General features: G+C 36.3%; 3 protein-coding genes across 3 annotated transcripts; 2 read left to right on the forward strand and 1 right to left on the reverse strand.

Moving 5' to 3' along the window:
* Positions 1–4,791: 4,791 nt before the first annotated feature.
* Positions 4,792–8,259, reverse strand: LOC128214155 (protein mago nashi homolog 2). Its single transcript, XM_052920469.1, has 5 exons — positions 8,158–8,259; positions 7,217–7,275; positions 6,620–6,730; positions 6,088–6,170; positions 4,792–5,550 (listed from the first exon to the last, which is right to left on the reverse strand). The coding sequence occupies exons 1-5, from the start codon at positions 8,249–8,251 to the stop codon at positions 5,451–5,453; spliced, it is 447 nt and encodes a 148-aa protein (XP_052776429.1). The 5' UTR covers positions 8,252–8,259; the 3' UTR covers positions 4,792–5,450.
* A 189-nt stretch (positions 8,260–8,448) lies between these two features.
* On the forward strand, positions 8,449–16,053 carry LOC128214501 (WD repeat domain-containing protein 83-like). The gene is made up of 7 exons (XM_052920999.1): positions 8,449–8,623; positions 11,191–11,415; positions 11,721–11,833; positions 12,320–12,452; positions 12,842–12,950; positions 14,123–14,237; positions 14,735–16,053. Exons 1-7 carry the CDS (start codon positions 8,545–8,547, stop codon positions 14,879–14,881), a joined length of 921 nt encoding a protein of 306 aa, XP_052776959.1. The 5' UTR covers positions 8,449–8,544; the 3' UTR covers positions 14,882–16,053.
* A 9,546-nt stretch (positions 16,054–25,599) lies between these two features.
* Positions 25,600–54,939, forward strand: LOC128215261 (annexin A6-like). Its single transcript, XM_052921969.1, has 18 exons — positions 25,600–25,865; positions 26,507–26,582; positions 29,378–29,472; positions 29,697–29,810; positions 31,778–31,868; positions 32,490–32,638; positions 33,068–33,245; positions 33,676–33,788; positions 36,376–36,500; positions 46,718–46,790; positions 47,419–47,494; positions 48,296–48,390; positions 49,119–49,232; positions 49,718–49,808; positions 52,424–52,572; positions 52,947–53,124; positions 53,378–53,490; positions 53,831–54,939. Exons 1-18 carry the CDS (start codon positions 25,845–25,847, stop codon positions 53,957–53,959), a joined length of 1,980 nt encoding a protein of 659 aa, XP_052777929.1. The 5' UTR covers positions 25,600–25,844; the 3' UTR covers positions 53,960–54,939.
* Positions 54,940–72,089: the final 17,150 nt, after the last annotated feature.

A 72,089-nucleotide genomic window follows, 5' to 3' on the forward strand; every position in this document is an offset into this window, starting at 1 on the left:
CCTACATGTCAGACCTTGATCTTTAACAGTAGAAAACTGAATCCTATGAGTGACACAGATTCCATTAATCTCTATTTCTGACACTGATCTCCAACAACGGAACAGGATTCGTTAGATAGACACAGGATTTCATTGACCTCCATATTTGACCCTGACCTTTTACAGTAGGAAATTGAATCCTATGATTGACACAAATTCCATTGATCTTCATGCCTGACCTTGACCTTTATCAGTAAGGACCTTAATCTTTTGAATGACACAGATTCCATTGACCTCCATGTCTGACCCTGACTTCATACAAAAGAAACCTGAACTTTATAAGTGACACAGATTACACTGATCTTGACCTTAACAATAAGAATCTGAATCTTATGAATGATAAATATTATACTGACCGCCATGTCCGACCATGACCTTTAACAGTTGGAACCTTATATTCTTATGAGTGACACAGATCCAATTGACCTCCATGTCTGAGCCTAACCTTTTACAGAAGGAACCTGAACCTTACGAGTGACACAGATTACATTGGCCTCCTGGCTCCATGTCTGACCTTGACCTTTAACAATAAGATCCTAAATTTTTATGATTGACAAAAATTCTATTGACCTCCATGTCTGAATCTGACCTTTATTCTCTTTAATAGTAGGAACCTAAATCTTATGAGTGACACAAATTCCACTGACTACCATATCTGACACTGAGCTCTAAAAATAGAAGCATACTTCTTAAGAGAGTCACATGATCCCAGTGACCTCCATGTCTGACCCTGACCTTTAACAGTAGGAAACTAAATCTTATGAGTGACACAGATTATGCTGACTTCCATGTCTGACCTGGCTTGAACTGTATCAGTGGGTACCTGAATCTTATGATTAACACAAATTCCATTGACCTCCATGTATGACCCTCAGCTCTAATAATAGGAACCCGATTCGTAAGAGTCACAGGAATCCATTGACCTACATGTCTGTCCTTGACCTTTAACAGAGGGAACCTTATTCTTATGCGTGACAAAGATTCTATTGACCTCCATGCCTGACCCTGATCTTTTAACAATAGACACACAATTCTGAGAGTGTCACAGGATTCCATACTTTAAAAGTAGGGACATAAATCTTACGTGTCAGGATTCCATTGACCTGAATGTCTGTCCCTGACCTTCAACAGTAACAGCCTTAATCGTAACTGATGCAGGATTTAAAGACTTTCATTGCCAACCTGCCTACCAATTACTGTATGTAATACCTAGATCTAAGCATTTCACCTCAACGTTACCTGGACTTTTGACCTACTGATCTCTATACCAATAGGGTTTATCTACTAGTCATGACCAACTAGCAAACCAAGTATGAAGTTCCAGGGTGCAAGCATTCTGTAGTACAGAAATCCTTTTCAGCTTAAGGTCACCGCCAACATATTGTTTTCCTCCTGAAGGCCATCGGGACATTGTCCTACTGATCCTAAGTTCTATAGGGGTCATCTACTAGTCATGACAATAAAATACAGCCGGTATTGCAGGATATGCTACAAAAGTTGAATACAAATGACTCAAGTATTGTCATAAACAGTATGTTTGTATTGTTAGGTTCTGGGAATAATAACTTTAAATTTGATATACTTTTATTAGAATATAAGAAATTTATTTTTCTGTGTAAAAGAAAAAAGTGTGTTCCAACAGTAATTGGTTTCAGAAATAGCCTTCAGTTAGCATGGAACATTTATAAAAATACAAATATCTCAGATAAATTTAAAAGTAATTGGGCAATTGTAAGAAATTTGTTTTTGTAACTACACTTTTTCAAAAGTTGTTTGTACAAATGAATAAAACAATGTATCGAAATGAATAATTAGATCATTAACATGCATGTTTTGTGATGTTTGTTCTCTTCCTTCCATTTTTTTCCAGTCTTTTTTGGTTAAGATCAAAGTATCTTAATTATTATTTGTAATAATATTTATTATTTGTAAATAACTTAGCTGCACTCTTATAGCGTGCTTGTAAATTGGTATTATGTAACGTCATACTATGTTATGTAAAATGCCTACATTTTGTTGAATAAATCCAAATTTTGAGAATTCATTTTTTTTTTTTTTTGATACTAGTCATGACCGACTCCCATACCAAGTAAGAAGTTCCTGAACCTAAAGGATCTTCAGCTATTGAGGGAAAACAGTTTCTTCACCTCAAGGGCACTGCGACCATGACCTTTGACCAACTAATCTAAAAATTAAAAGGTGATCATGACCACCTGCATAGTTACCAAGTTGAAGATTCTGGGTCCAAGTGTTCTGTAGTTATTGAGTGGAAATGGAGTGTGATGTACGTACTGACAAGGAAAAAACAGTACGTTTCACCTATTCATTGAAGACATGATTTTAATGTGGGAAGTCCTTTGCATATAATAAATTAATTAAGGATGTTATAAGGATAGAAACAAGAGGCACATCAGTGCCTGTGCTCCACTGGCCAAAAGGTTCAAGCAAAGACCACCTAACGAACATTTTCGTCAAGTTTCATAGAAATACAATCATCAATTTTTGAGGAGAAGTTCTTTAAAAAAAATTTTTACTTTAATAGCTCTGGCTGCCATGTTGTGCAGTGGACCGAAATGATTTGAGCAATTTGAGTGAAGGGGCACCAAACAAACATTTCTGTCAAGTTTTATCGAAAAAAGGTCATCGGTTTCGACGACAAGTCGTATAAAGTTTTTTTATCTTTTAGCTCTGGCAGCCATGGTGTGCAGTGGACTGGAACCATTTAACAAATTTTGGTTAATGACCACCCAAGGAACATTTCTGTCAAGTTTCATCAAAATCTGATCATCGGTTTCTGAGGAGAAGTGGTGTAAAGGTTTTTCCTATTTTTAGCTCTGGCTGCCATGTTGTGCAGCGGAACGGAACCATTTGGGCCATTTTGTCGAAGATTTTGTTGAGATGACCCTTGTTATTAAGTCTCATAAAGATTATGTCAAAATTGTGACGCAGGCAATTTGTGGACTGACGATTGACTAACATGTAATCTTGTCTTGTCATATGACAGGCGAGCTAAAATTTACAAACCATTGTTTTCCAAATGGAAATGGAGACGTCGTTTGCTTTGTACAAAGGATCAGAAGATCGCAAAACAAGCAAAGAAATAAACCTTGGAATTGTTCTTTTTTGTTATCACTTTTGATTTATCAGAACTGCTATATAATCATAATTTTGGTAAATCAGTTTCAGACTGGTTGTCAGGTGTACCCACACAGCACATGTCATGTGATACCTAGCAGGAAAGATGGCTTTGGTTTATTATTGTTTAAAATTATTTAAAGATGCTATACATGAAAAATTAAGACATTATTTTTTTTCTATTAAAGGGAGGTAATTCAGTAGTAAAATGTAATCAAAGCTATTAAAGCATGGCATTTCTTTTCTAACCATGTTGATATTATTACAGTCTATTCAAGCAAGATGCCTTTTGTTTTTACATAGTACCCATAGGTTCTGAAAAACAAGGAGCACTATTCCCAACAGAAGGATGTCACTCCCTATCACTGCATGAGCATCATAATAAAGAAATGTTTACTCAAACTGCAAGCTGCTCAATTGAAATAGGTATTTACCTCAAGCATACAGTTTTATAATGTGGCAAAATAGTCGGACTACTAGATTGTCATTCGGACTAGTAAAATATGCCATTATGCTAGTCCAACTGGCTAGTAGGTTAAAATGTTTTTCGTGAAGACTGCGGACGAGAAGTCCTTAAAGGTTTTTCTATTTTTAACTCTCGCAGCCATGTTGTGCAGCAGACCGGAACCATTTGGGCAATTTTGGTTAAAGGGCATCCCGATGAACATTTATGTAAAGTTTCATCAAAATCTGATAATCGGTTTCTGAGAAGATGTAGTTTAACGTTTTTTTTCTATTCTTAGCTCTGGTGCCCATGTTGTGCAGCAGACCAGAACTGTTTGGACTATTTTGGTTAAGGACTACCCAAGTAACATTTCTGTCAAGTTTCATTGCAATACGATCATCGGTTTCTGAGGAGAAGTCGTTTAAAGGTTTTTCTATTTTTACCTCTGGGGGCCATCTTGTGCAGTGGACCGAAACCATTGAAGCAAATTTGATAAAGGACCATCCAAGGAACATTTCTGTTAAGTTTCATCAAAATCTGATCATCGGTTTCTGAGATGTTCTTTAAGGGTTTTTCTATTTTTTTGCCCTGGCAGCCATGTTGTGCAGCGGACCGGAACCATTTGAGCAATTTTGGTTAAGGACCACCCAAGGAACAATTCTGTCAAGTTTCATCAAAATCTGCCTATCCGTTTCAGAGGAGATGTCGTTTAAAGATTTTGCTATTTTTAGCTGTGGCGGCCATATTGTGCAATGGACCAGAACCATTTGAGCAATTTTAATAAAGGACCACCCAAGGAACATTACTGTCAAGTTTCATCAAAATCTGCCGAACCGTTTCAGAGGAGATGTCGTTTAAAGATTTTGCTATTTTTAGCTCTGGCGGCCATATTGTGCAATGGACCGGAACCGTTTGAGCAATTTTGGTAAAGGACCACCAAAGGAACATTCCTGTGAAGTTTTGTCAAAATCCGCTTATCAGTTTCAGAGGAGATGTCGTTTAAAGTAAAAGTTTACGCACGCACGCACTCACGACGGACAATCTGTGACGAAATAAGCTCCATGGCCTTCGGCCAGTGGAGCTAAAAACTACCCACACCAAGATTTTTTTTTTAATACATCTTTTTTGCTTGATAATGAAAAACCAATTTCATTGGAGATTTGACTAAACAATAGTGTTTATTTGTTTTATTTATCATAATCATGAAAATACACACCTTTCTTAAAAGTCTTATTTAAAGAATTAGTCTTTAATATCTCTTCTAATATGTCCATGTAGTTACTGCAAGACCTTCACCGTATACTTTTCTACTAAATAGTTTTATTTTTTTCTTCCAGACCTCCACGCTGTCAATGGTTTACTTTTTAACTTAACACTTCAATTTTCTCACTGTAAGACTTTTCACGGTATACTTTTCTAGTGATCAGCTAACTAGACAAAAACACATATATTCTAATAAGAAAACAACTATGATATAATTTTCATCTTCTTAAAAAAAAATGCTTGTTCCTATTTGTATGTACATGTATATAAAAATACAAGTATAGAATATTTGAACAAATCTTTAATGCTAAGCAGACAACATGATCCTGAATAATGAGGACTTTAGTTCCATGGACATGTACATTAAAGACTACATGTACATTCAGTGTATTTCAGTCTATAGATGAAAGCATTTCTGACAAAGATCTCAAACATGATTATGGTCCAAAATGAATGAACAAAATATACATGTACAAGTGACAAACATGAAATATGTCCGAAATGAAAGTAATCATAATGAAATGGAATTTAAGACATGAAATGAGTCCATAATGAACTTAGTGCACAGTTATATGGGCTTTATTTTAAAGTGCAGCCCAATCAGTGAGAAGACGAGGCATTTCAGGTCCTGGACCAGGTAGTAGAACGTCCTCAACCCCTCGGGGTCTCTGAAACAAACACAACATTGTTAATAGAATTAAAAGTTAAACTAACATTGGGCAAGAGGTGAAGCCTTTCTTAGTTAAAACATTATATATATTACACAATTGTGAAGAAAGTTATGATAAATTACACTAAGTCAATCTCGTTGGCACAATGTTTCCTGAGAGAGTGGTCTTGTGTTGTGTGGAAAACCGGAGTACCCAAGAAAACCCACTTGTCCGGCTCAAACTCGCATGCCCCCAGATTGGGAATCAAACCTGGGCCACCTTGGTGAGAAGTGAGTGCGCTTACCACTGCACTAACCGGACAAACTCTTTTTATATTACTTCTTATATAAGAAAGCCCTTCTCATCACCATATCTGACTATCTGTAATGTAAACTATGCTATGCTGTGTTTTTTACTTCAAAAAAAAGAGGACAAGCTAAAATAACATTTGTCAGATTTTATTTGGCTATGAGAAATAAAAGGAATGTCCTCTCCTTCTTTACCAGTTTTAAAATGCTTTATAAGTGTGTTTATACTTGGTTGTGTGGGACTTACTTGCTCTGGTTTACATCGACGAGTGAGCCAATTTTAGATGTGGTGAATGAAATGTGTTCATCGCCAATTACAATCTCCAGTTCCTGCAACACACAAGCAATTAGCATAACATTTATCCTACAGATACAATCATACATATGTACATGTATTTTAACCCAAAGCTAAAACTTTGTCAATCTAAGAGACCATACGTCTTAAATTTCAGATTTAAGTATTGAGAAGGACAACTAAAACAAGAAGGATAACTAAAACTATTATACGGTGCATCTATGTTGATACAAAAATATCTTGTGTCTGTAAACAAGGCAATTACTTTGCAACAAGCAACTGTTGCATCTGTTGATATTTTGTCACCTGTTTGAAACAATTAAATCATGGAACTTTGGACACATGCTGGTTAATGGAACATGGATATTTGAAAACTTTGTAAAACTCTTTTCAAACTCTCTGCACAAAACTATTAAAAGGAAAGCATTAAGCCATTTTAGATAAACATTAAGAACAGTCATGATAGTGTATGTTAAACCCCTACCTGTCTGCCGATCCTGTCAGGAGGTGGCCACAGACCGTCATCTTCTTGCATGACCTCAGAGTCATCAATGATTCTCTTCAGTTCCTCCATAACAGACTTGTGAACAAACGCCTGATAAAAAATTGAACAATGATTACAGAACATGTACTTGTAATGCACTTTCATAAAATACAACGATAAGAATCAGCTGGCTCCAATTTCTTGAACAAGTGTAAAAAGCTCATTATTTTATTCAATTTACAAAACAAGTAACTTAAAAGATGATATTACAAAACATTTTTGGGGGGTTATAATCTCAAATAAAATTTCCTCACAACTCTTTGAAGGATATAGTTACACAATTTGTATCCTGTTTTAAGAAAGAGACATAAGATTTTTTAAGATTGTTCTAGGAATTTGGGTTATGGTTCAAATTTAAGAGTAGGACAGACAATTGTAACAAACATATGAAGAATGTTTTACCCACATTCTTTCCATCATATCACCTGATTTTTTAAGATGGGTTTTTAATTTTAGTACATTTAACAATTTTCCTCCTAACAAGCACAGTAATTTATCTTCACCTGAAAGTTAATGGTTACAATTTACATAACATACCTCTTTCCTGATCATTGTGTCATTTTTGTAGTTTGAATTGTTGGCATACCTTAACTTGCCTGCAAAATAAACAAGGAATTGGTTAAAAATCTGCAAGACACAGCTTTAAATTTGATATACATACGGATAAAAATAGGTAGAATTTGATGAATATTCTTCAAAGAATTGGATTAAATTACAACTATGGCCATAAATGTGTGGACAGATCGATCTGCCATAACTCAAGTCAACATATCTACATTAAACAACCATATCAAAGGTAAATTTTACAGACCACTGCATGCAATACATGTTGAATGGTGGAGTGTAAGCTTATTTGTACTAGGGCCTTGCCATTCTGCGAGTGCTCTGATAAGCTTGTTAGTTATTTGAGGTATTTGGAGAACAGCGCACAGACAGAATGTAACCCTGGTTAGAGCTACCCTGGTTCTTTAATGTTCGCCAGTGTATAGCACTTTCACATGGGGCCCGCCTTTTACGTCCCTCCAGGAAGACTTATTTATATTTTTCAGAGGCGTGGGGGGAACGGATCCTGCGACCCCTGGATTGGCAGTCAAGTCTGTTACCACTGGACCACCAATCTGCCACACAATATGTTGAATGTCAGTCAGTAATATGATAGGTATTGTAAAAAATTTACTCCACATATTCTTGATTCAAACGGTTGTCCAACCACCACAAGTTATTAACATAGTTGGGACACAACGAAGTTGCATTGTCTAATCAACAGAGTTCAATGATCAGAAATCCCCAAATGAACTACTATACTGTCATTATACTGTTTGATAACATGCACTTTTTAACTTTTAAATTGTATTGATCATTTCCATGCATGTTTTATCAACTGACCAAAACAAAATGCCGGCGAGTGTAATGACTGTATAATGCATCAATGAAACTACTATACTTTTACATAAATAGGTTCTTGGTTTAATACTGACCATCTGGACGGAATTCAAATTCCAGAAATTCGTGTCCAAATTTGCCTTTGTGACCAACATAATACCGCAAATAAAAGTCTGTGGACGCCGCCATTTTGAAGATTTCTTATAACTCTCAGTTTCGCATCAAAATTAAGTTGAAACAGCTACCAATATTTTGCAGAATAAATATATTATAACATTTCCAATCGCATAATGCATTTAAAAATATTATCAAAGCCGATATTTTTTAATATGTGATTTCTTTCTCTTATAATATTGATTCGAACATGCTGCTCTGGTCATGTCGAGCTGGCCTAAGATGGGAAAAATGAAACGTTCGAAAACGTTACACGTGAATTCGAAACCAAAATCTAGTGTTACAAAATAATTTCTTTATTCACTAAAATGGCCGACACATTACCAGTCAAATTAGTTTATTCTCAAATTTGCAAGCAAGGAGCTGTAAGAGCAGTCCGTTTTAATGGTAATGCACTTAGATTGTTTTGCAAACTTGGGGGCTGTGGTAGTCTCAAATAATAGACGTGTTATACGGGATTCTTCCAATCCCTAATGTCTAAACGGGAATGTGCAAAAAACGGGGGTGTTTTAAAAATATTGAAATTGTTTTAAGTGAAGTATTTTATGGTTGAAATTGATCATAAAGAGTTATATTAATATTTAACCATGTAAGTGAAATGTTATTTTGCACTTAACAAGCATTTAATGCATTAAAACAAGTTGTTTACCTTTCCAATAAAACGAAAGTTGACTGACACAGACAACAATTATACGAAGGGGAACAACTCGATACAATCGTAATAACTCGGCCTCCTCCGACAAAGCTACGAGATAGACCTCGTTATACAATCGTAACAACTCGGCCATGGCCGAAATGTTCTGAGCGATTTAAAACTGTGCCCTAATGTCTTGCAGGTGCCCTTCATGTATATATCGTTATGTTTTGACAGAATGAAATGAAGAAAAGCCGTCAAACTCATAATTATAAGCTGGATATTTATTTTTTTGTGTACGGAACTAATATAAAATAACATTATCTGGTAATATTTCTTGTTTTTATGATATTTTATAGACGCTATATGCTTTAACCCGAAATCCTGATCGGAACAACTACAGTACACTCAACGAGTTAGACCCACTTTCCTCGCTCACTCCGAGGGATAAAGTCGATGATCGCGGGTTTCCTCCGAGGGTAAAACTATTGCCCTCGCTAAAATCCCCCCAAGTTCCTCCGAGTGGCTGGCTTACCGCCGAGTTTAATATGAACGATAGCGTTGAGAATCGTCCGATTTTATGATCCCGCGGCGGAACTCCGAGTCTAATCAGATAAGCAAGAAATCATTCTTGTTTAGAAATTATTTATTTTTATGCTTATGCACATTGTTATGCGTAAAAGATTCTTACATGTACCAACGTTTAATTTGTATTTATGTCCGTAAACGCCAATTGAATATTGTCTTGAATTATAATCATTGAATCATTAAAGTATATCCACTAAGTTATTGCATCATAAAGCAGCCGACTATTTACACGATTCTGAACCATGACCTCTGACGTCAAGCGCATGATCAATACAATGTAGAATATACTATTTATTATTGGTGGTTAAAAATAGCTATCACGTTTCATGGAATTCTCCACAGAAAACGAGGCAAGAAGGCCTTCAAAACCATGCGCTGTGAACTTTGAACGCGTCTTTGACCTCCTGATTTTCTGAAAATGTGTAACCTAGAATTTCTTGGAAGAAATGTGTTTATCAGTCATTAGCAAAAACACATTTATAAGATGCATGTGCAACTAGTGAAATACGACTGCATTCTTGTGGTAAGCTAACTTCATGCAAAACGGGCAGAGGAAAAAGAATAATAGCAAATTACTGGAGCCGTCGTAATCTGTTGAAAATTTTAATAAAATAAATATAACTTCAGCGTAGATTCTTATCTAGTGTCCGCAGATTTTTCGCGGAGTTAACCCCTCCGAGGAACGCCAAGTTCTTTATTCTTCGGTCGACTTATCACCCTCCGAGGGCCTTAAATTCAAACTCCGAGGAACGCGGACAGTCGATAAAATTGTGTTGGCCGCGATAGCAAAAATCTGCGGAGGGAAACGGAAAGTGGGTCTAACTCGTTGAGTGTACTGTACCCACTTTTGGTACTAAACAATTTGTACGTGAAGGATTTGCCATATCAGAAATCTAAAAAAAATCTGTCAACGTACAATTATTTGGACTAGGGGCTGTGGTCGAGAGTGGTTAAGGTTCTTAGGGTTGACAGTTAGGATTTTTAAGACAGCACAACCTTGAAATAGCCTTAACCAGGTTTTTCCATTCAAATCCATAATCAGGGGCGTAGCTGAGTGTACATAAATACGCAGTTTCGTAATGGAAGTTTTTATCATAAAAAAAATGAGTTTGAAATAAAAACCGAAGGGGGATAGGGGATGAAGGGGTTAATATGCTGTGCTGTCCATCAATGAACTAATTTTGATCTGCGCAATCCAAAATTGGCGGTAGCTAGCAGCTGATAATCATTTTTGATTAGGATTTTTCATGAAATGGTACTAAATACAAACAGGGTAAAATTGAAAAATGTAAAATGTTGACATTTTTAAATTTTACTCTGTAAGTAGATTTTATTTCATAAATATGGTCCAAGAGATACATCAAAATTCCTTGAAATAAAAAAAAAAAGATTCCTTTAAAGCACAAACTAACAAACCTGCATTCACAATTTCTGAGTTGTCAAAATCCTGTTTGTGTGCACAGTGCACTTGCAAACAGGACAACCTAACAAGAAGTATGAAACAAAAACAAATGTATGTAATATATTCAGGAAGGGGTCTAGCCACAATTTAAACACATGTTAAGGTTACCTTTTTTTAACATTTGGACTTTGTAATTCTGACACTGGCATGGCCAGTAACTTGGCAAGCTTTGTAACTGGCTTCCACACTTGCCCTCGGGTCAGAATTTCCTTTTCAAACTGGAAACACACGTTATTATTTGCATTTGTCATGAATGTACCAATATTTCAGTGGATGGCACCTACTGCCTGACATGTGGAAGTGACAAAAGTGTAAAACTATGGAACCCTCACCGCAAGCTGCTCTTGAAGTCCTACATGGGTCATGGGTTTGAAGTGCTTGATGCCCAGAGCTCGAGTGATAACAGCCAGATCTGTTCATGCAGCATGGACAAGACTGTCATGGTGTTTGATGTGGCCTCGGGAAAGTCTTTGCGAAAATACAGGGGACATGCAGGTATGTAAAGCAGTTTATCCAAACACTTTTTTATATGTTAGACCTGTGTATAAAAATTCTGTTTAATACTTTCTGGTTCAACATTTCTCATTTGTAATACAGACATAATCGCTCTGTCTGATGAATTAGTTTGACCAGAATATTAAACTTCACTAAAATTAATTATGAGATATAATGATGGTCTTCTAAATTGTGTACAATAGTTATGTTTTAATATATGTATCAGCTTTTGGATTTTTTTTTTCAACTATTAAATTTAACATACTCTTTAATTTTTTTAAACAGTTTTTTTGGTTTTCATGCAGGAATTGTAAACTGTGTAAGATTCAATGAAGAGTCATCACTGGTGCTGTCTGGGTCCATTGACAGCACTGTCAAGATCTTTGACCTCAAATCCAGGAAAATGGAACCTGTACAGGTGAGTTATGAGCTAGTCCAAGCTTTTTAGAATTCTTCTCTCTTATAATGCAAAAAGTCAATTACATATATAGGACAATAGACAAATCATGGATTCTGCAACTAGTTGCACGCTAAATTTTTAGTGCTGATAGAATTCAATTTTAAAAAGGAAAGTTTAAACAGTTTTCTATAATTGAATTTATTTCCAGGTCACCAGTTGAATGTACATGTTTGTTTGTTATTTATGTAGGAAAATAGTTCATTAATATAATGTCTTTATATCATATACCTGACTTTAAATTCTTGTATCTTGCATCTTGACTTCAAAGTTTTCGATTTTCTTATGAAATTGAATTTAAAGCTACGTATGATGGTAAATGGTAAATGGGAGTATAAAAACATGAAACTATATGTTGACATCATACAGTTGACAACATACATTTGACATACAATGTACTTAAAACCTTTGATCAGCAAAATCATTCTGACATTCACATTTGCTTAGGTTCTGGATGAGGCCAAGGACAGTGTCACCTGCATTCAGGTGTCTGACCATGAGATCCTGACAGGCTCAGCAGATGGCAGGATCAGACGATATGATCTCAGGGTGGGAAAGCTGTGTACTGATCTCATTGGAAGTGAGTGAATACGCAATAATTTAAGTTAATTTCTTGTTCTGTCTCATTGTTGTGACGGGCTGTTAGATTGTGCTACATGTATATATTCTTAAGATCTACAAAGTTATTGGAGGCTTTTATCAAAGCAAGTTGCAGTAACAAAATAATGATTGGTAGTTTTTTGTTTTATTTTACCTTCATTTGTGTTTTATAAAACTAACTTATTGTATTGAGCAAAAAGATTTTTTTTTTTTTAAAGTTGATTTTCTTTTGATAAAGTGTGACTATAATTTTGACATTTTTGTCAATCTTTTTTCTATAAGATGTTCTGAGACTGTATAAATAAGCTGAAGGCTATATTGATGAAGGGTGGAAAAAATTATACATTATTTGTTGTCCACATCTTGTAGAATCTGTGACCAGTGTGACATTTACCCGTGACAGCCAGTGTGTGTTAGTCTCCACCCTGGACAGCAGCCTAAAACTCATTGACAAGGGAACGGGGGAGATGCTTAATGAGTAGGTTGCTTTGTTGCCCTTAAAGCTGCACTCTCACAAATTGACTTGTTTTGACATTTTTTATTTTTTTTGTCTTAGAATCAGCTGATTTTGGCATCAATGCCTTCAGTTTAGTTATTTAAGATAACTCACAATAGAAAGGATCTCAATTGATTGTAAAACGGCCGAAAATTCAATCTTCTTAAGGCGTTGGTAACACTTCAAGCAAAAAACATCAATTTTCGACCATAAATATGAAAAACAACAATTTAATGTTTAGTCAGCCTTCTTATATCACTGGTTTCCAGACATTTTCGCAAAAATTGGCTCATTTTAAGACAATTTTTTTTTTTAAATGTCAAAACGGTCAATCTGTGAGAGGTGTAGCTTTAAGCTACACCAATTTGCTTATTAATACATAAGAAGAACTGACAGACACTTGTGTTTAATGGCTTAATAGCAGTGTATTCTTTTAAAAAAAAGAATTTTTACAACTTAACAACTTTGTCTCTCAAAAAGGCATAAGGGTCCTAACTTGGGGCAGCATTAGCACTTATTAACATACAAATATATAACTACCAGTAGTTGTTAGCAAGTGTTCACAATGGGTTCGGCTTTTATAAGTATATGAATATAGTCACATATTCAATATTAACTATTTAATAACTTACATATTTAATTGTTTGGTGTAAATAAAAATAATGTTATTGTACCATTAGAGCAGTTATCTCTTTTTGTTAAATAGTTAAAGCTGCACTCTCACAGATTGTCAGTTTTGACATTTGTTATTAGATTTTGCCTCAGAATTTACTGATTTTGGTATCAGTGCCACTCAATACAGTGTTAACAAAATAAGTGTTCTCAAATATACAATTGTTTGGAAAACTGCCGAAAATATCATTTTTTTTAAAGCGTAAGGAACGCTTTTAGCCGTAAAACATCACTTTTCGAATATAAATACTATGAAAAACTGCGATCTGATCTTTGGTCAGTAGTTTTGTATCATTGATTTTAAGACTTTTACGCAGAAATTGGCTTATTCCAAGACAATAAAAAGTTGTCAAAACCGTCAATCTGTGAGAATGTAGACATAAATTTGAATTTCTGGTGTGTTAAATGTAAAGTGTGTTACATTTGTTTATATGCAATACGGTAATTATGATACGGTTAAGTAAAAACATATAATTCTGCAGGTATGTTGGTCACAAGAACACAGATTGCAGAATAGACAGTTGTCTCAATGCCAAGGACACCCATGTATTTAGTGGATCCGAGGATGGCTCTGTGTATATCTGGGATCTTATTGAGGTAAATCACTGGTGGTAATTTGTCAAAAACAAATATATTTATAACCAAAACATATTTTCAACTCAATTTATAATTTTACACACAATTTGTAGGAGTTCATTATGGTTATATTCTTATAACTGATCAAGTTGTGTTTAATTGTTATGTAAAAAACATCCACATGCTCCATTGCAAGGACACTCCTTAGCTGGCTAAACTTTAATTGTAAATATTCATGAACATAACTATATTGATTCATGAATATTATAAAATATATTTTTTTAACTACATGCATGGTAAATTATATAACAGTTATTTGAAACTGTTTATAAGGCTGAAAAAATAATGGTTTGGTTACACAATTTCAAAAACAGAAAGGGTAGGGTAGGTAGGCTTGGTAGGGTCATCACCTATTTAGTAAGTAGGGTCAGGTAACCTGAACCAAATGTTGTTGTTTTTTAAGCCTAAGCCATTATACAAGCAATGATAACTATTTCTCATTGTCATGTTTCTTTTAGGGCAAGGTCGTCCACCATCTGCCCCATGAAGGTCAGAAGGTCGTGCACTCGCTGACCTTTCACCCCTCTGACAACTGTCTTGTCACGGCGGCCGGAGACTCTATGTACGTCTGGAAGTCCAAGTATGCTCCCAGCATTGATACATGAGCTGACCAATCCCTGGTGTAAGGAGACTTAAAAAATGAAAATTTACTCGGATGAAATGAAGAAGCCATGTACATGAGCTGTGGTCCTGCAGAGGTGGTTATGGATGGACAATGCTGTGTGAAAAGTTAAGTGTCTCAGCTGATGGCTTGAACAGCAAATTGTTCACATTTTTGGTCAGAAAATCCAGTCCAAACGCTGCGGTATAGGAATCAGAGACAGTGAATCTTTCACTGCAAGTAATATTGTGGACCAAGATGCAAACTTCAAGAGAGAACTGATAATAAAAGTGAGGTAACTGGCTTGGATATCTCTGTTATTGACAGAGCCATGGAGTACAGTACATATTAATTCATTGAGTCTCAGGATGTACATGTATAATGTAGTTATTGGTAAATATGACATGCTCCCCAATGCAAAAATAATGAAGTATTGACAAATCTGATATTCCGAATATCTAGGGAAGGTATCATAATAAAATGTTTAAAGCTGCACTCTTGCACATTTACGGTTTTTACAACTTTTTATATATTTTTTTGTTTTGGAATGAGCCAGTTTTGCGTAAGTATCTGAAAAACAGTGATATAAGACTGCTGACAGAAGATCAGATTGCAGATTTTCATATTTTCATTTCAGTTTGAAAATTAATGTTTTATGGCTAAAAGCGTAACTAACGCTTTAAGAAAAATGCATAAAACATCAATTTTTGAACATAAATATGAAAGTGACAGTACATATTGTCCAAGGAAATAATTGACAGCACATTAGACCTTTGATGTTGTAAGTACATGTATTTGATATTCTTGCATTCAGTGAAATATTTTCAATCATTTGACCAGTGCTGGAAAATCGAATAAGTTCTCATTTTTAGAAGAATCAAAACATTTATTATTATTCAATATCTGTATGAATGTGGTCATTGAAACACTTGATATTCATATTCCTAGGCCTCTACCAGGCTCCAGTTTTTCAAAATGATTTCAGTAGTTACTGGATAACTATTTTGCCAAATTAAAGCAAGATATTTTACAAGCTTCAAAGCTTCCTTTTCAATCATGTCATGATTGTTTTGTTATGTGCTTATATCACTTGATTCCTTTTCATGTATTATTGAAACAGTAAATAATAGATTATGCTCAAACTTATATTTGGAAACTGATAATGTTATATTGAAATAAAAATTGTTACCGTATATAACCAACTATTTTTGTTCCTCTTATAGCCTTCCATGGATGAAAAATTACGTTTAAACCCTGTATGAACCAGTCTCTCATAATTTGTCATATTAACATTTTGGTCAATCATTTAAATAAAGCCTGAATTAAGTTTTAGACCAAAACAAAATGTATTAGGGTAATTGCTGGATTTTTTAAGATGTACTCAAATGTTTTTTGTTCATCTAATAACCCTTTTCTTGTTATTATATTCCGGATTTCGATGAAATGCTGGAGTGAGTCAATACTTTTCGAGATTTTAGAGAAACTGGTGTCCAGGATAATGATTTCAGTATTCTTTATAATCATCCTGTTTCAGTTCTCTATATCAAACAAACCAAGAATGTGTACAATTATTGATCTGAATGTTATTTGTGTAGAAATATGTGTACAGCAACTATTTGACCTGATATTTACTCAAAGTCACGGGGGTTCTAAAGTTCAGGATTTATCTTTTATTCAGATTGAGAGCTTTAACTCCAGTCTATTGTACAGTTGTAAATATGGTCGTTTATGCTCCGAAAGGGCGGCATATAGTAATCGGACCGTCCGTCCGTCCGTCCATCTCCGCAGTTTCCGATCAAAAACTGAAGAACGCTTTAGCCCTGGATCTTCATACTTGATAGGCAGGTTGGTAATGATTAGGTGATGAAGTCTTATTAATCTGAGGTCAGTGTGTTAAAGTTCAAGGTCACGGTAACCTCGAGCGTGAAAATCCGTTTCCGAACAATATACATGTATAAGAACAATTTGGCCAAGATTCCTTACACTTGGTAGGCAGAATGGTAATGACTAGCAGATAATCCTTCAAAAGATTTTGAGGTCATTAGGTCGATGGTCACGGTCGTGGTGACCCCGAGCTGAAAAATGCGTTTCCAATCAATAACAGAAAAAGGCCAGATACCTCAAACTTGCAAGACCTGCTGTTAATGACCAGCGGATGAATCCTATTTATTTCTGGACCAGCAGGTCAAAGGTGAAGGTTGTGGTGACCTTTTGCTGATAATCCGTTTCAATTGAATAACTGGAAACCCTTTTTTCAGGATTGACAATTATCAACTGTTGGAATTCCTGATGTAATATGAAGCTAAATTCATTATTTTAACTTCGTTAAATTGAGATGCGCACAATAAGGATTTTTAACTACAAAACTTGATAAGGAATATGATACAAATTATTATACATAAGCTTAATTATGTTTTATATTATTTTACGAATTCTTTGTTTCCATAGAAACCATTTGCACATTCTGAAAAGACAGTAATTATATTCACTAAGAAATAATGCACTGCATTAATTGAATTAATGAGCACAAGTTAAGACCCGAATAGGAAAACAACCTTTCATCTTGCATAACTAATTTCACTTGATGTTAGAGTAGGGTAATAAATGTTAGTTTTACAAGATGAAATATGGTACATGATAATTGAATAAGTTGATATTTGATAACCTAACGTGATTTTGTCTGAATATAATTATACCATTAAACGACTGTGATGATTCATTTGCTTAGAAACAGTTACACATTCGTCTAACATTCTATCATCGGTGTGTCATATATGCGACACATCAAGTATGTGAGACGTTTTGGGTGTGTAAGCTTATAAATACCCTTTACCACATGGTAACGCAATTTTACACCTCGATCCATAGCTTTATAGATACGGATATTTACGCGTTATCATTAGCTTCATAAATACGGATTTGTACGCATTATCGATAGCTTCATTGATACGGATATTTACGCATTATCGATAGCTTCATATATACGGATATTTACCCATAATCGATAGCTTCATAAATACGGATATTTACGCATATCGATAGCTTCATAGATGCGGATATTTACGCATAATCGATAGCTTCATAGATACGGATATTTACGCATTATCGATAGCTTCATAGATACGGATATTGACGAATTATCGATAGCTTCATAGATACGGATATTTACGCATTATCGATAACTTCAAATATACGGATATATACGCAATAACGATAGCTTCATAGATACGCATTTTTATGCACTCGTTAAGGAGGGTCATTTATTTTCATACCTGTTGCATGTTTATTATCTAAAAATGCATTTTTATGAAGTATTAACATCGAAAAATATATACTAAAACATGGCCTAATATGGCTTTGTTTGACATAAAATAAAGGGTTAAACTCGCACTCGGGCCTTGACCATTCGGCGAGTGCTCCGATAAGAGTGTTAGTCATTTTAGTTTTTTAGGCATAGTGCATCGACATAATGTAACTCTGGACAGAACAACCCTGGTTTTTTAACGTACACCAGTGTATATCACTGTCACACGAGATCCCCATTTAACGTACCTCTCGTAAGACGATTCGTATTTTCAGTGGTGCGGCGGGGAATCGAACTTGCGACCCCTGCATTGACAGTCAAGTGTGTTACTAGACCACGGAGACGCCAAGTAAGGACATGGTTATATTTATAGCCATATGTTCTGCTGACCAAAATTATTTTAATGTAAATGGGAAGCTGCGTATATAATATGTAATATGTAATAGTGAAGTACTATTTTAATGATTAAGAATTGGCGGAGTGATTTTAGCGAACGAGCTCTTTCTAATCATTTAAATATTTATTCGGGTCATCTAACTGTCTTAGAATGCTACATCATTAGCTGACACATTGGGACACAAAATCTGACACAGGAAGTGTGTATCGGATGATTGACAGTAGGCTGACCTTTAAACACCCGCGAAAGTTTAAATTCTGAATGATTCAGCCTAGTTCTTAAAACACCGAGATCTACTTCCCTACCCTACTAGTATACTTTTGAATTGGTCTTCATTTAATATTCATATATCATTTTTGTGAGTTTTGTGCACAGTGGGCGTTTTATTTCCCGAACGGGTTATTTTCTCCAATGTCATGATATTTAAGGAGACTTCATAAAACTAATAAACTGCACATGTATACTATATATTTAATAATGTAATGCCATTTAGCGTATTAAGTTGCTACTATATATTCAAAGCCTATCATCATGGTAACTGTCATTTGTTTCCATCTATCGCACATCAGTAATATGATATACAAACACATAAAATGGAACGACGCCCATAATAATAATGAAAGCAAAACTAATGTTGTATGACCATATCTACTCTTTATTATGAGGTATTCATTGTAAGCCCGGATTATTGCTCAAGTTTAAGGTTAACTATAGTCATAGTGCTTAAACATCAATGCAATCATTTACATAGTTATGAATACATATAAGTTATCGCCTTGTTACGCCATGTGAAACAATATTACAGTAATGTGTAATTTGACATATATGCCTCCGACTTCTTACGACATCTTACTATACATTATGGTCTATTAAAATTACTTAATAAACACATATGTACTCACTGCTATTCATTTCGATAAGTTTTTTAGGAAAGCGTCTTTGCTCGGCCATAATGTTGGAGTTAACGCGTTTGCTCGGCCAAAATGTTAGAGTTAACGCGTTTGCTCGGCCAAAAAGTTGGAGTTATCGCCAAGGACTCGACTCTCATCAGAGTAGTCGCAAGCAGATCGGAGGTATACCAGTTTAAATAACTCATAAATTCACTATGATCATCGACAGTAAAGGTTAAATGTCTTTTAATGACATTTAGCATCTTTTAATACAAATAGTTGCTCGGCCATCGGTCATATTGTTGGAGCTATTGCCTTTGTTCGGTCATAATGTTGGAGTTATCGCCTCTGCTCGGTTATAATGCTGGAGTTATCGCCTTTGCTCGGCCATAATGTTGGAGTTATCGCCTCTGCTCGGTTATAATGCTGGAGTTATCGCCTTTGCTCGGCCATAATGTTTTGTTATCGCCTAAGTTATTGTCTTTGCTCGGCCTTTGGTCATATTGTTGGAGTTATTGCCTTTGTTCGGCCATAATGTTTGAATTATCGCCTCTGCTCGGTTATAATGCTGGAGTTATCGCCTCCGCTCGGTCATAATGTTGGAGTTATCGCCTTTGCTCGGTCATAATGTTGGGGTTAATCGCCTTTGCTCGGTCATAATGTTGGGGTTAATCGCCTTTGCTCGGTCATAATGTTGGGGTTAATCGCCTTTGCTCGGTCATAATGCTGGGGACTACCGCCTTTGCTCGACCATAATGTTGGACTGTTGTTATTGTCTTTGCTCGGCCATCGGTCATATTGTTGGAGTTATTGCCTATGCTCGGTCATTATGTTGGAGTAAACGCATCTGTTCGGTCATAAAGTTTGAGTTATCGCCTCTGCTCGGTCATAATGTTGGAGTACTTGCCTCTGCTCAGTCATAATGTTGGACCGTTGTTATCGCCTCCGCTCGTTCATTATGTTGGAGTTATCGCATCTGCTCGGTCATAATGTTGGAGTTATCGTCTCCTCGGTCATTATGTTTGAGTACTTGCCTCTGCTCAGTCATAATGTTGGACTGTTGTTATCGCCTCTGCTCGGTCATAATGTTGGGGATCATCGCCTTTGCGCGGTCATTATGATGGAGTTATTGCCTCTGCTCGGTCATTATGATGGAGTTATTGCCTCCATGCCAAGAAATACCAGCCAATTTTTCCACTTTTCATTTCTACACGAGAGTCAATTTCAGCTACACATTAACCCCTAATTGACCGAGAATATGACCATGTGTTTAATCATGTTATCATATCTAGGGAGTTGCTGTAGTTCGGGTCAAGATTTGGAAGAATGTATTTAATTTTGCCCAGAAAGACGTGAAGAAGTACCAAGTGTTAGACATAGTTACTGAGTGATTAATTTAGTAAAACTTATTATTTACTTATTCTTAAACAAAAATATGCTGTTTTCAATGAGTAACATTATTTTTTTAGACATATGACGGATATTAATGAAAATAGTATGCTTTACCAACCGTTTTATTTGGAATGAAAATGTAACCTATATTACATTATATATGAATCTGGCCGTCTCATAGGTCGAATTATATTTAAGGGTATGCTTTACTAAGCGTATGGATATTGATTTTAAAATGTCAGCTTTATTGGGTTCGCATTTTTTAACAAAATCACACACTCTTATTATTCATTTTTAAAGCTTTGTTGTTGTTTTCACTGTAAAAAAATATTGAGGTCGTAAGTATACGTATACACCATGGAAAATGGAAAATACAAACGAAACTTGAAAAAATACATCACATTGGCGAAACTGAATCTCCGATCGAATGTTAAATTTACTTCAGTTTTGTTCATATCATCATGAACACATTCTGAGGCGTTTAAAATGCATTTTCGTATAACTGATTGCGATTTGTTTTTGCAATGTTTCAATCTAGAAAATTGCTTAGTTTTGTGATCATCTGGCATTGTCTTCATACCGTGACCTGTTAAAGAACATATTTTGACCCACATAAAATCACGACAATGGTCGCTGCCCTTAAGTGACTCCTTTTCTGTAAAATATTGACCCCCCACACCCCAAATAATAACATGACTCCCATCGATCGTTACTGTAAATAGGTATTTAACCCCACCGAACAGAACCGACTATGTTGGTCATTTAATACGTGTGCTCTTAAGTCTTAGTAATACAGGTGCCATGGTACTGCTGCAGCAATTGCTGTTGATACTACCACCACTGCTTCTGCTATTGCCACTGTCAACACCACCGCCACAACAACACCGTCACCATCACCACAACCACAACCACCACCACCGATGATGATAATGATGATGATGATGATGATGATGATGATGATGATGATGATGATGATGATGATGATGATGATGATGATGATGATGATGATACCCCTAAAACTACTGCCGCTCCTGCTGAATTGTTGTTGTTGTTGTTGCCACTTCTGCATAAAAAAACTACTACTGATGCTGCTAATCTCACGTTAATCAACTATATGTTGCTGTGAATGAAGGAACTAAGCTTTTTGTATCAATGCGGAGACCCCTCATTTATCTAATTATAATGAGCGCAAAGTACAATTAACCCTTAAAGGGACTGTACACCAGATTCGCACCAAAAAAGTTTTTTTCTGTAACGAATCTCAGGACAATTATCTAATGGAATGTGTTACGCTTTGATATCATAATTGTAAAAAAGTACCAAAATGTAATAAAAAATTGTGTCGGAGACCAGGTTCGAACCCGTGTCGCCAAAATTGCAGTCCAGCGTCGTATCTACTGAGCTACGACGGCTTACTCTTTTAATTACATAATTAAGCTATACACGTACCTCGGTAATATCACGTGATAACACCGACTAGCCAATCACGCATAAGGAATGAATTCTACCTGGTAGACATACCCAGTAATCTTTTTAATTGACAAATACGAAATAACTGCTAAACTTAAATAAATTGTAAACTATGTGGTACTTCAGTTATTAAGTTTCAATGCATTGTACACATCGATGCCAAGTTTATGTCAGTTTTCGACAATTTTCTTTTTTCCCGCTATTTTATCATACGGAGTACACCCCCTTTAAGCAGATTTTCGACATCCACAGATAAACGACTTCCCGGTATCATTTTATTATATACATGAGTCATAACATTTTGAGCCGGTAGTCGATAAGTTTGACTGGGGTTCGTGATTCTATTTGGGTCAAAATACATCCTCACGCCGGCCAAATCCTAATAGCCTTTTATAGAACAATACCGTAATCAAGTTGTTAAAATTTATCGACATGATTACGGTATTGTTCTATAAGAGGCTATAAGGATTTGGCCGGCGTGAGGAAAATATTTAGCTTTTGGGGAACTAAGAAATATAGTAATAACATTTGTACATGATGTTTTCAATCTTTAAACATAATTCAAGATTGTGGTTTAGATAGTTAAATATTGTTATCAAGGATATTGTTCATAAACAATATCAAAGATGTAATGCTTAGCTTAGTTAATTAATAATTATACCTTTTATAGTTAAGAAAATCATGTCAATACTTAATAAACTATTATTGAAATTTTTGTTTTATTTTTGACAAGTTTCGTAACAAACAAAATGAGATGAAGCGGCAAACCTAAGAAACATGCATTATATAGAAAGATTTTTCCGAAAAATGACCAAAATCATTGCTCCCCTGAATTTCATGCTGGTCGTAATGGCCATTAAATGAAATGAATTAGCTGTTACAGCAGATAACTGATAAAAATTACATGGAGAACCAAGTCAGGCCTTTAACCCTTAGCACAAAACCACTGAATGGAACATAATGCATATGCTGCTAAAATCCAGGTATATGCTGGCATACAGGGGTTTCCTTCTTAATCGAAAATTGGATTGGATTTCTTGGCATGTGCTCGGTCATTATGTTGGAGTAATCGCATCTGCTCGGCCATAATATTTGGGGTTATTGCCTTTGCTCGGCCATAATGTTGGGGTTATCGCCTCTACTCGGTCATTATGTTGGAGTTATCACATCTGCTCAGCCATAATGGTGGAGTTACCGCCTTTGCTCGGCTAAATGGTTGAATTATCGCATCTGCTCGGTCATAAGGTTGGAGCTATTACCTTTGCTCGGTCATAATAATGCCGGGGTTACCGCCTATGCTAGGCCTTAATGGTGGAGTTACCGCCTTTGCTCGGCGATAATGGTGGAGTTACCGCCTTTGCTCGGCCATAATGGTGGAGTTACTGCCTTTACTCGGTCATAATGGTTGAGTTATCGCATCTGCTCGGTCATAAGGTTGGAGTTAACACCATAGCGCGATCATGCTGTTGGAGTTATCAGCTTTGCTCGATCATGCTTTTAGGGTTACCGTCGTTAAGTAGATCTGCTATTGGGATTACTGTTGTGGAACGTTCAGTGAGTAATTGGATAAAAATTATAATATGCATGTATCTGGTTTATCACTGATTTATCACTGCCTGGTCTCGAAGCAGATTTTTAAGTCATTGATTATAATCCCACCATGACTACATCGTGTGCTTTAGAAACCAAGTTTTCATCTCATAGACGATCACGACTTAAGAACACACGAGTTTGCATAGTCAACGGGGCTGGGTTTACCATTTCAGAATGTAATAATTAAAGCTGCATTCTCACAGATTGATAGTTTTGACATTTGTTTAAGTTTTTGTCTAAGAATCAGCTTATTTTGGTATCAATGCCTTCAATGCAGTCATATAAGATAACTCACAATAGAACACATCTCTATTGTTTTGAAAACATGTCGACAAGTCGTTAGTAACGCTTTTCGCCATAAAACATAAGACATTTTACTCACATAAATGTGAACAACTGCGATTTGCTCTTTAATCATTATTCTTACTTCACTGGTTTCCATACACTAACGCAAAAATGATAGGCTCATTTCACGGCCTCTAAACGCCAGCTCCACCACTTAACGGTGGTGCAAAGAAAAAGAGCTGTCGACACTTCCGTGGTGGAGCTGTGCCCTATGTTTACGTGAACAAACGTGAGTATGATTTATATTTTATTTGATAATTTATTTAACGGACATATTTCGAAAATCGGAGAATGTGGTACCGTGTATATACTTATAGTAATATTGTAAAATTAACAGCACCTAGCCATTTGTTTTCGAAATAGTTTACAGTAAGGTTAAGGTAGTTCGCGTAGAGTTTTGTTTCCGCAAGTAGTATGCATAACCAGCATAATGTTCAATGAATGATAAACATAGCAACTGTTGTATTCATTCCAAAAGCGTTTACTTTTTATATTACTTCAAGCGCAAAACATACTCGATAGCGCCACCACTAGGGCAACAGCGCCACCACTTTTATAAATTTGTGCATTTTTCCTTTTTAAGAAGTGCTTATCAGTTGTGTTGTGTTCCGGCATAGGTACTATACATAACAGTTATGTTTGCATGCGTGAGAATGTTCTCACGGGGTGTGTAAGTACCGAAATGCACTTGCTATGCAATCAGATCTCAAAATATGCACAAGTCTGATGCGGGAGAAAAGCTCCTGACACCACAGTTTACACAATATTGAAACGAAATAGTAACCAGCCTACAGTAGAAGTGTTCTTACACGGTACCACATTCTCCGATTTTCGAAATATGTCCGTTAAATGAAATTATCAAATAAAATATAAATCATACTCACGTTTGTTCATGTAAACATAGGGCACAGCTCCACCACGGAAGTGTCGACAGCTCTTTTTCTTTGCACCGCCGTAAAGTGGTGGAGCTGGCGTTTAGAGGCCGTGCATTTGAAGATAAAAATAAAAAAAGTCACCAAAGCGGTCAATCTGCGAGAGTGCAGCTTTAAACGGTAGCAAAACCTCCAATCATTAATTACGGCTAATGAATTAGAATCGACACATATTACGCCTACGTCGCCATCATAGTATAGATTACATGCTAGTATATATGATGTAAGATGATGGATAAGGTTAAAATGATACTCCGGCATTCGCTAATTAATTACAAGACCCGCATGTAAAACATCCCGACAGCCGCGCAGTAATGTAGACGGGGGAATTCTTAAATTTCGCCAATGGCGCCATCAGAAAAAAACAACAACTTGTTTCAGTGTCATGTGCCTTCAGTATCAAATACCAACAAATATCCAGGAAGCTTAAAATAAACATCCCTTGCCCTGTTAGTACAATCCCGTGCTGGTCACAGCGCGGAATCAATATCTACTGTGAACTATATCAAGGCCATCACATACACGTCATTTCTCGTGAGGAGTGAAGAGTTGATTATAATCTAAGGAAGTGAATCGCGACAACTTTAGGTGTGTTAAATACATTTATACGGTGGCGTAACTTCATTTCACAATCAACAACCAACATGGCTGCATCTTATACACAGGTATGCGATTTTATAATTTATTCACATGATTTTACTATGAGCTGGTTTAGATAGTTATACCGCGGATTTAATGGATTTAATACATTATATATGTACACAGAAAATATGAAAACTATATACATATTAACTTCATCAACATAACATTTTGTATCTTCAAGTTTTTACATGTTAAAATGTGATAATTCAATTTCATAACAAGGCCGGGTATTTATAAAGCATACATGTATATTCTTTGCGGTGTGTTTACGTAGTTAATCGCAGCTCTTATATAAATTGAAATCATATTGCTTGATACGTGCATTAAGACTTAGTATTGCAAATTATAAATTTAACCTTTGGGTAATATCTAAACCTTATCTGAATCTTTCGTTGGCGTAATCTTAAAAGTTATAATGGACTATACCATGCTGGTACTGACTATTTATCTGAATAGATCGATACATATTTGTATAAAAGCGAGTACTGCTTGAGCTCTGGCCATTTCCTGGCCTAAGCGTGACCCTCCACTCCGGACAAGTCCAGAACCATCAACAATTACATCCGAAACCACTTACCTACATGTATATACATGTACACAGATCTATATAAGTATACGGCGGTATACATTTGACCATGTTTAACTCCCTCCCATTCTTTTACAGGGAACAATCGTCCCTAAGAACCCCTTTTCGGCCGAGCAGGCGGCGGGCGCTCTCAGAAAGGCCATGAAAGGGCTGGGTAAGAAATATATAATTTCAGAATGGTAAAACGCACAATGTCATAGGCAGGGGCGGATCCAGGATTCGACGTTAGAGGGAGCGTAACCTAGGGACGTGACCTTTTGACCTGCGCCCCTCACACAGAACCAAAATTACTTGGTTAAATGTGTTGGCAGGGGGGTTTAGGGGAACACTTTTTTCTCTGATATTGACATAAAAAACACTTGGACAATTTTAGGGGATGCCCCCCCCCCCCTGGATCCGCTAGTGATAGGTATATCAGAGGATCTGGAGGCAGTGTCTTGGTGGATTTTAGTCGTAAATTGAAATTATCTCAGAGACATAGTTTCCTTGTTTTGCTATATGTTTGTGTGAATTGTACTTCAACCAGTATTGACAATGGACACAATGTTGAGGAAATTAAAAATAATAATTGTGTTGACATTTCTGATGTTTATATAGAATTAAAGGCTATGGAAGATACGATTTAAATCCTTTATTGAAACATTAACCTTGACAAATATCCAATCATGTATATCATAAAGTCATCGAGAGCCACGGTCTGTACATGAAACATTATAACCAATCATTGTTTTAATTTGTCTTCCAAAACATGAACATTCCATACAGATGACTCAAACTTAGCTGTTAACTGTGTATATTGCGGAAACAATCAAGTGCTTTATTTAGGAAGCAGTCATTTTTTATATTAACCTGCTTAGGGGGTCTACAAGTACATCGTTAAAATGGTGAATGCAGATCATGACAGGTGATATGTAAAGGGTGTTTTATGAACTGTTAAAAGATATGCTGTGGTCTGTATTTCGATCCGGTGACCCACTAGAATAAACTATACGGTTGAGTGAGTAAAATTAATGTTGCAAAAAGTCAACCTCAGCGAATTTCAGTAAAATGCTACTGTGATACATTTTATAGTACACAGGTGTAATTTATACATTCTTGCCCAAACATCGGCACTAGCGGATTCAGGGCTGGGGGTACCCCCTTCCCCCTCCTTAAATCGTCCAAGTTTACTTTTGATATCAATACCAGAGAAAAAAGTAATCAAATAAGCTAGTAATGCCCCATTTCTGACTTGAATTGTTAAAGAAAAATGGGTGTTAACCCCCCCCCCCTGCCAACATTTTGCACCATATACATTTCGGTTATGAAGCTATGTGGCGCATGTCAAACGCATGCCCCTAAATCACGCCCCCTCTAACGTCAATTCCTGGAGCCGCCCCTGATCTATACAAACGCTCATCAGGACGTTTCCGTATTAAACATTAGTCAGTATTCAGGCAAATCCCTCCGCCAATCGGATCGTCTGAGACATTTCATATTTAATCATTTAAGCTGCACTCTCACAGACTGACCGTTTTGACAAAAAAAATTTGTCTTGGAATGAGCCCAGTTTTTCGTAAATGATTGGAAACCAGTGATACAAAAATGCTGACAAAAGAGCAAATCGCAGTTTTTCATATTTACGTTCAAAAATTAATGTTTTTTGGTTAAAATAATTACTAACGCTATTAGAGAAATGAAATATTCGGCGGTTTTGTAAATAATTGAGATCTGTTCTGATGTGAGTTATCTTTAATTACTGGTTTGAAGGCATTGTTACCGAAAATAGCTATTCAGTGTGAGACAAAAACGTCAAAAACAGGTCAAAACAGTAAACATTTGAGAATGCAGCTTGAAGAAGAGCTCAGACAACCAATCATCGATTTAGCGAATTACTAAACCGCAATTTTTTCATGCATGCGCACTGGCTATAATAAAGACATTCGCGTGACCGCAAAATTTTCATGCATGCGCACTGGTTATAATAAAGACATTCGCGTGACCTTCTATTCTGAACACTAATTAGAAAGTTAGCATTTATGTTTTATCTTCGAAACGATAAGTCGGCGCCGTGCTTCGACAGGCCTGCCGAATTAATAGTTTAGAAGACCAAAAATCCTTAACAATCTTTAGCTTAATTTACGCGTATGCAGTAGTTCGCTTAAAATGATAAGAACGTGTATCCGTTTCTCTTATAAATCTTAAACTTTATGAAAAAAAATCACAATGATGGCACACAAATCGATTCCTGCATGCATGCACATTTTGTAAACGATCACAAACTTATTACACTCTTTTATTTAGACAATGTGCTTGTGCAAACAAAAGAGTTAGACATGACTGTACATGAAGCCCTTTACTCTACTGTGCACCAGTCAATTGTATAACCACGGCCCTCCCAGGTCCTGGGGTATACCGAGGATAGCCGGGGAAATGGGCCGTGTTTTTACCTTCCAGGTACCTTCCGCAGTGCCGGGTGAATGCGGTTTTTGTCTTGGCGTCAAAAATAGCGGGGATATGTCTTATCTAGGGTCCCTGGGGGTGCGATGGCATTTTGCGGGGATTTTACCAGCAGTTCGTCCCCGCATGACGGGGATTTTACCCGGGCTTGCCTGAACCGAAAGTCAAAGTCCCCGGACCTGGGGGGGATCGGTTACAATTGACTGGTGCATTAGCTAAACTATTTCTTGAGTGTAGCTTGCGCTATACTTGTTCAAACAAGCATTTTTTAGCTGTGTGGCAGATCCTGCGACTGAAGTACTATAAATCGTCTTAATTGTGGTCACCCTAAGTATGGTTACTGTGCTTCCAACAAATACCCTTTTCTAGGGTGACCACCATCGGCACCCTGGCAGCGTATCATAACCTATATCATATAGGTTATGATACGCTGAGGTTATGATACGCTGCCAGGGTGCCGAGAATGAGGATGACGGAATGTCTTGATATGCAGGTATCTATATCTTGCAGGGACAGACGAGGCGAAAATAATCGAGGTGATGTCGTCCCACACCAACCAACAGAGGCAGGAGATCTTTACCTCCTTCAAAACTCAATTTGGCAAGGTATTGCTTTCAAGAAAACACAAATCGTAGTACATTTAGCAATAGTTTTACACATGAGTCCACCCCGGATCCGCTAGTGGAACATAATGCATTAATAATAAGTATATTTTAATATCTAGCATATTTAAAAAGTATTGAAATTATCTATATGAGATTTAGATATTAAATGTTATTTGACCTCTACCTTGTTATAAATGATCACTACTTGTCTGTTTGCCTTAAAGGACCTGCGTTCTGAGCTGAAGTCGGAAATCTCGGGCCGGTTCGAGGACCTCGTGCTGGCTTTGCTGGAGACGCCCGTAAATTATGACGCCAGGGAACTTAAAGCCGCCATCAAGGTAACATTTGACCTGATTCGATAAAAGTGGATATCATGAGACATTGACCTGAATTAAAGTCACACTGTTATGGTGTATGTCCGTGACATTATGAACGCGTTTCAAGCTTTTCATAGGCGAAGAGGTCAGTGTCGGCCACCTTTGAGAGGAATTGATTCATTTTTTGTCGAGCCCGTGTTCGGTGAACGAGACAAAGCTGTCACAATTACGGGTCCTTGTATGTGTCCGTCCGTCCGGACTTTATTTCGATCGTGCAATATAGGAACTCTTGTCATGACGGTTCACTATAAAGGTGGCGTGTCGTAAGACCAAGGTCAGTATCTTAAAGGTCAAGATTATGCTTAGCCACCGAAGGTTGAAATAATCCTTGTCCAGGTTTTATCTTGACCATGCATTTTTCAATAACCTTACCATGAATGTTCACCACGAGATGGCGTGTCGCACATAATACCCATGTCTGTACCCCAAAGGTGAAGGTCATGCTTAGACACCAAAGGCTGAAATGATCCTTGTCCGGGCTGTTTGTTGACCAAATATATGTTTTTCAATAAACATGACTAGGAGTGTCGCATGTTCCACATCAGTGTATGTGTCCATCCGTTCGGACTGAACTTTGTCCGGGCCGCATCGATACCATGCATTAATACTTGTTTACTCATTGTTCAACTCCATGTTATTCTGTGTTTTAAATGCATTGCATATCATTATGTCTGTGTCAAAGGTTCCTCCTAGAGGCATGTTGCCATTTGGCGTCTAGTCGTTGGTAAATTGTTAAAGCAATTATAAACGATATTTTGGTTCCCGCGTTCTAATCATTGCAGTTTAACTCAGCTATTGTCATCTCAATACTTTATGCTAAACGGCTCATGAATGACCTTCATGCGGGATTGCCTTATGGCACGTAACACATTGAGTCAATGTGCTTAAAGTTTGAATGAAACAAGTTTGTATCCGCTACAAACAAACAATTTGCTTTAATCATGCATGCTTGGAGTAGGATTAAAGGAAAAGGACTAGCGATGAATCATCAGACAATCTGAATATGCTTTCGTCGGTTGATATGAACACTGATAACAATGATTTGATCGAAATCAATGCGCGCTAAAATGATAAAGGGCCTTCCACAGTTTCAAAAGTGGGTGGGGAAGGCCACTCATTTTTCAAAAGTTCATGTTTTATCTAGTTTTAAGGAACACTCTTTTTAGGGAGTAAAACAAACATCCTGTGTGACATTTTGGGGGTAATAAGGAGTTGACTTATTTTTACGAAAGATGACTTTTGTCATATTTGGGACCAAAAGGATTTGCATTCTTTCGGAAAGTCTGTCAACAATATAACTGTTTTTATGTCAAAATGCCTCAGTCTAAATAATTAACAACGTCTTGAGAGTTCTTGATGATATGTTTTCAAATAAGAAAGATATTCAATTAAAGAATGACAAAGTGGATTTAATTAATTTCCTGCATGGTTACAAAAATGCAAATATCTGCACATGTTGCACCGGATATATGTATTATGCTTGCTAGATGTTTAATCACAAAAATAAATAAATAAAAAAGATTATTTGAACATTTTATGTTTGGTCCTTAAAACGGCTTTTGAACTTTGGTGGGGCCTTTAACGGCGGTGCTGTATCGAATGAATACCTTCACGAACATCGTCATAATTTTATAATTAAACATTTTTTTTTACAATTTTTATACCGATGTTTATTATTGGTCCAAGATTCATGTCATAGAATAGTTCCTTTGACGTAAAGTACATGCAGTCAGTTAGTAATACAATTTTAGGACTCAGTAATTATGAGTTGAAAAAAGAAGGCTAGAAAATGATTGCTTATTTATGTTTATTTAAAAGAATAACTGAGTCAGTAAATTTTTGAACCACACATGCAAAGATAAAATGCTAAAATTCGAAATGTATTTTAAAGAAAACAGAAATACAAACTAAAACATGTATACTCGCAGGGTGCGGGCACAGACGAGGGTGCCCTTATAGAGATTCTGTGCTCCAGGTCAAACGCCCAGATACTGGCCATCAAACAAGCCTACAAAACATGTAAGTAAATGCTTTGCCTCTAAATTTGACCTGCGAACCAAAAGTCAGTTTTAAAGCGTATTTACTAGTGTGTATATATATATATATATATGTGTGTTTTATTTTAGCACACATGGGGACAAAATGTTCAGCGTGAGTTATTAATTGTTACAGGGTGGTTGTCCGTCGTTTGCCTTTGTCAAAATGTTCCTTCAAAAAACTTCTCCTGAATCACTGGGGCAAATTCAAACATTTCACTTCAAATTTCACAGGAATGTTCCGTTTGCCGGCTTTGGTCCGCTTCAAGATTCCTTCAATAAAAGTGGTTCCATGCTGAACTCTGGTTACCATGGCAAAAAACCTTCAAAAGTCTTCAAAAGAAACCCTCGGCCCTATTACAAATTATTTTACAGAAATGTTCCAAAGGTGACCCTCTGTCAAACTCCTTCATCCTATACAGATTCATATAATATATATATACTATATATATAAATATATATGAATCAGCATAGGATAATATATACTTAATTTATGTCAAATGGTGACATTGTATTATACAATAAGCATATACGTACACGCGTTATTTTACTTAAGACGACGTTGTTGCCCGCTTATTGGTTATACTGATCTTCGTGTTTGCAGTGTTCAAGAGTGACCTAGAAAAAGACATCATGAGCGACACAAGCGGCCACTTTAAGCGCCTACTCGTCTCACAGCTGGCCGCCGGGAGGGATGAGTCTGGTAGTGTTGACCCTGACACCGCAGCACAGGACGCTAAGGAACTATTTGAGGTAACTCAGCACATAGCGTTTAATATGATTAGCTTTTTTAAGTAATTCTTTTAATGGGATTCAAACTTAGAACTTTCATGTTTTAACAAACACGACATTCCAACATCATACTCCCAATTCGCAGTAGTACATTTGGAGTGGCCCGATAAGGCAGGTGGCCCTTTAAAGCAGGTGACCGTTCAACCAGATTTGACTGTAATAGTTGTGTAAGAAATCTGCTTAGTTATACAAACTATATTTTTATATCCACGTTCATACAGTAACGAATATTGTAATGTGTGGAATATATTTAGTTCCCTTAAAACTATGTAAAGTTGTATGTATGTGATTTAATGTATAAATGTCATTTTGTTTTAAAGGAATCCCCATTTTTCCTGGTTCAAATATTGGGTAACATTAAGTGTGGATTGTATGTTTTTCTACCTGAAGGCTGGTGCCAACAAACTTGGCACAGATGAATCCACCTTCAATCGAATATTGAGTCTACGAGGCTACGCTCAACTAAAGGCCGTTTTTGAGGCGTACCAACAAAACCATGGCAAGGATATTGAAGCTGTCATCCAAGCAGAGACCAGTGGCTATCTAGAGGACGGCTATCTTGCAATAGGTAACATGAATCAATGTAACATTTACAAGGACAAAATCTGAGTCAATTTAACATTTACAAGGACGGACTTGGAAAATCTTTGTTAGACAGTGTCAATTTAACATTTACAAGGACGGACTTGAAAAATCTTTATTAGACCGAGTAAATTTAACATTTACAAGGACGGACTTGAAAAGTCTTTGTTAGAATGAGTAAATTTAACATTTACAAGGACGGACTTGAAAAATCTGTGTTAGACCGAGTCAATTTAACATTTACAAGGATGGATTTGAAAAGTCTTTATTAGACCAAGACTGTGCTATCACACTTAAATGTAACCGCACACTGCATTTGTGGTGTGCATAGTATTTTCATCATTAAAATAGTTTTTAGGTCATTCCAAAACTTTGGTTATGGTCAAATAACATTAACAGTAGTATCCCTATTTCAGTAAGACTCGCCAAGAATCCACCTGCGTATTTCGCTCAGCGGCTGCACAAGTCAATGAAGGGGGCTGGTACCAAGGACTCGACTCTCATCAGAGTAGTCGCAAGCAGATCGGAGGTATACCAGTTTAAATAACTCATAAATTCACTATGATCATCGACAGTAAAGGTTAAATGTCTTTTAATGACATTTAGCATCTTTTAATACAAATAGTTTCCATTGCTGTCACGGTAAAATGTACTGTTACAATTGTCACTAAACTCTTCAAGATACAATATACACATATGATAACCAACTTCATAACACTGATAACAGCCACCATTTTCAATAAAAATGTCGTGTACAGTGTTTTCACCCATCATTGGCAATAACAGTACACTGATTTTATCCACCATCGGATAAAAACAGTATCATGCACACTGTTTTCACCCACCGTTGGAAGTTACAGTACACTGATTTTACCCACCACTGGAAATAACATACACTGTTTTTCACCAACGATTGGTTATAAAAGTACACTGATTTTACCTACCATTACATAGTTATAACAGTATCATGTAACAGAACTCTGATTTTACGCACCATTGGCAATAACGGTACACTGATTTCCACTACCATTTGCAATAACAGTACACTGATTTTACCTACCATTGACAATAACAGTACACTTTTTTCCCCTACCATTTGCAATAACGGTACACTGATTTTACCTACTTTTGACAATAACAGTATACGGATTTCACCTACCATTGGCAATAACAGTACACTGATTTCCCCTACCATTTGCAATAACGTTACACTGTTTTCCCCTACCAGTGGCAATAACAGTACACTGATTTCACCTACCATTGGCAATAACAGTACACTGTTTTCCCCTACCATTTGCAATAACGGTACACTGATTTTACTTACCATTGACAATAACAGTATACAGATTTCCCCTACCATTTGCAATAACGTTACACTGTTTTCCCCTACCAGTGGCAATAACAGTACACTGATTTCACCTACCATTGGCAATAACAGTACACTGATTTCCCCTACCATTTGCAATAACGGTACACTGATTTTACTTACCATTGACAATAACAGTATACGGATTTTACCTACCATTGGCAATAACAGTACACTGATTTCCCCTACCATTTGCAATAACGGTACACTGTTTTCCCCTACCAGTGGCAATAACAATACACTGATTTCACCTTCCATTGGCAATAACAGTACACTGTTTTCCCCTACCATTTGCAATAACGGTACACTGATTTTACTTACCATTGACAAAACAGTATACGGATTTCACCTACCATTGGCAATTACAGTACACTGATTTCCCCTACCATTTGCAATAACGGTACACTGTTTTCCCCTACCAGTGGCAATAACAATACACTGATTTCACCTACCATTGGCAATAACAGTACACTGATTTCCCCTACCATTTGCAATAACGGTACACTGTTTTCCCCTACCAGTGGCAATAACAATACACTGATTTCACCTACCATTGGCAATAACAGTACACTGATTTCCCCTACCATTTGCAATAACGGTACACTGTTTTCCCCTACCAGTGGCAATAACAATACACTGATTTCACCTACCATTGGCAATAACTGTACACTGATTTCCCCTACCATTGGCAATAACAGTACACTGATTTCCCCTACCATTGGCAATAACTGTACACTGATTTTCCCTACCATTGGCAATAACAGTACACTGATTTCCCCTTCCTTTGGCAATAGCAGTACACTGATTTCAACTCACATTTTGCAATAACAGTACACTAATTTTCCTTTCCATTTCCAATAACAGTACACTGATTTCACCTACCATTGGCAATAACATTACACTGATTTCACATACCATTTCCCCTACCATTGGCAATAACAGTACACTGATTTTACCTACTTTTGACAATAACAGTATACGGATTTCACCTACCATTGGCAATAACATTACACTGATTTCACATACCATTTCCCCTACCATTGGCAATAACAGTACACTGATTTTACCTACTATTGGCAATAACAGTACACTGATTTCACCTACCATTGGCAATAACAGTACACTGATTTCCCCTACCATTGGCAATAACAGTACACAGATTTCACCTACCATTGGCAATAACAGTACACTGATTTCACCTACCATTTTACAATAGCAGTACACTGATCTTATTAATCATGATTATTCTAGAACACTGATCTCATCATTTAAACATTAAAAATGAACTAATGACACCCAGCATGGCAATAACAGAAACTGACCTCATCTACCATCACCCAGCTTTGCTAAGTAACAGAACGCTGCTCTCGCCCATCATTGACAGAGCACTGATGTTACCTTCGATTGGCAATAACAATCCACCGATCGCATCTTCATTTGCAAAAACACTAAACTGAACCTTGGATCATAACGGAACACTAGTCACAATCACCACTGACATTAATCTACACAGTACAGGGCTCGTATTCATAAAGCATCTTAATTCGATTTCTAATAGTCAAATTAAAATACATGTACAGGTGTTTCTAACATTAAAGTATGTTTTTCAGTAAGGTCATTGAAAATAACGTGTTTTGGAAAGTTTTTTTTTCACATGACTAAAATAATACTAAAATTAGGAAAGTGACTAAGTTTTATGAATAGCGTCCCTGATGCCTGTTCAATATCTGTTCCAATGGTTTGTTAACAGGTGGACATGATCCAGATCAAACAGGAATTTCAGCGGCTGTTCGGCAAGACTCTCGGTTCCTTCATCAAGGGTGACACGAGCGGAGACTACAAGAAGTTGCTGCTAGCACTGTGCGCAGAGGATTAAATAAAAGGAAATGGCACATTAGCATACTATAAAGATATACGGTTGTATCCATGCGTCGGTGACATTTAAAGCGATTGTTGGCAATGGCAAGAGTTGTGTAGCTAACACAATGATTATTATTTAAGAAACAGCATCGTTTTTGACGTGTATCTGTTAATAGATTATTCTTGTGCTTAGTCTGAAGCTTGCAATATTTCTTGTATTACACCGGAGATAATGGAGCGCTGTAATGAACCATATACTTTAATATTTGTCTTCAGAAACTTACCAATTACCTTAAATTTGTAAGCCAACTAAAGGAAACCATTTTGAATTGTGAATAATTGGTATGTTAAAGCTGCACTCTCACAGATGGAAACGTTTTGACAGCTTTTTAATTTTTTGTCTTGGAACGAGCCAATTTTTGCGAAAATCTATTTAAACCAGTTATATAAGACTGCTGACAAAAAAATAGATCTCGGATTTTTATATTTAAGTTCAAAAATTGATGTTTTATGTTTTTTTCTTAAACCGTTAGTAACGGTTTAAGCCATAAAACATTAATTTCGAACGGAATTATGAAAATCTGCGACCTGATCTTTTGTCAGCAATCTTTTATCATTGGTATGCAGATATTTGCGCAATAATTTGCTCTTTCCAAGACAAGAAATAAAAAAGCTGTAAAAAAGTGATATCTGTGAGAGTGCAGCTTTAAACTCCGCGTTAGCTTAAACAAAGTTCTGAACGATCGGACCAATCTAATATAAATATGTACCTCCATTCTCTTGAGTGAATTATCTTTGTTGTTAAATCATACAATGATTTATACTAGAAGATGTACTTTACATACTTTCTTAATTATTATAAAACTTGTAATTTGAAAAGTGTCACGCCTTTTTAGCTCGACTATTCGAAGAATATGGAGAGGTATACTACTCACCCAAGCGTCGGCGTTGGCGTTGGCGTCACACATTGGTTAAGGTTTTGCATGCAAGCACACATAGGTTAATATCTCAGCAACTACTTGAGGTATTACATTGAGACTTTATACAATGGTACTCAACCATCCAACCTGCTTAATTAACCAAGTTAGAAACTCTAGTTTGCATTTAATGCAAATAATAGGCCTTTATTATTCGACTTAGAAACTATGGTTAAGGTTTTGCATGCAAGCACACATAGGTTAATATCTCAGCAACTGCTTGAGGTATTGCATTGAGACTTGATACAATGGTGCTCAACTATCGTTTCCTGAGGTAGAAATACTGTACTTTGTGCTTCACCATGTGAAGCAACGTCAAATGTCGCACGTACGCTAAATGTCGCTCTTGGCGTTATATGTCGCCAGGCTGACGCTAAATATCGCAGCCAACGATAAATGTCTAAACGCGAACAAGATTAGCGGGTGATCGCGATTTATAACGGGATTAATATTCCATCTATGAAACTTTCATCACGCACCTATCTGTGTCCACATTTTAAGGAGCAAACTCCAACCACTTTCTTCAACTGCTCCAGACTGTAATACATCTGTAGCAGCTGAATCACCTGCTCATTTCAAAATGGAATTTAAAAAAGTCAGCAAATTAAATAGTACCTTTACTAGATATAACTTGAATCTTACACACTTTGTTTGTGAAATCAACTATATAAAACTATTTACTGGGTCCAAGTCAAAATGAAAGGCAAGAAACACCTAGTCTCATCCTTCTATATGCCGCACAGAAATTTATCAGATATAGCGGAATTAAAAAATCTCTAGAACCAGCAAAATCCAACGAAGAAAAACACATCATGTTATGTGGCGATTTCAACTGCTCTGATATCGACTGGCAATCCCTCACAGTAAAAAAAAGAAGCAAAGGACATAGAGATCCAAGAAATCCTACCAGAGCTTACAACTGACTTCAACCTCACTCAGGTCCATATTAAAACAACAAGGAAAACAACATCCTAGATATGGTCTTCACCTGAAACACATCCCTTATAAAATCAACTAGCACCACGCCGGGGATTTCTGACCATGATATTGAAGTCTTCTATTTTGACACCAAACCCTTCTACACAAAACAGAAGCCTCGTAAAAGCTACTCATTTTCCAAAGCCAACTGGGAAGAACTTAAAAATATCTTTGATCAAATTGTCAAACTTCAAGAAATTCAAACTATTGCCAAAACACCAAGTAGTACAGAAAATACCATATAGAGCATCTTTAAATGTTAACTCCAATAGCCATTGATTCGCATATCCCTCACAAGATAAACATCAAACACCTTGGATCACAAAGGAAATAAAGAAAGTGCTGAAGAAAATAGCCCGATAGTACAACAAAGCAAAGAAGTCTAAAAACTGGGGTCCATATAGAGACTATCAAAATGAATGTAAAAAGAAAATAAGAACAGAATGGGATCACATCAACAACGTAATAAATGAAGGTCTACAAAAAACCCAACTCTAAACCATTCTTGAATTACATGAAATCAAAAAAAGAAGACATCATTGGCATCGCATCTCTTCGTAGACAAGGACACCTCGTAACTGATTGCAATGCGAAAACAGAGATCCTAGTAGAACAGTTTCAGTCTATATTCACGAAAGACCAGGGAGGACAGATTCCACTAACCAATAAACGAATGTCTACTGATATGCCACCTTACGCCAGGAATTTGATTGACGGGTCAATAGACCAATCAGATAGCCGCTGATAAGCCCGCATCGGCTTTGTTACTATCCGCCATTTTGTCAGACAAACAAGTTATATCCGTCAATAATCGTCAATGTTTTTTTTCCGCTGTAAAAATGGTTAAAAGATGCAGTTATGGAACCTGCAACACTGACAGCAGATACACTGAAAGACTTGAGAACAATATAAAGTGTGTTAAATATTAATTTTAAAATGATATAACATGTATATTGAAGTTGATATTTTATATTTTATAAGAGCGTTTAGCTGCACACCATAAGCAACTAGCTTACTACCTTCAAGGTCGATCATTATAGTCTAAACGACGTTCTCAATACCTCAATTCTTGTTGGTCATATATATTGACGCCCTAAAATAAATCTAAAATTATATTGCATACAGCACATGGCATCTCATTACCCTTTTAAGGGTGAAAACATTTCTGTATTGTGAAATAACACGTGTTTTAATAACTTTCAACAAGCCACACTGACTCAGGAATTACGTAACAACAATTTAACCAAAAGCAATCTCTGTTACATGCCATACATTCCAACCATTAGTTCATAGTCATCCCGCTGGTTTACCACGGCCGAAAGTATCTTCTTTGACGACTCCTCTTGTTTCTGGATAGCTAGACAGGCTTTCGTACTAAGGGTTGACGCTAAACATTTGGTATGGCCTATGATTGTTCAAACGAGCAGTTTTATTTACGACGGTATTTATAGTCAGTGGAAAATATACATTTAAATGTATGCATCCATCGTTCCTGAAATGTTAACATTTTAATTTTAAAGTAATGACACAATTGTATTAGTAAATAACTGATATATCGATCCTACAAAATTTAAATTAATATTCACTTAGTGTACAGCGTCCTTTGTTTCAAGAGGGAAGATTCTAATAGTCTTAAATGGTTATTATACTTACGATAAATGAAAAAACCCATACCCTTGCTGACACTTGCAGTGGGCGTCTAGTAGGCGTTTTTTTCAAAGTGTCAACTTCCAGATTAACTACATGGCAAGGATCAGATTTCCGCTAACTCGGGTGTACTTCACCTCGAATCAGGACCGAATTCTCACTCCCCTCAAATACTTGTATTTCTCTAATGTAGCTTCCGGATAAAAAAGCAGAAGCTTTCTGTTTTTTCTTTAGCGGTATTTGATCTTTTACGTATTCTAAGCTGATATTGTCAAGAATATCCCGGAGACCGAGACGCCTTTGTTTATCCGCCATCTTTGGTCAGTGTCGGACATAAGCAGAGTAACTTCCCCTGATTATCGGGGGCGTGGCCTATCGAGCCATGGCGTAAGGTCAGTTAATATTGGAATAGCTGGTGTAAAGTATTATTGAAAGACATGACGACAAATAAAGCAGCTGGTCCTGATTAACATCATTCTTCAAACATGTGCTGAAGAGCAAGCCTCTGCAATATCTTCAATTTTTCAAATGTCCATCGACTCCGGTGAACTGCTTAATGATTGGAGGAATGCAATCATAGCACCAGTATACAAAAAAGGCGATCGTCATACTGCAAAAACTACCGACCTGTCTCTCTGACTTGTTTGTTATCAAAATTCCTAGAACATATCATCTGCCACCAAATGTTAGACCATCTAGACAAGCATAATGCCGATACTTCCCTCAACCACGGCTTTAGATCTGGCTACTCCTGCGTAACGCAACTAATTGTAACAACACATGAACTACTTAACTACTATGATCAAAAAATAGAATAAACAAGTTGAAATCGCGATACTGAACTTAAGTAAAGCATTCGATACCGTGCCGCACAAAAAGCTCCTTAGCAAGCTTGAAGCATACGGCATAAGAGGCTCCACTTTATCCTGGATTACACACATTCTTACAAAAAGAAAGATGCGTATTGTGGTTGGAGCAATCAAAACACGGTCAAGTCGAATCGGGGGTCACACAGGGCACAGTCCTTGGGCCGCTTCTCTTCCTCTGCCACTACAATGACCTCCCAGATAGATTCTATTCCCATGTAAGACTTTCTGCAGACGATTGCCTCCTATATAGGGCCATCAACAACATAGCTGACCACCACCTACTACAACAAGACCTTGAACATCTACAAGCCTGGGTGGACGACAGGGGTATGAAGTTCAACGCCAAAAATGCTACATACTGAGCATCAGAAACAAGTCCAACTTCTTTTAAAACATAGACAACAACATCCTACTAAAAGTCTTAAGCAACCCCTTCCTTGGAATTACAATCTCTGAGGATCTCAAATGGAAAACCCACATCAACAACATATGCAAGAAAGTCAACTGTACCCTGGGATTTCTTCGCCAACGCCTCCGCCACTGTCCCATGCACTGCAGAAAGAACGCCCACATTGCCTTAGTCCGTGCAAAACAAGACTATGGAAACGTCGTCTAGGATCCCTACCTAAAATGTGACATCGACCGCCGAGAACGCATACAACGCATAGGGGCTCGATTCATTACAGGCGACTACAAATCAAGACAAGATGGCTGCGTCTTTGAAATGCTGCAAAACCTTTAATTATGAAGCTTCCAGGAGAGACGCAGACACCTGAGGTTGATCTTCCTGTACAAGGTGGTGGAAGGGCACGTACCAGCCATTGACATTGACCAATTTCTTAAAACTCAAAGACATAAAAGAACTATAAGGGCTAAAAGAGTTGAAGACTACATGAATACAAACATTGTTGAGAACTCAGTGAACAACACTACCAAGTGCTTTGTGGCTATTCATGCTAAAAGTGAAATTTATTTAAACTCATTCTTTATGAGAACTGCAATTGACTTGAACAAACTAAGTGACAATATAGTACACTCTGATTCAGTGAACTCTGTTAAATTGTCATTAACAAAAAGTGATTATTTGCACTCCTTCCCCGTGGTGTTAAAGCCAGTATTGGACTCTACCGCGTATCATTCAGATTCAGATTTAGAAACAATAACATGTATGTACTTTTTATATTCAATTCATGTAACTTCACATTTAGCTTACATTCAAACCCTCCTGAAATCCCATTAAGCTGCCGAGCATTGTAGCTTTCCAAATGGTCGGCCATCACCTCCTCTGACAGGCTGAACTGAACTATTCCACCACCACCAGTCCTTCCCGTCAGATCAATCTCCCCTTTCACTGAAGTCAATACATGATAGTCTAATGTTATCTCAGACTGGATAAGAATTACAAAGTCCAAAAATACTAAATTATCTCCACCCTGTCCCTATCCTTCCAAATGAGTGACTAAAAAACCCGTTTGATATATTGAAATGCATTATCCATTTATTGTTTGTGAAAAAATGTAATTACTTCAACAAAAATAGAAGGAGCTATGTCCAATTCTCAAAATCAACCAAAACCAATCAAAATTTACCAAAATAAAAACAGGTGAGACTCAGCATCGATAGTGTACAATGTGAAGAAATGTATTAGATGAATAAGTTCCCCAAGTTTCAAAGTGAGAGCTTTGATGGTTTCCATGTAAGTGACCTTTTCAAAAATCTAACGAGCTATAAATGGAGCTGACTTGGATTAAGCTATCGACGTATCCCGGAACACTGAGCCAGGGTTAACCGGGGTAAAACCGGATACGACCGTTAAGGCCAAGTCTTCACTGTTTCGGTTTGAGATATAGAGGATGTTTGTTTGTTTTGAGTAGATATAGAGTATAACACACCGAAAAATGATTTCATTTGAATGTTTCACGAGTGAGAAGCAGTTACGATATGAAATATACAAACTGATAGAAGTCAGTTTGTCACTGGTTTGCATGAAATAAGTTGATGTTTCTTGGATCAGGGATCCGAAATGAACTAAGGTGAACCGGCGAACAACCATAACGGCACAGTGGACCACCGAAATGTTTTAAATATCCGGGAGTCATCAGGAGTCACCAGGTACTAATAGCTTTTTTGACATGCAATAAGTTTAGATTTCTTGGCATTTACATAAAGATAATTCTGTTGTTTAAAGAAATTTACAGCGTACACAGCGAGATCATTCACAATGTACAATGTTAAATATCACTTAGCTTTTCCCGTCAGTAATTCTTAAAACGTCAACCTCTGTACCGGAAACAAATGACAGGCAGTTGACATCTGTCATATTTCAAGAAGAAACGAAAAATAATTTGCGACAATGAGTATCATTGGTCAATGTCTTTGAACCCGGTAGTTACCACATCCAGCATTTCAGTTAGGCATGCGAGTGTGTCACATGCGCTAGGAAAGGAAGTAGGAATAATTTGAAGTAATATTGAGGTAATTAATAATCTATGTTTAATTTATTGATTATGATCTGAAATAAGAACTGATATCTTATGCAATTATACCATGGTTACAACATCATGACGTTATAAGCCCCGAATTGCAATATTGCTTAGCAGGGCCTATATGAAAAGTACAAACCGCTTACTATTTGAAAACAAATGGGCTCGAGTGAATTTAAGGATCTCCCTATGTTAGGATCTCCCATAAGAATCTCTATTAAAGGATCAACACGGGGCTGGCATATATCTTGTCTCTTAAAAAACTATTTAGGAATTAACGTCATTTTCTTGTTTGTTTACATCGGTCATGACCCGTGGTGACCCATGTGAGAACCCCGTTGAAGTCACGTGATTCCTCACCCTGATATGGTTAAATGAAAAGCTCAAGTGTTTGCAGTCAGTATGACGTACTATAATCTTTCACTACAGCATTTTGTAAATTTTGAAGGCATTGATTTATCATGGATAATGTTTTCGCCTACGTCCATCCGTCAGTCTGTCCGTCCGGCTATCCTCTCCTTAATCGATGAACGGATTCCAACTGTCTGTCTTGTCAGACCGTAACATATGGTTTTTAACTTATGTTGACTAATTTTTTACTTAACATTTTTAAATAACCATAATGTTACGTTAATATAATGTTTGAGCTTTAGTAAAAAATAATTGAATTTTATAAACATATAAAAGTATTTATGTTTCGTTCTTAACTTGTTGTTCATTGCTGACATTCTTACTGTTTTACGAAAGTGCTCTTAGGCCAGAGCTTTTTTTTATTAGTTTAAACATGTTTAGATTTCATTCTTCGTCTATTTGTGACCATAAGGATGGTTTGGAATATTGTGTATACCTAATATATATATATATATATATATATTACACCCTTATATAAAAACTTTACCCGTTAGGAACTGTTTTCATGTCTCCGTAAATTCATCCTTTAGGTATAGTTTTAAATTGAAAGTGCATGTCTTAGGCTAAAATAGAATGTGTCTGTAGGACATTTGTCACAAATAAGGATCAGCAAGTTCAAATGTTAGGATATTAAGTTGCATCGCAAGGTAAACATGTGTATTTTTGTCTTCTTCAGGGGCCATAACTCAAAATAGAAGGAACAGAGTCAGATGAAAAATGGATGATGCACAGGCTCTTATAATGATAAAGACTCATGCATTCCATCAATTGTACTCATTTATTTCCACATACAATACTTAATCGTGTTCACTCTAAACTTGTGAAACGCCTAAAACAAAATATCGAATGAATTATTATTTTCCCCTTATAGGAATGACGTCACCATTACGTCATATGTACTTCCGTTTTGTGGAAAATTCTCAAAAAAAAAAAAATGTTCTTATGATTGATAGACATGTTTTCACATGCTCAATACACTGGTAATAAAAAATATCATTATTCCTGAAACTTTTATACCTTAAGTATCTATTCTTGCTTGATTTATCATTTAAAGTAGAGATTAAAGCATAAACCGCTGCCCTATAGTTGAAAGGTCATTTTGGAAGAACTGTCATGGCGGACGGTGCAAATTTTAGAGTTTATTTTTCAAGTGAAGTGATTTTTCTTAGGAATAACTTGACCCCCCTTTTTATTGGCTTAAAAGTTAATTTAAAGCTTGTACTTTAAGAATATATGTGGTTATCATAGCCTGCATTCGCTCGAAATGCCTTTAAATGTTGTCTGAAAATTATAATTTTACATTGAATTATATAGGGAATAACAATGGTGGTGTGTAACCTTATAATGAAGAACGTACCGTAGCCTTGTGGGTATTCATTTTCTTTGAACGAAATCTACAAGACTGTTTCATTTATTATGCAAAAATCGATAAAAAACGATTTTCCAGCACTAACGTTGTTGTTGTTGTTTCCATGAACTAAAATGAAAATGTGTTTGTTTTTCGTAGATATGGAATATATCTAACCGCAATGAGATTAGTTTTAACACGTTCACTCATGCTTTTGCAATAGTGAAATATTCAAACTAAAACAGTTATACTCCATATCTACTTAAAACAAACTAACATCCTCTATAACTCTAACCGGACCAGGTTGAGCCTTTACGGTAGTATCCGGTTCGTCCCGGTACTCCTTTGCTCACTGGATACGTCAAGAGTAATCGGAACTCCTCGGCTAGTATCAAGATATGTCTATCTCGAAGCTTGCCGGAGATGGCCGAGTTGCTACGATTGACTTCAAGAGCTTAAACTAGGTCAGTGATACAACAAAAGAGTGCTTATTAAGGAGTGTGACATTTAGCGTTGATGTTGAGACAAAAAGCGGCAGTACAATTTTATGCGACATTTGGCGTTACAGATGCAACATATACATATCGTACAGAGGTTTTGCGACATTTAGCGTTGGTTGCGGCATTTAGCGTCAGCCTTTCGACATAAATCGTCAAGTGCGAATTTAGCGTTGGTGCGACATTTAACGTTGCTAACTTCATTCAAAATAACTCCAATTATGCATAGTTTGGTACTAATATTTGATATTTTATGCTTTAACATAATAACATAATGATATGGCAAGGTATGCAGTCAATGATTATATAAAAAAATAAATAATTTGATACCCTTTCCTTCTTTCTTTTGAAAATTATACAAATGTCGAAAATTAATAAGTGAATCTGATCTGTGAAGGAACTCTTTATGTACTTTATATGTATATGACAAACATAATTTAGTAGAAATATTTCCCTGGGGTTGGGATAACCTACAAAATATTCCAGAAACTCTCTTCAATATTAATTAGATATAGATTATAACCGCTGAAATGTCTTCCCCAAATTTAGTTCAGATTTTTAATTCATACATTTTGTACTATATAATAGTAGGTAAAACAAATGTTATCTTATTTTATTTTGCATGGTAACTGTGTTATTTTTTATGAATAACGCGTTCAAGGTTAGACATTGGGGACCTACTGTCATTTTCACAACAATACACGAGGAAATTATAGCGCTCAAAGACTTTGTACGTTGATGATGTAGACTTAGATTTGAAGTCCAATCTCCAAAATTATCAGCAAACACATAAATTGATCATAATGGAAAATCTTTCTGGAATTAACCAAGTTATTAACTATCTATATACACAGATTGTTATCTTTTGAAGTGATTAGTTTAAGGAAATTGGCCATTACATGTTTCATAAGTGAAAGGGCAATATAAAGACCATTGTAAAGTGATAATTCATTAGTTGTAAATAGTATCGATATGAATGCCATCTAAATTATATATAGGAAAAGAATCGTGATAATAATAAGTTTTTATGTTACACATTCACGGTGGAATATCTTCATTTTAAGTTCAATCAACATGGCTTCAGTTCATAAAGAGGTATGTTATTCTTGAATGTATTTTTTGTAATAAAATGATATTATTACGTGCTGGTTTATATGGGTATTGAAGCGAAAAATACATCTTGCGTTCTGAATGTAAAACAGCCCATTCTTTTGACACCAGAGGGCGCAAGTTTGGAAGGTTATTCATGTTGAGTATACTTGTTGAGTATTGAAAAACAAAACAATTGAAGAAAGTTAGTCATAAAGTAAGCTATAAAGCTAGCTAGGGTAAGATAGCTAAAATAAGAACATTTAACTGACATTAATGAATAAATTGATAACGGACTGACAAGAAATTCGGAAAAACATAACGTTGAATGTCACTTTACACCAACCAAGATACATGAAGTAACTTTCACGAAGCTAGCATACCAATTGCCAACATAACGAGTTAAGGATGCAATAACGTAAGATGTAAAAGTAACAAGGCAAGATGTACAAGTCAGAAAGCAAGATGTAATTTTTGCTTCAATACCGTTCCATAGGTTTTAAAATTTAAAATTTAAATACAACGGATTTAATATAGTATGTACTGAGAATATATAAGATATAATACATATATACTAATAAGTATATGGTGGTAGTCATTGCACCATGTTTAACTCCCTCACATTCTTTTGCAGGGAACTATTGTCCCTAAGAGCCGCTTTTCGCCCGAGCAGGCAGCGGTGGCTCTCCGAACGGCCATGAAAGGGCTTGGTAAGGAAGTCCTAGTAAATATAAGCTGAGAAAGATAAATCGCACCACGTCAACCGATTATCAGTGGATCCGATTGACAGATATTAAAACATCTATATAAAAGTCGTTTATAGCTGTGCTTTGTACATTGAAATATTCTTAAGGAGTTCAAAAAATACTTGCCATGGAGGTTCACCCTGACAAGGTGGAGTGTCAAGCACAATACCAAGGTCTGTACCTCTTAAGTCATGGTCACGCTTTGAGGTCAAATGTTGAAATGATCATTGTTCGGGCTGTCTTGACCATGCATTCAATGATTTTCAAAAAACCTTGCCATGAAGGTTCACCATGATGAGGTGGCGTCTCGCGCACAAGATCAAGGTTTGTACATCAAAGGTCAAGGCCACGCTAAGAGGCCACAGGATGGAATGAGCATTGTCCGGACTGTATCCTGATCATGCATTAAAGGATTTTTTTAAAACGACCATTAACTTAATTTTAAAATTAATTAGTACCATTTAAAAATAAACAAACAAATATGTGTTCCATTATTATACATAAGAGAGATGGTGCCCTTTGAACGAATGAAAATACAGACAACCGAGTGTTTGCTTGCAATGCTCTTGTTATTACGCAATATAAAGCCAACCAGTTAATTAGCCTTGCGGTGGACCCGTGGTCTAGGGGTTCGACCCCAGTCTGCCACTAAAATACCAATCGTCTTAATTGTAGTCGTAATAATTATGGAAACTATGCTCCAACAAAAACCCTACCTTATGAGATGACAGAAGGTCTATATATTCAGAGGTGAATATCTTTCAGGGACGAACGAGGCAGAAATAATCGATGTGATGTCTACCCACAACAACCAACAGAGGCAGGAGATCTTGGCCACCTTCAATAGCATGCTTGGCAGGGTATTGTTTCAAAGAAAATGCCACTAGAAATTCATCTAGCGATATTCTTGTACAAAAAGTCCATTTTCTCCAAAACAAAGATTACTTGATCATTGACAATTTTATTGATCTTCTGGGCACTGAAAGTAGTGCATTTGAACACCAATTGGTTGAGTGACTGCGCATGCGTTGATGTCACATTGGTATTTAAAAGACGTATTAATATAATCGTTTCGTTTACTTACTCGCTAACGTCATAAACGCTACGGCAGAAGGCAATATTTTGCTTCAAATGAAGACTTTAAACAAAAATAACTATAATTTATTCACCATTTTAAATAAAACAAAGCGCAGTCTACGCCGCTTACAGAGCCCCACATTTGGTCTTTTACTAGATTTTGATTGAGAATTAAGTTTCTTAAAACACTTCAACAAACCTATTCATAAAACCACCGCCTGATGGAGCACTGTCAAAACATAAGTTTGGGAAACACGTTTGTCCAAGTGTTTAATGAAACTAATCACCTAATCAAACTCCGGTAATAAAACAAAGGCGGGGCTCTATGAGAGGCATTGACTGCCATTTTTTTCATTTAAAATGGTGAAGAAAAAGAAAAGTTGTCTTTGTTTTAATTCATTATTCGAACAAAATGTTGCCTTCCGATTAAACATTTATGACGTAATTTATCACGTGGTATACACATACTGGTTTCCGCTTTGTTAATAAATTGCCACTTTTCCCCTTATAGGATCTGCGTGCTGACTTGAAATCAGAACTTTCGGGCCGGTTCTTGGATCTCGTGCTGGCTCTGCTGGAGCTGCCAGTCAATTACGACGCCAAAGAGCTTAAAGCTGCCATAAAGGTTCTATTTATCCTAGACTTTGATAGTGACTATTGAACAAGATATTAATTGACAATGAACAAAGGCAAATTGTTATCGATCATGATGGTGTAAGTGCGTTACCATGATATTAGTTGCTTTTTCGTCTTCGGCACATAACATTTAATTAGTTTTTAGAATAAAACATATTTCGGCGTAATACAATTCCCGAGAGCTTATTCGATCATTGTTTCTTTATTGGCGGTAACGTTGTTCAAAATGTGCCAGCTTGCATTGTTTTTATGTGCCGAAGACAAACATTTCTCCCACCTCAGATGAGTAGATCCAAAATTTTGACCATGCTAGAAATTCTTATCTTGCCCACGGGCAAAGATACAACAAGTACCCGTATGTTGTTTTAAAACAATTATTAACGTCAAATGAAATCTGAACCGTAGTCGCATACATAAAAATGCTAATTGTGGTTTAAAGAAAACAGAAAGATAAACAAATAAGTATGCTTACAGGGTCTGGGAACAGACGAGGATGCCCTAATAGAGATTCTGTGCTCCAGGTCCAACGCTCAGATACTGGCCATAAAAAAGGCCTACAAAATATGTAAGTCAATGCTTTACCCCAACACTTGACCTTCGGACCAAAGTAAGCTTTAAAGCATCTTTACTAATAGTATAATATTCATGTGTTTTGTTTATTGGGATACTTTACATTTAGATGTCATACTAGTCTTTGTGTTGTCAATAAATATTAATTATATTGAAGATATGGTTCATTTAGACAACTAATATGCAATTTCCATTTAAAGACAACTTATTTCCTTCATGTGTGGATTGCATGTATAAAATTGTGCTGTCATATCTATGTAGATTACCTGGTTGCCGTACTGCTTATACATCTCGTTTACATGGCTATCATTGTTCTGTACGTTTCTTTTTTATATGTCATTTTACTACACACTGTTGTAATAATTATCTACATTGAGGCTTCATTGTTTCCATTGTAATTGTGCCATTTTCCTGTACTTTCAGACTACACTTTTGCCGTTGTAATGTACATGTACGTTCAGACTACACTTTTGCCGTTGTAATGTACATGTACGTTCAGACTACACTTTTGCCGTTGTAATGTCACATGTACTTTCAGACTTTTTTTAAACTGTAGTTGCAATGTGCATTTCATATATATGCAGTTTTGCCTTTATACTGAACAATAAGTCTATAGGGCACCGTGTATTTACATATAGGCTATATGAGTATATTATGCTGTGCATTTTATATGCAGTTTTTCATTTAGTCTATATGGTACTGTGTATTTACATATAGGCTATATGAGTATATTATGCTGTGCATTTTATATGCAGTTTTTCATTTAGTCTATATGGTACTGTGTATTTACATATAGGTTATATGAGTATATTATGCTGTGCATTTTATATGCAGTTTTTCATTTAGTCTATATGGTACTGGGTATTTACATATAGGTTATATGAGTCTATTATGCTGTGCATTTTATATGCAGTTTTTCCTGTATACTGTACATTTAGTCGATAAAGTACTGTGTATTTACACGAAGTCTACATGAGTCTATTATACTGTGTATTTTATATGAGTTTTTCCTGTATACTGTACATTTAGTCGATATGGTACTGTATATTTACACGAAGTCTACATAAGTCTATTATACTGTGTATTTTATATGCAGTTTTTCCTGTATACTGTACATTTAGTCTATATGGTACTGTATATTTACACGAAGGCTACATAAGTCTATTATACTGTGTATTTTATATGCAGTTTTTCCTGTACACTGTACATTTAGTCTATATGGTACTGTATATTTACACGAAGTCTACATAAGTCTATTATACTGTGTATTTTATATGCAGTGTTTCCAGTATACTGTACATTTATTCTATATGGTACTGTATATTTACACGAAGGCTACATGAGTATATTATGCTGTGTATTTTATATGCAGTTTTTCCTGTATACTGTACATTTAGTCAATATGGTACTGTATATTTACACGAAGGCTACATGAGTCTATTATGCTGTGTATTTTATATGCAGTTTTTCCTGTATACTGTACATTTAGTCTATATGGTACTGTATATTTACATGAAGGCTACATAAGTCTGTTATACTGTGTATTTTATATGCAGTTTTTCCTGTACACTGTACATTTAGTCGATATGGTACTGTATATTTACACGAAGACTACATAAGTCTATTATACTGTGTATTTTATATGCAGTTTTTCCTGTATACTGTACATTTAGTCGATATGGTACTGTTTATTTACACAAAGGCTACATGAGTCTATTATGCTGTGTATTTTATATGCAGTTTTTCCTGTATACTGTACATTTAGTCGATATGGTACTGTATATTTACACGAAGGCTACATGAGTCTATTATACTGTGCATTTTGTCGAGATGAACATTTTGTCATTGCAATATACAGTAACACTTCGCAGCTACACTGTAACATTATTCTGTCCACTTTGGTTTCAAAAACAATGATGCAATTGCATTGTGCATTTTGGCTTCCTGTATAGTGTTGCCCTATACTGTAAATTTTGGCTGCAGTCATATTGTGGTCATTGCACTGTTAATTTTGGCTTCATGATCATTACTGTTACTGTACTGTACATTTAGATTGCATGCACATTGTAACCACTGCACTGTACGTTTAGACTTTATGGACATTGTTGTCATTGTACTGAGAATTTTAGTTTTATGGACATTGTAGCCATAGTAAATACATTTAGGATTCTTGAACACTGTTGTCATAATGCTTTACATATAGGCTTCTTGAAAAGTGTTGTCATTGACTGTTTATGCAATATTCGTGAACATTATTGGCATTGTACTGAGCATTCATGTTACATGACACTTAAGTTGCCGTTTCAGTTTTTATTTAAGCCTCATAATCATTGTTGACTTTTAAAGATTGAACATAAAAAAATCGTTAATAGTATATTTAGACTACATTGTTGCCATTTTGCCGTTCTATCATGCAATGCGGTCACCATTTTATATTGTATATTTAGTCAACATTATTTGATATGTTGCTCCTGTTTTATACATATTTACTTTATGTATTTCAAATTGGTGACATTGTATTATTCAATGAGTTTATATGTACAATACCCTATTGTACAATATACGATGTTGCTGCCGTCCTATTGATTATTCTTATCTACTTTTTTCCAGTGTACCAGAGTGACCTAGAAAACGACATCGTTGGCGACACAAGCGGTATCTTTAAGCGCCTACTCGTCACACAGCTGGCCGCCGGAAGGGATGAGTCTGGGACTGTGGATCCTGCCATTGCAGCACAGGACGCTCATGATCTAAATGAGGTAATTCGGCGCTTAGCATTTTAATGTGATATATTTTGACATATTTTTTAATTTATTTATCATATATGATCAGCCAAGATTCGAAGATACATCGACCATCATAATATTCCCGGGTCACAATGATATTTGTATGGTTGTGTAATAAAACAACGTTGACCTAAATATGTTCAAATAAACAAAAACAAAATAATAATACTGTTTTGTTCTGGGTTTTTTTGTACAGTGACGAATACTGTAATATACGGTATATTTTCAGTTAAATCCAAGTGTATGTCCATGTACAAATGTCATCTGGTTTTGAAAGTAAACCTCTTTTTAACTGGATCAAATATTGAGTCACAGCTTGTGTGAATGCTTTGGATTTCTCTCTGAAGGCTGTTACCAACAAACTGGACACAGATGGGACCACCTTCAACCGAATATTTTGTCTACGGAGCTACCGTCAACTTAAGGCCGATTTTGATGCATACCACATAAGTTATGGCAAGGAAATTGAAGATGTCATCCGCGCAGAGACCAGTGGAGATTTAATGGAAGGCTATCTAGCCATAGGTGACACACACTAAAGTAGCATTTACAAGGACTTGAATAGCCTTCATTTATCAAATATTTATGTCTTAAAACTATTACTAAGTGAATAACATTAAGAAGTAACAGAACACAGACTGAACTTGTCACAAGTATTTTTTCTGACGTTAAAACTATTTTTTAAGTCAAACCCAGACATTACTTATGATGAAACAACATTAACGATTCTAGCATCATTGTTCCATTCCTGAACATAAATGTTACCTACTTATATCAGTGAGAATCGCCAAGAACCCACCTGCGTATTTCGCTGAGCTGCTGTACAAGTCAATGAAAGGGGTCGGTACCAAGGACTCGACTCTCATCAGAGTAGTCGTCACCAGATCGGAGGTACATCTGATTAAATCACTTATATATTCACTATTTATCATCGGCAGTAAAAGTAAAATGTCGTATCTCATGTAATACAAAATGGTGTCATTGATTTACGATATAATGTACAATATTGCGGTTACAATTGGCAATGAACTGTTCGATATATATATAGTGGTCTGCTAACAAATTACCCTGCATCGGCTGTTACAAAACATTGACCAAACCCTCCATCGGAAAAAAACAGTACACGGATTTCACTCACCATTGGTTATAACAGTACACTGATTTCCCCTACCATTGAAAATAACAGTACACTGATTTCACCTACCATTGACAATAACAGTATTGTTATCAGGTGGATATGGTTCAGATCAAACATGCGTTCCAGCGGCTGTACGGCAAGTCGCTCCGCTCCTTCATCAAGGGCGACACGAGTGGAGACTACAAGAAGTTGCTTCTAGCTCTGTGCGGGGCCTCAAAATAAATGACGATTAGATAAAGCGCTGTAAACATACACTAGACACTTTGAAATCGATTGTTAGCAAGGGCATGAGTTGTTAGGTTCACATGATTATACAATCAACGATCATCATCGTTTTCCATATCGTTTTCACGTGTTTCTGTTATAAATCTGAATCTGGCAATATTTATTGAATTACACCAGAGTTAATGGAACTATGTAAAGCAATGAACTATATTTTGATATTTGCTGTAAATTACTTGCCATTTATCATTTATTTGTTAGCTAACTAAAGGTAACCGCTTTTTGTTTCTTACATATTATTTTTATAATTGCTACCAGACGCAGCCATAAAAAGAAGGGTTATTTCATCTTCATCACATTATTTTACAAACTACCTGGCAAACTTGTCTTTTCAGATGAGCCTTTTTGTAGAATAAATACAATCTGTCAGCACAGATCATGTAATAAATAGGTTTTAGGAGTTAGGACCGTCATTATTAAAGTGACACTCTTATTCAAAATCAATACATACACATGCATTACAAACATACGTTTTGAGTGATAAACCTTTAGCTACTTACTAAATAATGCATATATGGAAAATATAAATTACTGATAACGAGATTGTAATCGTGTTTTTAAAAGCTGAAAATGGAAAATATTAAATGATTGGTGAGTGTTAAAAAATTTACAGTGATCTACTATCGTATCATAAGGTAGAAATACCGTGTTTTCTTCACCTTTCTTCCAAATTAAACCTGGTATCCTTCATAAGAACCATTTTTTCGACATTTATTCATCATTTTTAGCACATTTAAACAATTGTATGAATTGTGGTAAATCTTATTTGGGAGTAAGAGTGCATCATTAAGAGTATTCTAAACAAGTATAATTATACCACAAAATATAAATACGGACTTCTCTCTCATCATTGTATTTTACGTAACTATCTAGTATTACATGTAATGTACCTACTTAATTATTATTAAACTTGAAATGTGTGTTGTGTCACGACTAATTAATTATCCATTGAATACCAACTGTACAATCTAAGGTACATAATTTTATCTTTTGCATTGCGTAAAATAAAGACAAGAAAAAAGTTGATGCATAGCATCATGTCGGCGCAATGATGTTAGAAGAAAAACGTGCATGCAGATAACCAAAAATGGTTATTATTTCAATGATAATATTTTTTATGTTGGGTGTACATATGCTCGAAGGATATAATGGTTAATAATATTGTTACAATAGTTTAAGCCCGGAATTATAGATATTCTGTTGTTTTTTCCAAGCTAATCCTCCGGTTAAAACTAAATTATACCAAAAATAAACATACTTTTTTCCGGAAGAAATAGAGTCAATATACTAATACATAGATTTCAATAGCATGAAATTCACCTTTTATTTTTACCGGCATGTTATGTGAATTTCTTGCTTTATATATAGTATAAGTTTTTGTAACACATTTCAATCACACAAGTATATAGAACGGGGATAAAAATACTATACATCAAGAGGGAAGTATCTGGGGTTCATTCCTTCGAATGACATTTTTAAAACAAACAATAAAGCTCATGTTAATTTTTCAAAACTCGGCATTTTTGCTGTCGCCAAGGGAGATTACTGCGTAGGAGGTTTACAAACATGTAGGATATTGTAATAGTACCGTGTAACCTTCATCTTTTTAGGCGGAAGTTGGTATCAATCGGAACACCTCGGCCTGTATATATCTCGGAGATGGCCGAGTTGTTATGATTGAGTTGGTATTTAAAATGATTCAAAATGATAAGCAGGGCTATTATAATTTAAGGTTTCTTTATCAATTAAAGTGTACACGTTTATAAAACTTACTTAACTTCATATTTTATCATGCAACGTCACGGGAAACTATTGAAAGCATTGTTCTGCAATTTACGAACTTAAGCCCCTTAGTTGGAATATTTCTAAAGTAATATCAAAAATCGATTGTTACCACGGCCCCCAAAGTCCGGGGGTATACCGGGGATAACCGGGGAAATGGGCCGTGTTTTTACCTTGCAGGTGGCCCCGCAGTGCCGGGTGAATGCGGTGGTTTTGTTTTCGCGCCAAAAATAGCGGAGAATGGGCCTTACCTAGGGTTTCTGGGGGGGGGGGGGGTTACAAGCAATTCGTCCCCGCATGGCAAGTATTTTACCCGGAAGTGGCTGGTTACAATTGACTGGTGCATAAAATGCCATGCTTGCGATACGGTACTGGTGCTATATCGTCTAAAAAAAGTGTTTGCAGTTGGGTCATAGGTCGTTACGAAAGGTATAATACTGGAAATGTTAGAATAACTAGTATGGAGTGAGCGGTATGTATTGCAGCATTGCAAAAAGCAATACAAGTTCTATCAATATATAAAACGGTCAAGAACGAACAACGCCAATTTGGTTAAATTTTGACAAATGGCCATAACTAAATCTTTATTTAGCCGTTAGGCTGGTAAAAAAATGAGCCCAAGATATGATGCCAAAAATGAATTGCTCAAAAACATGTAACCAAGTTTTGTTAGGGTCGTACGGAACATGGTAAAGTAAGAGAGCGGATAATATCTATTTGGCTAACCCTTCGTAAATGAAAAATGCTTGACTGCGAATTGGTCAATTAGAATGTATAGGACATGCATTTAGTGGTCTAAAACAAAGGTTGTTCAATTCTGCGGTATATCTTCTTTGATAGAAAGGACATTTCAATCGATCGGACGCTCTTTGCAAACAGCTGAAACGCAAGCGTCATGATAATATTATTGTTGCAGGTTATTATCCGGAAAATCAAAATCAGTCATACTTAATGTCACATAAAAAGAAAAAAAAATCCTGAAATACAATTGTATTCATTTGTGGTACAAAAACAAAGTTGATGCCGATTCCAACACTAAAAAATACGTAATAAATTTTCTGTAAATGTTTACGAAATCCAGTGACTCTCCAGCAAATAACTGTAATGATTTTTAATTACCAGTACCATGGATGTTTTCTTGTTCTCTATAACAAATAACTGTAAAATACGCTTTCGAATGATGCTTTAACCAAAACCAAAGGTGTTCTACCAACATTGTGTAACATGTGCATTGATAGATGTACATCTTGTAGCATTTGAATTAAAATAGAAAACGTGTTTATTTCTATTTTTAGCTCACCTGTCACGTAGTGACAAGGTGAGCTTTTGTGATCACTCTTCGTCCGTCCGTCCGTCCGTCCGTCCGTCCGTCCGTCCGTCCGTCTGTCCGTCCGTTCACAATTGCTTGTGAACACAATAGAGGTCACAATTTTGACCTAATCTTTATGAAACTTGGTCAGACTGATCATCTCTATAAAATCTAGGTCAAGTTCGATATTGGGTCATCTGGGGTCAAAAACTAGGTCACTAGGTCAATTAGTAGAAAAACCTTGTGAACACAATAGAGGTCACAATTTTAGCCTAATCTCAATGCAACTTGGTCAGAATGGTCATCTCTATAAAATCTAGGTCAAGTTCAATATTGGGTCATCCGCGGTCAATAATTAGGTCACTAGGTCAATTAGTAGAAAAACCTTGTGAACACAATAGAGGTCACAATTTTAGCCTAATCTCAATGCATCTTGGTCAGAATGATCATCTCTATAAAATGTAGGTCAAGTTCGATATTGGGTCATCCGCGGTCAACAACTAGGTCACTAGGTCAATTAGTACAAAAACCTTGTGAACACAATAGAGGTCACAATTTTAGCCTAATCTCAATGCAACTTGGTCAGAATGATCATCTCTATAAAATCTAGGTCAAGTTCGATATTGGGTCATCCGCAGTCAATAACTAGGTCACTAGGTCAATTATTAGAAAAACCTTGTGAACACAACAGAGGTCACAATTTTGACCTAATCTTTATGAAACTTGGTCAGACTGATCATCTCTATGAAATCTAGGTCAAGTTCGATATTGGGTCATCTGGTGTCAAAAACTAGGTCAGTAGGTCAATTAGTAGAAATACCTTGTGAACACATTAGAGGTCACAATTTTAGCCTAATCTCAATGCAACTTGGTCAGAATGATCATCTCTATAAAATCTAGGTCAAGTTCGATATTGGGTAATCCGCGGTCAATAACTAGGTCACTAGGTCAATTAGTAGAAAAACCTTGTGAACACAATAGAGGTCACAATTTTAGCCTTATCTCAATGCAAATTGGTCAGAATGATAATCGCTGTAAAATGTAGGTCAAGTTTGATATTGGGTCATTCACGGTCAATAACTAGGTCACTAGGTCAATTAGTACAAAAACCTTGTGAACACAATAGAGGTCACAATTTTAGCCTAATCTCAATGCAACTTGGTCAGAATGATCATCCTTTTAAAATCTATGTCAAGTTTGATATTGGGTCATCCGCGGTCAATAACTAGGTCACTAGATCAATTAGTACAAAAACCTTGTGAACACAATAGAGGTCACAATTTTAGGCTAATCTTAATGCAACTTGGTCAGAATGATCATCTCTATAAAATCTGAGTCAAGTTCGATATTGGGTCATACGCAGTCAATAACTAGGTCACTAGGTCAATTATTAGAAAAACCTTGTGAACAAAATAGAGGTGACAATTTTAGCCTTATCTTAATGAAACTTGGTCAGAATGATCATCTTAACATAAGCTAGGTCAAGTTCCATATTGGGTCAACCCAGGTCAAAAACTAGGTCACTAGGTCAATTAGTAGAAAAACCTTGTGAACACAAAAGAGGTCACAATTTTAGCCTAATCTCAATGCAACTTGGTCAGAATGATCATCTCTATAAAATGTAGGTCAAGTTCGATATTGGGTCATCCGCGGTCAACAACTAGGTCACTAGGTCAATTAGTACAAAAACCTTGTGAACACAATAGAGGTCACAATTTTAGCCTAATCTCAATGCAAGTTGGTCAGAATAATCATCTCTATAAAATCTAGGTCAAGTTCGATATTGGGTCATCCGCAGTCAATAACTAGGTCACTAGGTCAATTATTAGAAAAACCTTGTGAACACAACAGAGGTCACAATTTTGACCTAATCTTTATGAAACTTGGTCAGACTGATCATCTCTATGAAATCTAGGTCAAGTTCGATATTGGGTCATCTGGGGTCAAAAACTAGGTCAGTAGGTCAATTAGTAGAAATACCTTGTGAACACATTAGAGGTCACAATTTTAGCCTAATTTCAATGCAACTTGGTCAGAATGATCATCTCTATAAAATTTAGGTCAAGTTCGATATTGGGTCATCCGCGGTCAATAACTAGGTCACTAGGTCAATTAGTAGAAAAACCTTGTGAACACAATAGAGGTCACAATTTTAGCCTAATCTCAATGCAACTTGGTCAGAATGATCATCGCTATAAAATGTAGGTCAAGTTTGATATTGGGTCATTCACGGTCAATAACTAGGTCACTAGGTCAATTATTACAAAAACCTTGTGAACACAATAGAGGTCACAATTTTAGCCTAATCTCAATGCAACTTGGTCAGAATGATCATCGCTATAAAATGTAGGTCAAGTTTGATATTGGGTCATTCACGGTCAATAACTAGGTCACTAGGTCAATTATTACAAAAACCTTGTGAACACAATAGAGATCACAATTTTAGCCTAATCTCAATGCAACTTGGTCAGAATGATCATCTCTATAAAATCTAGGTCAAGTTCGATATTGGGTCATCTGCGGTCAATAACTAGGTCACTAGGTCAATTACTACAAAAACCTTGTGAACACAATAGAGGTCACAATTTTAGGCTAATCTTAATGCAACTTGGTCAGAATGATCATCTCTATAAAATCTGGGTCAAGTTCGATATTGGGTCATACACAGTCAATAACTAGGTCACTAGGTCAATTATTAGAAAAACCTTGTGAACAAAATAGAGGTCACAATTTTAGCCTTATCTTAATGAAACTTGGTCAGAATGATCATCTTAACATAAGCTAGGTCAAGTTCCATATTGGGTCAACCCAGGTCAAAAACTAGGTCACTAGGTCAATTATTTTTATTTACCGGTGATATTTGAACATAAATGTCTATGTTTGAGAACTTTCAGCTGTTTCATATATCTGATAAATATGATTATCATTTTGCAAGTGCAACTACCGACTCTTAAATAATGTCTATTTGGATTTTCTTGTATCATTCTATTTATGGCAGATATTAATTGTTCTTATTAAGACTTACAATCACATTATATAAATATTTTTGGATTTATTATTGATTTACATAACCATACGTAATTCTACTAAATTTTATTTCCAATTTATAATAATATCTTTTTAGATTTTTTTTTATGAAATTGCCTTTTTAGCTCACCTGTCACTTTGTGACATGGTGAGCTTTTGTGATCGCCTTTTGTCCGTCGTGCGGCGTGCGTCGTCCGTCAACAATTTACTTAAAAGACATCTCCTCCTTAACCGCTAGGCCAATATTAATAAAACTTCATAGGTTCCTTGGGTTGTCTTCTATCAAAGTTGTTCAAAGAATTCAATTCCATACAGAACTCTGGTTGCCATGGCAACCAAAAGGAAAAACTTTAAAAATCTTCTTCTCCCAAACCACAAGGCTTAGGCCGTTGATATATGGTAGGTAGGATCACCAAATGGTCCTCTACCAAGATTGTTCAAATTATGGCCCTGGGGTCAAAATTGGCCACGTCCCGGGGGTCATGGGTTTTCTCTATATGTTTATAGTGAAAACTTAAAAAATCTTCTCCTCTGAACTTACTTGGCCTAGAGCTTAGATATTTGGCATGATTCATCGTCTAGTGGACCTCTACAAGTTTGTTCATTTGTTCAAATTATGGCCCTGGGGTCAAAATTGGCCCCGCCCCGGGGGGTCATGGGTTTTCTCTATATGTTTATAGTGAAAACTTAAAAAATCTTCTCCTCTGAACTTACTTGGCCTAGAGCTTAGATATTTGGCATGGTTCATCGTCTAGTGGACCTCTACAAAGTTTGTTCAAATTATGGCCCTGGGGTCAAAATTGGCCCCGCCCCGGGGGGTCATGGGTTTTCTCTATATGTTTATAGTGAAAACCTTAAAAAATCCTCTCCTCTGAACTTACTTGGCCTAGAGCTTAGATATTTGGCATGGTTCATCGTCTAGTGGACCTCTACAAAGTTTGTTCAAATTATGGCCCTGGGGTCAAAGTTGGCCCCGTCCCGGGGGGTCATGGGTTTTCTCTATATGTTTATAGTGAAAACTTCAAAAATCTTCTCCTCTGAACTTACTTGGCCTAGAGCTTAGATATTTGGCATGATTCATCGTCTAGTGGACCTCTACAAAGTTTGTTCAAATTATGGCCCTGGGGTCAAAATTGGCCCCGCCCCGGGGGGTCATGGGTATTCTCTATAAGTTTATAGTTAAAACTTCAAAAATCTTCTCCTCTGAACTTACTTGGACTAGAGCTTAGATATTTGGCATGATTCATTGTCTAGTGGACCTTTACAAAGATTGTTCAAATTATGGCCTTGGGGTCAAAATTGGCCCCGCCCCGGGGGTCATGGGTATACTTGATATGTTTATAGTTAAAACTTCAAAAATCTTCTCCTTTGAACTTACTTGGACTAGAGCTTAGATATTTGGCATGATTCATCGTCTAGTGGACCTCTACAAAGTTTGTTCAAATTTTGGCCTTTGGGTCAAAATTGGCGCTGCCCCGAGGGGTCATGGGTTTTCTCTATATGTTTATAGTGAAAACCTTAAAAAATCTTCTCCTCTGAACTTACTTGGCCTAGAGCTTAGATATTTGGCATGATTCATCGTCTAGTGGACCTCTACAAAGATTGTTCAAATTATGGCCCTTGGGTCAAAATTGGCCCTGCCCCGGGGGTCATGGATTTCTCTCTATGTTTTTAGTGAAAACTTAAAAAATCTTCTCCTCTGAACTTACTTGGCCTAGAGCTTAGATATTTGGCATGATTCATCGTCTAGTGGACCTCTACAAAGTTTGTTCAAATTATGGCCCTGGGGTCAAAATTGGCCCCGCCCCGGGGGTCATGGGTATTCTCTATATGTTTATAGTTAAAACTTCAAAAATCTTCTCCTCTGAACTTACTTGGACTAGAGCTTAGATATTTGGCATGATTCATCGTCTAGTGGACCTTTACAAAGATTGTTCAAATTATGGCCTTGGATTCAAAATTGGCCCCGCCCTGGGGGTAATGGGTTTTCTCTATATGTTTATAGTGAAAACTTCAAAAATCTTCTCCTTTGAACTTACTTGGACTAGAGCTTAGATATTTGGCATGGTTCATCGTCTAGTTGACCTCTACAAAGATTGTTCAAATTATGGCCTTGGGGTCAAAATTGACCCCGCCCTGGGGGGTCATGGGTATACTTGATATGTTTATAGTTAAAACTTCAAAAATCTTCTCCTCTGAACTTACTTGGACTAGAGCTTAGATATTTGGCATGATTCATCGTCTAGTGGACCTCTACAAAGATTGTTCAAATTATGGCCTTTGGGTCAAAATTGGCCCCGCCCCGGGGGGTCATGGGTTTTCTCTATATGTTTATAGTAAATAAAATCAAAAATCTCTTCTGAACTTACGTTGCTTAGAGCTTAGATATTTGGCATGATTCATCGTCTAGTGGACCTCTACAAAGATTGTTCAAAATTGGCCCCGCCCCGGGGGGTCATGGGTTTTCTCTATATGTTTATAGTTAAAACTTCAAAAATCTTCTCCTGAACTTACTTGGACTAGAGCTTAGATATTTGGCATGATTCATCATCTAGTGGACCTCTACAAAGATTGTTCAAATTATGGCCTTGGGGTCAAAATTGGCCCCGCCCCCTTGGGGGGTCATGGGTTTTCTCTATATGTTTATAGTGAAAACTTCAAAAATCATCTCCTCTGAACTTACGTGGCTTAGAGCTTAGATATTTGGCATGATTCATCGTCTAGTGGACCTCTACAAAGTTTGTTCAAATTATGGCCCTGGGGTCAACATTGGCCACACCCCGGGGCTAATGGTTTTTCTCTATATGGGTTATAGTGAAAACTTAAAAAATCTTCTCCGAACTCACAAAGACAAATAACGTCTTAATTTAAACTGGATAACATATTTAGTACACATACCAATTTTCAATATGGGCCACATACAACAATTAATTACAAATATACATATATAGATACACACGTAAAATCAAGTAGTGACAAGAGCTTAGATATTTGGCATGATATTCCATCTAGTTGACTTGTACCAATATTGTTCAATCTTTGGCTCTGGGGTCAAAAAATGGCCCCACCCGGGCGGTCATGGGTTTCCTTATATATGTATATGATGAAAACTTAAGTAATCTTCTTCTCCGAAACCAAAAGGCGAAGGCCTTAGATATTTGGTATGAAGCATCGTTTATCGGACCACTATTAAGATTGTTCAAACTTTAGCCCTGGGGTCAAAATTGGCCACGCCCCGTGTTCATAGGCTTAGGTTTTCAATATTTGTATATAATGGAAGAATGTGCAATATATGACAGGTGAGCGATTCAGGGCCATTTGGCCCTCTTGTTTAAATAGCGTGTTAATTGTATTTGCTTGAATATATATATTTTCTTAAGGTATCACATTTATACTGGGAGGTCGGTCAATCAATTGTTGACAGATAAAGAAGGTTATCAAGTGAGATTTACAAGAGATAAAAGAGGGAGAATTGAAAGTTGGGTACACAACAAAGGGAGAAGGGTAAAGTTAAGATATTCAAAAGCGTTTCGAATCCTCGATGGAATTCTGAACAATAGTAAAGATTTTGTAGTTTTGTCTCGTGGACGAGTGCTGTACTTCCTTTGAAACTGAATTAAACCCTTTATGTCATTGATAATATATGTATTAACTGACATGTCCTGAGAGGGAGAGAAGGGACAGGTTTGATATTCAAAAGCGTTTCGAATCCTCGATGAAATTCTGAACAATAGTAAAGATTCTGCAGTTAGTCTCGTGGTGTAGGGCTGTATATGCTTGAAAGTGAATGCAACCCTTTATTTCATTGATAATATATTTAGAGAGAGGGAGAAGGGACAGTTTGGATATTAAAAAGCGCTTCCAAATATTGATGGAATTCTGAATAATAGTAAAGATTCTACAGTTTTGGCATCGTGTTATAGGGCTGTATTTCCATTGAAAATGAATTCAACCCTTTATTTCATTGATAATATATTTATTAACTTGCCTGTCCAGAGAGAGGGAGAAGGGACAGTATAGATATTAAAAAGCGCCTCCAAATATTGATAGAATTCTGATTAATAGTAAAGATTCTGCACTTTTGGCCTCGTGTTAGAGGGCTGTATTTCCATTGAAAATAAAGTCAACCTTTATTTCCTATTAATAATATATTTATTAATTGACATGTCCAGTCGTGGTTGAACTTAAGTTCCGTTTATCTATCACGCTGGTCATGTTCCGTTTATCTATCACGCTGGTCATTTCGAATACCAATTCATGCGATATATGGAATTAACAGCCTCCTTATTTCCGGTAAATCAATTCATGGGAGGGTACTATTTACATCGGGGTAATTGTTAACAATTTAGCTACAACAGCCATAGGTATCAATAAACAATTATCACTTTGATTGCAAATCCTATCGAATTGAACATCACGTATTTGCTAATAGGTTGCATTATTGCCGGCTCGAAACATAATCAGATAATGACGTCCAATTCATCTGGATCCAATAGTTTTGTTTAGAAACTGCGGAAAATGAATCCGCTTGCAAGTAGAACAAACAAACCATTAACGATTACAAATGGTCAATTGTAACTTTGTAAATCACCTTTATTACGCCGGTTATATTTCGCCTTGGTGCAGATTTATATTCAATTGAAGGAAGTTTGTATACATACAACTTTGGAAATAAATAATTATTAGACATGACACGCGTTCTAGAAAATGTACATGTTTTGATGTTTTTGATATTTGCTCCAAATCGTGCGTTGTCTTGGAATATTGGTTTAGTTTGTGACGTGAACGTTTTTGAATATTGTCAGATGGCTGTGACATCATTGTCAATTGACGAGCAGATGAACGTTACTTTGGTGAATGCAACGGATAATTTATTTTCAAGTCTCAAGCTGTTGAACGAAACAGGTATAATTTGTTATACCACCGCAATAAGGGTTGACGGATTAGTTTATTTTTGGTATTCATGTTTAACACTTGACGGAGTAATGGTCTCTTTTCAACTCTTAGAAATTGTCAATAGTACGGTTTCCGGACGATAATTCATGAAGAATGAATGTGTTTAGGTATTTTTGGTACACATTTTAACACCATAAAATACAGAACAAGTTCTACTTTGTTAAAAAAAACTACCAACTTGACGGAGTTATGGCCTCTTTTAAACTAAGATGTTACCAAATCTACGGTTTTTGGACGATAACTCATGAGAGGGTTCAATTGTTTAATTTTCCTGGGTACGAACAACAATTTCTCGTTAATCGTGTTTTAAACCTTAAACTACAGGACAAATTCGACTTCAGCCACAAACCATAAACATTTGACGGAGTTATGTCCCCTTTTCAACTGAAAATTTGTCAAACATAAAACTCATACAAAGTCCAATATGCATGTGATTATTTATAAAATGCCCAAGCGGCGTGTGGGGACATTCTCCTCTCCTGTTGTTCGTCAAAGATCTAGTTATTATTTAAAAAATGAAACAAATGGCATATTCTTATGACACCATGCGCAAACAGCGATTTTAAATATAGATTTTTAGCGTCACAATTTGTTTCATTAAATATAAAGTCAAAATTAAAGATCATATTGACTGCTAGTCGCAAGACTGTTGGTAAAACCAATCAGTTTACATGTCAGATGCCGTCCTAGCACGACATTCCTTTTTGAAAGTCTAATGTAGTCCCAGCATGGCATTCATTTTTGATTGTCCATTTGAATGTTAAATGTCGAACCACATTCATTTTTTCAATATTCAATGTACAATGTAGTGCCAGCATTTTTTAAATATCAGACAATCATCTTTTGAATGTCCAATGTCCAAGGTCGTTCCAACACGATATTCATATGTTGAGTGTCTTGTGTCGTATGTTTAGCAAACTTTACACATCTTTTTACTTAAAAAGTCTACTGATAAGTGCATTCATTTTAAAAAAATCTGATTTTCATATTACAGGAGACACCTACAAAATAACCACGTGGATAGGAATTGGTGGAGACCACGTGAATAACGCAGTCTCGTGCGTCGCGCGTGCTCGCAACACACCAGGGTTGATATACACCACTTCACATCGAAGAAAAACGGTACGGGTAATCATTAGTGCTCGATAAAATATTGTTGTAAGGTAGATACGCAACGCGCACAATTGTCGGCATTAATGATCATGGTAAGCCCTGCAAATATTACAGAAAAATGCGACCGGTCTATAATGTTTATCTATCGAATTCTCAATCATTTTCGATCTTTATAGATTTACTCAGAAGACATGCTGCTGTTGCATCCAGATCGGGAGGGTCTTGCAAGCGCCGTTGTATCACTGATCGGGATACGAGTCGTCGGGAACGCCTTTCTCTTGTATGAAGATATCTACTCGGGGGATGGCTTCCTGGAAGTGTTCAGCAGGGACCAGTACGGTAACATGTACGTGAAATATTATGATAGTGATGATTTGTTCTTGTCTTTCATACTCATACATGTACATTATAGTTTAACGCGGATATTTTTCACACGATACTTTTAAAATACAGCCATTGAGTTGTACGATTGTTCTTTAAATATTTCCTATGTTAAAATGATTGTTTTTGTGTGATTAAAAGGTAATATATGTACAGTCCTGTAGAATATAGGTCTTTATTTTGATGCAATTTTGTTTTTTCTAATCCAAAAACTGACAACAGCACAAAGACAATCCTATAATTCTTTGACTGCCCCTCGTAGATGTTCAATTATAAATCGGCCTTTGTAATCGCCTCTGACAGATAAGATCACAACAGGTTCGATCTCTATTCTGAACATGGCTACTAGTTATGTGACATCTTAGAGAGGGAGCCGTCACAGGTTTTCACGGTAGTGTTATTATCCTTGCGCTCAGAGTAGACTAATATTTATGCAAAGGCTTGCCGGTGTAACGTTGTAAAGTGACCCCCATAGAATAATGACCCCCCGGTCATTATTTTATATAAAATAATGACCATTTTCTATAAAATACTGACTCCCCTTATAAAATAATGACCCCCCGATTTTATCTGTAAAATATTGACCCCCCCCCCCCCACTTAGCCTGTTACTAACATATCTATATCAATTCAAGTCACTGTCGTGTTTCTATGGCTTTTATATTTGTTGTTGTTGTTTTTGCTTCTGGAGCCGCTGCATGTTACTGCTGCAGAAGCTGCTGTGTCTACATCTATTGAAATGAAATATAAAATTGCTTCCATTTGAATTTCATTTAAATTATCATCAATGTAATACAATATACATAAGTCGCTTTAACGTAGCTGTATATGATTCAACTTCAAAGACAACATTGTTCTACTTCATCTGACGTTAGATAGCCTTTGTTCATACCGTGGAGGCATTGCTTAAAACGAATGTGTTAAAAATGCAAGGCTTTGAGGAGCTATTTAAGCAGTCACTGTTCGTGCCATGACTTACATCAAAGTCCATGATGTCACTGAGCGGTGTTTTTTATGTTTTATGCAGACTGCATCATTTCTAAAAATAGTTCCTTTGATTTACCTCAGAAAAGCCGCTCGTTCAACATCAAAGAAAACGACAGCGACACCGAAAGCAGTTCTACGTAAACGCGTGTATATATAAAGGTCTGTGGTAAGCAGTCAGTCCAACCTTGCAGCATGGACGAGAAAGATTACACAGATGTTGTAGAGTTTGTAAAAAATGGGAAGTATCCCGTTTCTGTAAAAGACAAGAACAAAAAGAGGAATTTTCGTAGAAAGTGCAAACCTTTTATTTTTGATGACGGGTTGTATTATAAGAAAACCAGCTCATCAAAACGTTTGCAAGTTGTTAAGAAAGGGAAGACAGATGACATCATTCAGAGCATGCATGCATCAGATCACGGAGGACATTTGGGAGTTTCAAAAACGTAAGTTTGATATAATGATTTCATTATCATGACCAAAAAGGAACTTGTGATTCCTGTGAGCCTGTGTTAGATATGACATTTAAGATTATTTAAATTAGTACGAAAGCTGAATAACAAAAGCGTCAAAACGTGACTGAACTCGTAATAACGAGATAAATATCTCGTAAAAACGACTAAGTATCTCGTTATAACGAGACAACTATCTTGTTATTAGACTTGTACGGATTATGACGGACACGGACACTGAGAGCGAACAACCGACAGGCAGGGGATACTCTCAAAGTTATTTCATGCTTTAAAACAGTCATGTATGTATAAATAAGGCGTATCAGATGAGTCATTTTACAAACTAACATTAAGCTCTAGATCTTTGTATCAGTTATGATTAATTTTCGATTATAATAACTGTAAATATATTGTGAGAACAGTCCGAACGCAATATTTTGGTTTTCGCTGACAAAACCATTATACTGAAAAAGGTAAAGAATATATAACGGTACTTGATTTTAAAGTTTATAATATAGGTGAACAGGTCTTTGGATCATTCCATTATTAGATAAAACTGAAATAAAGTGTTTTGTCTATATATTGTCCGCTTTTCATGCCAATAGTAAATGATACTGGTTTATTTTGATATGCAGTGTGCAATATTAAAGTATAGTCCGTTTAAAAAAGCTGATTATGAGATACGAGTTTATTGTCAATAAATAGGGGTGTAATGATCGGATGACTCCAGGTAAATGTTATTGTTTTGATAAGTATTTTATTTACTTGATGCATTAGCATATTCACTTTAATTTAATTGTCCTCTAAAATGCTCTGTACTTAATGAAATTACAGATATTAATTTCTCATATAGAGTCGCTGGCCCAGTGGTATCGTTCAGATCTATGACGATAGCGGTTGTGGGTTCGAACCTCAAGTGAGGAAGTTTTTTTTATGCCCCCCCCCCCCCCACAAAGTGGGAGGCATATAGTGATTGCACTGTCTGTCCGTTCGTCCGTTCGTTCGTTCGTCCGTCCGTCCGTCCCGTTTCGTGTCTTCGTCATAACTTCTTAACTGTTGAATGGATTCGAATCAAACTTCACAGAATTGTAAAGCACCATGAGAAGGTGTGTCGCGTCCAACTCTCAGTTCCCCAGGTCCAAGGTCAAGGTCACACTTAAAGGTCAAAGTTCAAATCTTTCGTGTCTTGGCCATAACTTCTTTACTATTGAATGGATTTGAATCAAACTTCACAGAATTGTAAAGCACCATGAGACGGTGTGTCGCATCCAACTCTCGGGTCCCCCAGGTCCAAGGTCAAGGTCACACTTAAAGGTCAAAGTTCAATTTTTTCGTGTCTCAGCCATAACTTCTTTACTATTGAATGGATTTGAATCAAACTTCACAGAATTGCAAATTTTGAGTTCAAACATTTCAAGGTCAAGGTCATCCTTCAAGGTCAAAGGTCAAATTAAGGTCAATGTGCTAGGGGGGCATTTGTCTCTTACAGTGACAGCTCTTGTTATTTCATTTTTGGAAAGAATTACATAGTTTGTATTTAGTAATGTTATGTAAAAATCTAAATCACGAGAACCTCACTTATCTCGATTTTGCATGTATAATTCAAATAAGGTCCGAGTACACATAATAAGTAGACAGTATCCTCCAAGTAAACTATAAGAATGCCAGGAAAGTATTTGAATTCCGCCGAAAAGGAAAAGGTTGTATCTGTGCACTTATGAGGATCGAACCCATGATCATAACATGTGTAGTGTTCCGCATTCTTCCATTATACCACTACGCCACAGTCATTGAAAGTTGCTTATGTAAACTCAAAACTAATTCTAATAATTCTATCGTCATTTAGAACATTTAGAACAACATGTATTGGATTTCAACTTGTCTCAGGTGCATCCATGGCTAGCTTTATTTTTAGTAATGATACTACAGTGAAACTTGTAATAGGTGACTTTCCGTGAGACCTTAACAAAAAGGTCACGTATGACTGGGAGTCTTTTAATTCAGGTCCACTAACGTCAAGTGTTTCAATTTATTATTTGTTCTTGTAAATCCTGATGCCTGTCTTTTTCTTGGATTATGGTATTTAAATTGATATAAGATATTCCCTATTTAGAATATGTATACGTATTTGCATTATTATTTGTCTAATTCCTTTTTACTTGTTTTGCAAGCCATTTTGTCTGCCGTGATATCATATTACTGCACATCGGTTGAGTTTTCAAATCCCGCGTTTATTCATCGGGTAATGGATAGGTTTATATGAGATTATATTTCCATCATATTTTATTATTGTTTGGTAATACTAAAAGGAGCAGGGATTTTGAAATTTCGAAATTTTAATTAGGTTGGTAGCTCCAATTCGATTTTCTCACAAGAAAAGTTGTTCGTACGGATTATATAAAATGAACTCGTGCATCCACAGATCGTCCAATTTTGGACATATTAGAAGTTATGGTTAAATTGACTTAACTCAGATAATAAAAGAGAAAAATAAACATTTTTGCCATAGCACACAGTAAAGTTAACACGCTGGTAAGAAATCCAAGATCCGAAGCGCTATATGTTAATGACTGAAAAATGCATGAAATTCGTTTAATTAAGCCATATTATCATCACGGGGTGCAAACATTACGGTCGTTTGTGGCGTCAGACAGGGAGTCTTTTAATTCAGTCAGTGACTTTATATAGATTTTTTTACGTCAGGCGGTCGTAAACAGGGTCGTATACGGCAGGAAGTTGTCTAAATCAGTGAGTCGCTAAGGCAAGGTTGACTGTATTTTGGTAACTTATCTGGACTAATAGTTATGTTTGCTTTGTTTCAGATGGGAAAAGATTTCGACTAGGTTTTACTGGAAAGGATGTTTCGAAGATGTACACACGTTTATACAGAACTGCGACAACTGTCAAAGAAAGGTGAACCTGAAGAAAGCAAAGAAGCCACTGCGACCTATCACAGTTCCCGCCGAGGCTTTCAAGCAAGTGGGCATGGACCTTATAGGTCCTCTAGAAACCTCTTATCAGGGTAAGTTTTGTCTGTCGGTTTGTTGGGCTGCTTTGGTAGACCCTGGTGACTTTGACTCGTAGACAATATATGTCGGGGCATTGTGGTGCCGCATAGCGGTGTTGCTGCATAAAGATGGTCAAACAAAATTATGCGGCGATTTTCAACGCATGCAGAGGGCATGTTTAGGCGGCAGAAAGGCCCCCTTTCGCCGCATAAAGAAACCCATTAAAACATAAACGATAATTACTAGTTACTTCTATGAAGTTTCAACCAGACCAGGATCTAGTTTTATGTACTCACTCTCTCTTCCTCTGAAAAAGTCTTAAGTTCCGAAGGTCATTCCATCTTAAGTGGGGGCATATTTTATTCACTATACATTATATAGGGAAAAAAATTGTGAACGCAACTTCTCCTACACCGCTTGGTGGATTTTGTTCAAACTTTCACAGATGATCAACCTTAATGTGTAGATGATCGTAAAGACAGGAATTTTGGCTGTGATTGGTTTTAGCAAAATTATGGCCTTTTGATGTTTTATTCACTATACATTATATATGGAAAAAAAATTGTGAACGCAACTCCTCCTACACCGCTTGGGGGATTTTGTTCAAACTTTCACAGATGATCAACCTTAATATGTTGATGATCGTACAGACAGGAATTTTTGCTGCGTTTAGTCTTAGCAGAATTATGGCCCTTTGTTGTTTTATTCACTATACATTATATAAGGAAATATTTGTGAAGTAATAATTTTGGTATTAATATACTTATTAATTTCATATTTGAACACAACAAAGCTTTGAACTGGACCTTCAAAAAATTAATATGAAGATAACCTTGGCCTCTGAATGACCTTGACCTTCAAATTTAAAGCCTCATAAGGCCTTTGTGTTTGGAGTGGCTGCCACTATTTTTGTGACTAAAGTATACTAAAGAAATTATATATTTTTCAAGTTAAATTATATAAGAAATAACTGTTTTCTTAAAGCTTTTTAACAGATTTGTATATCCAATAAGCATTATAAGGAAAACAAAATATTTTATTACCTCCCTTAATTCTTTT

Source organism: Mya arenaria, chromosome 13, assembly GCF_026914265.1.
Source record: "Mya arenaria isolate MELC-2E11 chromosome 13, ASM2691426v1".
Taxonomy (NCBI): Eukaryota; Metazoa; Mollusca; class Bivalvia; order Myida; family Myidae; genus Mya; species Mya arenaria.

Bases quoted from the DNA above. Each gene is read 5' to 3' on its own strand.
- LOC128214155 (XM_052920469.1), bottom strand. From the start codon at position 8,251: ATGGCGGCGTCCACAGACTTTTATTTGCGGTATTATGTTGGTCACAAA. The intron at 6,731-7,216 runs GTATGTTATGTA...ATTTTTTATCAG, and splicing joins ACACAATGATCAGGAAAGAG to GCGTTTGTTCACAAGTCTGT. The intron at 6,171-6,619 runs GTAGGGGTTTAA...TGTGTGTTGCAG, and splicing joins CTGACAGGATCGGCAGACAG to GAACTGGAGATTGTAATTGG.
- LOC128214501 (XM_052920999.1), top strand. From the start codon at position 8,545: ATGGCCGACACATTACCAGTCAAATTAGTTTATTCTCAAATTTGCAAG. The intron at 8,624-11,190 runs GTAATGCACTTA...CCAATATTTCAG, and splicing joins AAGAGCAGTCCGTTTTAATG to TGGATGGCACCTACTGCCTG. The intron at 11,416-11,720 runs GTATGTAAAGCA...GTTTTCATGCAG, and splicing joins AAAATACAGGGGACATGCAG to GAATTGTAAACTGTGTAAGA.
- LOC128215261 (XM_052921969.1), top strand. From the start codon at position 25,845: ATGGCTGCATCTTATACACAG. The intron at 25,866-26,506 runs GTATGCGATTTT...ATTCTTTTACAG, and splicing joins TGGCTGCATCTTATACACAG to GGAACAATCGTCCCTAAGAA. The intron at 46,791-47,418 runs GTATGTTATTCT...ATTCTTTTGCAG, and splicing joins TGGCTTCAGTTCATAAAGAG to GGAACTATTGTCCCTAAGAG.